The sequence below is a fragment of the Neofelis nebulosa genome, chromosome 1 (assembly GCF_028018385.1).
Source record: "Neofelis nebulosa isolate mNeoNeb1 chromosome 1, mNeoNeb1.pri, whole genome shotgun sequence".
Lineage (NCBI taxonomy): Eukaryota > Metazoa > Chordata > Mammalia > Carnivora > Felidae > Neofelis > Neofelis nebulosa.
This window is the reverse complement of record NC_080782.1, coordinates 69133220-69205308: the sequence shown is the minus strand read 5'-3', so window position 1 is coordinate 69205308 and position 72089 is coordinate 69133220. Positions and strand designations below refer to the sequence as shown.

The 72089-nt window shown below is 37.0% G+C and overlaps 2 protein-coding genes across 2 annotated transcripts; both read left to right on the top strand.

Annotated features, from left to right (window-relative positions):
* The first annotated feature begins 14126 nt into the window (after positions 1-14126).
* On the top strand, positions 14127-19395 carry TSLP (thymic stromal lymphopoietin). The gene is made up of 5 exons (XM_058737370.1): positions 14127-14275; positions 14794-14986; positions 15870-15914; positions 16772-16906; positions 18833-19395. Exons 1-5 carry the CDS (start codon positions 14127-14129, stop codon positions 18947-18949), a joined length of 639 nt encoding a protein of 212 aa, XP_058593353.1. The 3' UTR covers positions 18950-19395.
* Positions 19396-30542: 11147 nt separating this feature from the next.
* WDR36 (WD repeat domain 36) lies at positions 30543-71628 on the top strand. The gene is made up of 23 exons (XM_058725193.1): positions 30543-30821; positions 33304-33331; positions 35696-35796; positions 40306-40423; positions 41386-41518; positions 42997-43051; positions 44437-44569; positions 44852-45027; positions 45337-45457; positions 45935-46000; positions 47276-47362; positions 48646-48791; positions 53057-53171; positions 53655-53820; positions 54058-54166; positions 56652-56731; positions 62830-62937; positions 64999-65096; positions 65486-65631; positions 67925-68044; positions 68222-68303; positions 69963-70150; positions 71295-71628. Exons 1-23 carry the CDS (start codon positions 30660-30662, stop codon positions 71442-71444), a joined length of 2688 nt encoding a protein of 895 aa, XP_058581176.1. The 5' UTR covers positions 30543-30659; the 3' UTR covers positions 71445-71628.
* The last annotated feature ends 461 nt before the right edge of the window (positions 71629-72089 follow it).

Genomic DNA, 72089 nt, shown 5'->3' with positions numbered 1-72089 from the left:
TACCAGGGTGCCCGGGTGGCTCAGTTGGTTAAGTGTCCAACTTTGGCTCAGGTCATGATCTTGCAGATCATGGGTTCGAGCCCCACACCAGGCTCTGTGCTGACAGCTCAGAGGCTAGAGCCTGCTTTGGATTCTGTGTCTCCCTCTCTGTCTCTGCCCCTCCCCTGCTCATGCTCTGTCTCTCTCTATCAAAAATAAACATTAAAAAATTTAAAAACAAAAATAAAAAAAACTAATAACTATATTCTATTAGCATTATTCACTATCTCCAATTACTTTTGCAGTGACATTTAAAACTTACTGCCAGGAACTGTGCTAGGTCCAAGCAATAGTTATCCTTTCAGTCATCCTCCACAGTCATTATTAGTGTGATTATTCCCACTTTTTCAAATAAATTATTATTATTCCCATTTTACAAGCAGGAAATGAAATTTCTCCCAGCTAAGGAAATTTAAATTGACCAAAATTACACAGCTAGTAACAGGCAGAACTGGAATTAGAAAGTGAGGTTGTATAACTCCAAAGCATGTTCTCTGTATATAGCACTGTGTGGGTCCCCTTGGACCTTCAACTGAATACTAATTGGCACAAGCACATAAAGATAATACTAGATGCCAGGAAAAGATCACGTAGAAGGGGGAATGAGAACAATCTCAAGCTCACACAAGGCCAAGAATAATATGTGACCAATGTGGAAAAGCTCATAATCATAGGTCATCAGGTAGACTACTCAGAAAGTTATAGCCATTGTCTTGAGGGAAATACTACCCATAGACTACTCTGATTCCACCTAGCAAAACTTAAATGCAGGAATCAAAAGAATGAAACCTTCCTATTAACTATGTCCCAGAATAAAGTTCAAAAATAGTCAACTCCTAACAAGGCAAAATTTACAAATCTACAATATCACTCATCCAATCAAAAATTACTAAGAATGCAAGAAAGAAGAAAGATGCTACCCATAATGAGAAGAAGAAATCAATCAATAGAAATAAATCCAGAAATGACAGATAAAAGAATTAGTAGAAAGAACATCAAATAGTTAATATAACTGTATTTCATATGTTTAGTAAGATAAAGACATGATTGAGCTTATCAAATACATACATAAAAGATATTTTAGAAATCCCAAATAAAATTTCTAAACACGAAAAATGCAAATCTGAAACTAAAAATACACTGGGTGACATTAATAGCATATTAGACAAAAATGTCTCTAGCATATTAGAGAAAAAAAATGGTTAATTTGAGGAATAACAGTATAAACAATATAAAATGAAACACAAAGCAAATGTTGGAAAAAAACATTTAAGGAATTGGTGAGGTGCAGGACAACTTCAAGTGGCCCAATACACATATAATTTGTGTTATCAAAGAAGGGGCATTTTCCAAATTTGATGAATTTCCAATTTCCAAATTCCAAATAATGGCCATTTTCCAAATTTGATAAAAACTATAAATACACAGATTCAAGTTCAACAAACCCTAACCACAAGAAACTTCATGGCACATCATAGCCAAATAGCTTACAACTAATGATTTTTTTCTTTTTGATGCTATCATAAATCACATTATTTTCTTAATTTCTCTTTCATTGTTAGTGTATAGAACTGTGACTGAGTTTTGTATATAAATTTTATATCCTACAGATTTTGTAAATGTATTAGTTCTATTAGTTCTGATAGCTTTTTCTTTTGATGGTCTTTTGGGTTTTTCATATATACTATCATGTCATCTGCAAATAGAGACAATTTAATTTCTCCCTTTCTGATCTGGATGCCTTTTATTTCTTTTTCTTGCCTAATTGAGCTGGATAGGAATTTCAGTACTAAGCTAAATATAAGTGGTGAGAGTGAGCATCCTTGTCTTGTTCCTGATCTTAGAGGGAAAATTTTCCGTTTTCAATACTGAATATGTTAGCTGTGGACCTGTCATCTATGGCCTTTATTATGTTCAGTTACATTCCCCCTATATCCATTTTATTGAAAGTTTTTATCATGAAACGATATTAAATTTTGTCAAATGCTTTTTCTGCATCTATTGAGATGATCATATGATTTTTACTCTTCATTTTGTTAATGTGATTGATTTGAGATGTTGAACCATCCTTGCATCCCTGGAATAAATTCCACTTAATCATAGTGTATAATCCTTTTTGTTGTTGTTGTTTTGTTTTGTTTTTAAGTAGGTTCTACACCCAGCATGGGGCCCAACATGGGGTTTGAATTCACAACCCTGAGATCAAGACCTGAGCTGAGATCAAGAGTCAGATGATGCTTAACTGACTGAGATACCAGGTGCCCCAATGTATATTATCCTTTTAATGTAACTGATGAACTCAGCTCGCTAATATTTTATCGAAGATTTTTACATCTGTGTTCATCAGGGCTATTGGCCTTTAATTTTCTCTTTTTGCTGTGCCTTTGTCTGGTGTCGGTATTGGGTAATGCTGGCCTTGTAAAATGAGCTTGAAAGTATTCCTTCTTTTCCAATGTTTGGAAGATTTGGCGAAGGGTTAGTAAGACTTATTCTTTAAATGTTTGGTAGAATTAACCAGTGAAGCCAACTGGTCTTAGTTAGGAGGTTATTAATTGCTAATTCAAACTCCTTACTAGCAACTAGTCTGTTCAGATTTTCTATTTCTTCATGATTCAGTGTTGGTAGGCTGTACATTTCTAGGAATTTATCTATTTCTTCTAGGTTGCCCAATTTGTTGGTGTTTGTTCATAGTAGTCTCATGATCCTTCGTATTTGGGTGGTATCAACTGTAAACATCCACTGTTTCATTTATAATTTTATTTATTTGAGTCTTTTTTTCTTGGTTAGTGTGGCTAAAGGTCTTTTTTGTGTATATTTTCAATAAACTACCTGTTAGTTTTACTGATCTTTTCTATTGTCTTTTTAATGTCTATTTAATTTATTTCCATATTGATCTTTGTTATATTCTCTCTCCTGCTAACTTTGGACTTAGTTTGCTCTTTTTCTCATTCCTTAATGTGCATACTTAGGTTTTAAATTTTTTTTCTTATTTATTTATATTTTTTTACTTGAGATCTTTCTTTTATGTTAATGTAGGCTTTTATCACTATAAAAGTCCCTGTTAGACTACTTTTGCTGCATTCCTTAAGTCTTGGTATGTTTCCATTTTAATTTTTCTCAAGATTTTTTCCCAAGAGGTTTTTTTATTTGGGGCTCCTGGCTGGCTCACTTGGTAGAGCATAAAACTCTTGATCTCAGGGTCATGATTTCAAGCCCCAGGCTGGGCATGGAGCCTACTTAAAAATATTTTTTGTTAAAAAAAAAGTTTTTTATTTCTCTTTTTTATTTTGCCTTTGACCCACTAGTTGTTCAAGAGTATTTTGTTTCATGTGCATATATTTATGGATTTTCTAGGTTACTTCTTATAACTGATTTCTAGTTTCATACCATTTTGGTCGAAAAGTATCCTGGACATGATTGACATGATTTCAATCTTGTTATATTTATTAAGACTTGTTTGTAGCTTAACATATGATCCAATCTGAAGAATGTTTCATATGTACTTGAGAAGAATGTATACTCTGCTCCTGTTGGATGGAATGTTCTGAAATGTCTCAGTCAGTCCATCTGGTCTAATGGGTCATTTAAAAACCATGTTTTCTTACTGATTTTCTGTTTGGATGGTCTATCCATTATTGAAAGTGGGTACTGAAGTCCCCTATCATTACTGCCTTGCTGTCTATTTCTCCCTTCAAGTTTGTTAATATTTGCTTTATATATTAAGGTGCTTCTATGTTGGGTGCATACATATTTACAACTGTTGTATCCTCTTGATGAATTGACTTCTTTATCATTATATAATGACATTAAAAGTTACTAAGAGAGTAAATCTTAAATGTTCTCACCACAAAAAAGAAATGGTAATTATTTGAAGTGATTCAGGTGTTAGCTAACACTATGGTGGTAATCATTTTGCAATATATAAAAGTATCAATCAATACTTTGTACAGCTTAAACGTACACAATATTATGTAAATTACAGTGTGTGTATATTTGTGTGTGTGTGTATATATATATATCTGGGGCGGGGGGGGAGGTGGTGGAGGGGAAAAACCAGTGATGAAAAGAAAATCTTAAAAGCAGTTAGAGGGAGAAAACAGCTTATGTTCATCCTCATGTCATAAGGGTGACAGAAGATTTTTTGGGGGGTGGGGGAGATAATGCAAGCTGTCAGATATTAGATGAACTCTTTAAAATAATGAAAGGGAAAACTGTATTTTCAGCAAAATATCTTTGAAAATTGAAAGCAAAAAAAAAAAAAAAGGAGGGAAATTCAGACATACAAAGTCTGAAATAGTTCATTACCTGCATATCTGAAATATAAAAAATGCTAAAGAAAGTTACTTATTAAATAGGGAAATATGAACATATAACACAAAGAAGGACACAAGATCACTTCTCAGCCTTTTGGCTAAGATCAAGTGAAGAAGGACAAAAGAAATAATAACTAAATGGCTAAATACATAAGGTAAATTTTTCTTATTTTAAAAATCTCTTTGAAAGGTAATTGCTATTTTGACGTATGATTAATGTAAAATTTAAAAAAATATATAGAACTAAAATATGACAGCAATTGGATGGAAGCCAAGAGGGAGGAATCAGAAATATACTTTAATAACACACCTATACTACATAGGAAATGGTATATTAATTGATGGCACACTGTGATAATCTAAAGATATGTACTATGAACTCTAAACAGCCAAACTCACAAAAGAACTAAGGCTAATATGCAAAAAGGCAATAAAATAGAATAAAAAATATTAACTTAATTCACAAGAAGGCAGAGAAAAAGAAAAAGGAAACAAAGAAAAGATAATTTTAAAATAATTATAATTATATATATACATACATATAGCACTTTTACACACAATTAGATACATATACATATAAAATTATATGCAATTATATATTTTATATACATAAAAAATGTCCACTTAAGGAAATGCTTTTTCCCCACAACTTGTCAGATAGATAGGTATGCTATGGAATGAATGTTTGTGTCTCCCCAAAATTCAAATGTTGAAGCCCTAATCCACAAAGTGAAGGTATTTGGATATGGGCCATTTGGGAGGTGTTCAGGTCGTGAATGTGGAGACCTCATGATGGCATTAGTGGCCTAATCCTAATCAGAGTCCTAATAAGTGTCCTGAGAAGAGACACCAGAGAGATGATCTCTCTCTCTCTACTATGTGAGAATACAGTTGTGTGCAAGCCAGGAAGAGAGCTCTAATCAGAAGCTGTAGCAGCTGGCATCTTAGTCACTGACTCCGGAGCCTTTAGAACCATGAGAAATAAATGTTAACAACAGTTTATGTCACCCGGTTTATGGTATTCTGTTAGAGCAGCCCAAGCAGAGGAAAACACACTTAGTCTCACTCTGCAACTGAAAAATGACTCATGAAGATTGTTACTACAAGCCCTTTGCAAAAGGAGATAAAAATGCCCCATGGCTGCTCATTACATCATTGCTCCGGCTGTTTCTCACGTGCTTGCTTGTGATGCTGCACACTCCCACTGAGACACCTAGTGGTGGACAGTTTATCTGAAGATGAAAGGAGACCTGCATGCTCAATGTTTTGCATTTTAACTCATAAAATGCACAGCTGGGCCTCCCCCAAATACTCAAGGGCTTTTGATATATTAACTCCTCTTTAAATCACCCCAGTGAGGCATAAAGAGAAAACAGAATGTGTAAGCAAATTGTGCTGGGTCAAAGTCAGGACCATATGCCCTCATCTCCTGATTCCTGTACTGACCATTCATTGACCTGCTACATTTAAATGTTAATTATTAACAATTAAATAATATTTTAATAATAATTTTTATTATTAGCCCTCGTGTTTCTTTTTAAAAATCATTTGTTTATAAAATAAAATCTACAGAGGCTCCTGGGTGGCTCAGTTGGTTAAGCGGCCGACTTCGGCTAAGGTCATGATCTCACCATTTGTGAGTTCAAGCCCTGAGTCGGGCCCTATACTGACAGCTCAGAGCCTGGAGCCTGCTTCAGATTCTCTGTCTCCCTCTTTCTCTCCCTCTCTCTCTGCCCCTCCCCTGTTCACATTCTTTTTTTTTTTTTTTTTTTTTTTTTAATTTTTTTTTTTTTAACGTTTATTTATTTTTGAGACAGAGAGAGACAGAGCATGAACGGGGGAGGGGCAGAGAGAGAGGGAGACGCAGAATCGGAAGCAGGCTCCAGGCTCTGAGCCATCAGCCCAGAGCCCGACGCGGGGCTCGAACTCACGGACCTCGAGATCGTGACCTGAGCTGAAGTCGGACGCTTAACCGACTGAGCCACTCAGGGGCCCCACCCCTGTTCACATTCTGTCTGTGTCTCTCTCTCCTTCAGAAATAAACATTTAAAAAATTTTTTTAAATAAATAAAATAAAATAAAATACCATAAGACATCATCTGAATCTTTGGATTTACTTCTGTGCCACTAATAGTTGCTTAATAAATATCAAATAGGACTGAATTACATTATAATGAGTAAATGTTCTAGGCCCTAAACAGAATGCAAATATAAGCATCACATTCTGGATTCAAAGGCATAGGTCTAAAATTATCAACATTATTCAAAAACAATTGTCCTCTAGAATAAATCCCTTAAAAATTAAGTCACCAAGTGAAAAACTCTGACTTTACAAAGATTCAAGTATACATGGGAAAAGTAATTCAACTCACTGTATCAGAGAATTTTGAGGGGTTAGAGGGAAAACAAGTATTCTTCATTGAATTAAATTACAATGAAGTTATAAATTGGCATGTTCTTCTAACAGAAATAACACTGACACTATAATTCTACAAATCTCTTCTTTCAAACAGGTGAGAGAAGCCCATATTCTCTAAGATATAGAGTTACTGAGGTTCGTTCCTAGTTTCGTAAAATAAAAAAGCATGAAGAACTTACTGTATACCTTTGTTTTTAAATTTCATCTTTTCTTTTCAAATGCATTTTTGAAATGACCCTTCTCTAAAAGAGATTAATCCTCAAAACTATTCGGAGTAACTGAGAAACGATTTTGGAACATGGGAGTGTAATTAGTCAATATTTCTAGTTACTTAATGTGAATTAGAAGTTTATACTTTGATGAACAAGAGTAAGAAGTCAGAACAAAATGGGGGAAAATTCTCTTGATTGAAAGACTATAGTCAGGAATAAATTATGATCTGGGGCCACAGAAACCTTACACATCATTAATGATATATATATATTTTATTGTAAGCACAACAAAGGGTCAACTACCAAACCTATTATAAGGCTAAGTGGTATGATTCTCTAAGTGGTAGAGATCTGTAAACTTTTTATGTAAATGGCCGGATGCCAGATATTTTAAGCTTTGTAGGCCAGATGGTTTCTGTCTCAACTATTCAACTCTCTTTGCCATGCAAAAGGAGCCAGAGACAATGCTGTAAAAAAATGGGCATGTCTGTGTTCCAATAAACTTTATTTACAAAAACAGGCACGTGAAAAGGATTCAGCCTACAGGTTGTAGTTTGCTGACTTCCTGCTCTAAATTCCCAGCATCTGTTCTATAAGTGATAGTACCACCTGAGGACAGGCCCCAGGTCAAACTCTTAGACCCCCTATTTCTTAGCTGTCCACTTATCTTCCTCAACTTTCCACCATCTCCTCCTCTTTTCTATTTCTTCCTCTTTCCGCCCCCACCCTGACTCTGGAATTCTCAAGCAGCCCTTTCTCAGAAACTCTGACTGGCTCTATGGGAAGAAAGGAGATCTTAATGAGGCATAACCATAAAATGGCTATTAGAGGCTCATTACATTTAAAAAAGGAAATACTTAGGATGATTGTTTAACCCAGATACTCTTATTGATAATAGTGGGATTCACCATAGGGGAAATACTTGAAGGGCCTCAGACATACCAAATGAGAAATAAGCTAATTGTTCCCACCTGACTCACATAATGGTCATTTTTCTTAAAACCCTTTTATACACAAACACTGAGGGCTCAACTATGAAGCAAGTTACACAACAGAGTCAAGTAGGTGTGTAGCTTTCTTACAAATCCCAGCTGATGATATTACTAGGAAGAGATGTCATTTGCAAAAAAAAAAAAAAAAAAAAAGGAAAGTTGCAGAATTTCTTACAACTCATCTTTTGCACTTAAACTAAGAGCAGGGAAACTTTTTTCCTAAATATTAAAATTTAATTATACAACAATCACCATTTCCTGTGTAAAAGTTACAGAACTAGTATGATGCCACAAGGCAGACACAAAAGGTGATGAAGCTGATGACTGCAAGTGAGGACACACTGGTGACCACTTGTAGGTAACTGTATCAGTCAGGGGGCCCACAGGAAACCAGTGGCACACTCAAACTGGGTAACTGTAGGAGAGTTTAACAAAAGAACTATTTACAAAGTGCGTAAGTAGGGAATCAACAATAGTCATATAATTTATTGTTAAACTGTGCCACTTTTAAGGGTAAAAACAAGTTTTATTAATAAATTATGCCAGGACAATGGGTATAGACCGGGACTGGCCCAGTCAAATTGTAACTATTGCTAGCTATACCTGCAGGCTAGCGAGAATAAGGGGCTATTATTACCCTTAGACCTAAGGACACAAATAAAGGGAATGGTAACCAAAACCTGGAAATAAGCAAGATGAAAAGGTCAACCAACTAGCAGGAGCTAGGGCCCCCAGGAGAGAAAAGCATCCAGTCTAGGAGAAGCCACCATGGAGAGAGTGGGTGAATTAAAATTCCAACTTCACTGTTCTCCTACTCCCTGATTTCTTGCCAAAATCTCCCAGTGGCCGAACCCAACCAGAAGCTGGAGGTCAAGGGAGCCTGTTGATGCAGTTTGTATGGGTCAGCTTCCCTAGAGTACAAAGCAGGGTAGGGAAGGGTGGACAGTATATCTGGAGAAGAAAATAGAAGGTATTCAGTATAGTAAAATTTCTTTGCAAAGGTATTACAATTGGAACTATTTTTCAGTTCTGACCTCTTCTACAACTCTTTTGAAGCATTCTAAGAAAGCTCAACTGCTACCTTTTTCCTGAACAATCTTCTCCCTGTTTATTGCCTTATTAGATTGTAGAAAAAGAGCAGTGTAAGCAAGATCTTTTACCCCCAATTGGCTGAGGGTAAGACTGTTTACAGACGAATGAGCGCAAACATGAGGTCCTTATACATCTATTTGGCCTCTTTCACTCCCTAATTCAAAAACAGCTGGGAACATTTCTCAGCCATAGACTGGTTAGGTAGGTATCACCAGCTTAGAAATAAAATGAAATGAAATGAAATGAAATGAAATGAAATGAAATGAAATGAAATAAAATAAAATAAAATAGATATTTTTTGCATTCATCATAGGAAACTCCCTCACTACTTTCTGGTCTAGAAATGTCCCCAAAGGACCTGAGAGGAAGTATGTTATTTGGTAAAACCAATCAGTGGTTCAAACCAACAGCAAGGGTGCTGGAGTACAAACGTGTAATGCAAAATTGATGGGCAAAATGGACATGTGCTGCAGTCATAACAAACCATACACTGGCCAGTTCACATTACATAAACACTTTACCTGACTATGAACAAGGAAGGAGAATATGAAGAAAAAATGTTCACCTCTGCAAAGTGTGGCCCATCTTTTCTGCATGAGTATGTGAGAACCAAGAGGTGGAGTGCTTATGTGACGAGAATCCTGGCAAGTTTATTGTAATCACTTTACTTCCAGGCCCAAAAGAACACCCAGCTACTAGGGAAAGTGCATCTTCACACTTCGTAAAATATTACCATGCAAAGGTTGGTGTCATCATCTTTTCTCACTCCATAGTAGAAGATCTCTCCCCTTTCATCAGTAATATCCTTTTCATTTTTTAAGTCCAATGAAACTGTGCTTTAATAAAATAAAAACTTTTAGTTAAAAAAATAGCATATCTTTTTCCTGACAACTTGGATCTATGTCTTCAAACACAAACTTAATTTTGCATGAGGACTAGGCTACCGTAACTATTCAGGACAGTTACAAGAAGAGGAGAAAGAAAGTAAATTCACAAGGAGGCAGGGAAAGAATAAGAAAGGAACCTGGGTGGCTCAGTTAAGTGTCCAACTCTTGATCTCAGCTCAGGTCATAATCTCACAGTTTTTGAGTTTAAGCCTTGCATGGGGCTCTGCACCGACTGCTAGGAGCCTGCTTGGGACTCCCTCCCTCCTTCTCTGCCCTTACCCGCACTAGCACATGGTTTCTCTCAAAATAAAGAAACATTTTTTAAGGAGAGTAAGAGAATGAAAAAGAAAGAGAACTATTATGAAAAACAATAATGAAACTATTAAGAAAACAAATGAAAGACAGATGTTTCTAGTGAAGGTAAAAGAGCTGTGTTATGGGCCATTTTCTGGCCCAGCTCACGGGTGAGAGTATTGCTTAAGTTCTCTGAGTAATCAGAGTGTCCTAGAAATGATCTCACTTCTGTTTCCCACCAGAAGAAAGACACTATTCCTGACCTAACCTAATATTTCCCTAACTACACAGGTAGACATGTAGATACTGTTCACACCTTCATCATTTGAACAAATCAAAAGAGAAAACAAAAAACAAAAAAAAAAAAACAAGAAACAAAGTTATTCAGCATGCCAGGAATTTTCAGAGATCCTCTTACCTGAATGACAGCCCGAGGCAAGCCATAAGTGGATTCCAGCAGGAAGACAGCAAAAAACTAGGGGAAAAAAAACAAAGACAAAGATGTCTCTAGGGAGATTCTTTCAGATGAAATAATTTGCTTCCTAAGAATGATCTCTGAAGAAGGTTAATGTACTCTAATCTATTGAGGATTTATTGAATATCTATTACATGTAGCGCATAAGACTGACCCCTGTGATGGTTATGATGAGGACCACAGGCATAAAACAACCCTTTCCATTCTTTCCTTCGCAATGGTTACTTGGGAAATCAGAACCACTTTTGAGCTTGTCTTAATTCCTCAGTTCTTTTTTTTTTTTTAATTGAAGTGTAGTTGACACACAATGTTATATTAGTTTCAGGTGTACAATGTAGTGATTTGACAAGTCTATTCACTATACTATGCTCACAAGTGTAGCTACCATCTGTCACAGTCCAGTGCTAATACCACTGACTATATCCCCTGTGTTGTACCTTTTATTCTCATAACCTATTCATTCCCTAAATGGAAGCTTATACCTCCACTCCTCTTCACCCTTAATTCTCTAGTTCTTAATAATATTTTCTATGGATTCTTGTACCTGATCCTTGCTTCCTTTAATTCCTTGGTTTCTTTCTTTTACCTTAACTATTTCTTACCTCTTGATACCAATACATTTACTGGAAGTCACTGCCAATGTTTTTGGAAAAAGTAAATCAAGTATTATAAAGCATTTCCTTCTTCCAAAGAACTCACAGTTTAATAAAAAGACAAAGTTGAAAAATTGTTGGAATTTTACATCATGAATGGAAGTCATAACACAGAAGCCCAAAACAAGTATTTCTTTTTTTTTTCAATATATGAAGTTTATTGTCAAATTGGTTTCCATACAACACCCAGTGCTCATCCCAAATGTGCCCTCCTCAATACCCATCACCCACCCTCCCCTCCCTCCCACCCCACATCAACCATCACTTTGTTCTCAGTTTTTAAGAGTCTCTTATGCTTTGGCTCTCTCCCACTCTAACCTCTTTTTGTTTTTTTTCCTTCCCCTCCTCCAGGTTTCTGTTAAGTTTCTCAGGATCCATATAAGAGTGAAACCATATGGTATCTGTCTTTCTCTGTATGGCTTATTTCACTTAGCATCACACTCTCCAGTTCCATCCATGTTGCTACAAAGGGCCATATTTCATTCTTTCTCATTGCCACGTAGTACTCCATTGTGTATATAAACCACAATTTCTTTATCCATTCATCAGTTGATGGGCATTTAGGCTCTTTCCATAATTTGGCTATTGTTGAGAGTGCTGCTATAAACATTGGGGTACAAGTGCCCCTATGCATCAGTACTCCTGTATCCCTAAAACAAGTATTTCTTTTTTTTTTTTTTTCAACGTTTATTTATTTTTGGGACAGAGAGAGACAGAGCATGAACGGGGGAGGGGCAGAGAGAGAGGGAGACACAGAATCAGAAACAGGCTCCAGGCTCCGAGCCATCAGCCCAGAGCCTGACGCGGGGCTCGAACTCACGGACCGCGAGATCGTGACCTGGCTGAAGTCGGACGCTTAACCGACTGCGCCACCCAGGCGCCCCAAAACAAGTATTTCTTAAAGGGGAGGAAGGAGGTCACATGCAGGTAGGAGACCACTTGTGGAGATGTCCGGTGAAATGAGCATTGAATGACAGGAGAATGTCAACACCTGAGGATGTGAGGCTGAGAAGAAGAGAGCTTAAGGCACATTTAGAGCATATTAACATCAGATACTACTTGGCAGAAGCCTAACAGAATGAAGGAGATAAGGCTGGGAAGAGCTTGGAGCCAAGCAAGGAGGGATGATTGTAAATGTTAAGGCAACTGCTGGGAGTCATACCAAGAGTTTCTGAGCAGAAAAGTGATATGCTCAAAGTGATTTCAGAAGTCACATAATTATAGACAAGGAAACTGGGGGCCCCACGGATAAGTGTTTAGCAGGCAAAGAGATGACTTCCAGGATGCCTGAGAAGGAGGCACCCTGTCCACATCATCTCCACAAAGACCCACAGAGATACAAAGTTTCAAAAGAAGAAAGGAGGCAACTCAGTCACACTCTAGAAAAATGCAAGTCAAACCTCAGGGAGGGCTGCTTTCTTCTGTCTCCATCCCATCAGCATACCCCAACTCAAGTGAAGAAATCTGTGTTCCTAGCTCCTGCTTGCTGACCAGAAAACACCTCTGATGTCACAGCAGATGAATCAAGCTTTGGCATCATCCCACAACACCCTGAAAAGTTGGTGATGGGGGAAGGGGCAGCGAGATTTCTTTCCCAAAATTTGCTGTTTGCTGCTATGACAAAAAAAAAAAAAAAAAAGACACCTAAATTTGGAGGATTCCAGAAAAGCCCATTTAGAAGTCATCACTGAATCAGCGGCTTTCCATGACTCCTGTTAGCACCACATTCTTTATTCCCAGGCCTTAACCAGTGAACTGGGTCCAGCTGTACTGGTACAGCTGTTGAGCGCCTTCTATGAAAAAAGTTCACTTCTGGCTCAAGTCTCCACCCCACCCCCACCCCTGAGTCTGTGCTTTTCCCGCTTCCCTCGCCACCCCCTGCTGTTCTTCCCAGGCACGGCTCGGCCTGTGACCTTTGCTAGGACTCACGTGGGGCGCCCTGCCTCGTCTGCTTTGGCGGTGATTCCTAGGAACTTCCCAAGGACCAGGGCTTTGCAGGCTCTGACACGCAAGGGGTGGGGGTAAAGGGAGGAAGAGGGGAGCTGGGTGTCTGGAGAGCCCCGGGCGGCGCGAGCCAAGCTTGGGTGGAGTGGGGTTCATCCCCCAGAAGCCCAATGAGTGCCGGCATTCCGTCCCTTCAACCCTTGGTTGGCGTGGCCACAGCCGAGAAGGCGGCGAGGCATCCTCTCGGGAGCTCTCCCCGAATCATTTGGCTGCGCTTAAACTCCCTTTTCCGGATGAAGGAGGGCTTGCAAGTACAAACCCGAGCCCTCCACCCTTGAGGGTGTTCAAGCCCCAGGTGCCCGAAGTTGCTAGGCTGCGCAGGCGTGGGGCTAAGCGCCTAGGACGCACCGGGCGCACGAATCTTGCGCGCCTTCGCGAGAGCCGCGCGTTGGACAGCACCTTCCGCCGGTGCGCACCGCGGGACATCGCGCGACGCAGTTGGGTCCCGCTGGTCCGGTGTCGGCGTCTTTACGCTGGCCTTTAGAGTGGGGCTGTGAAGGTGGAGGGGAGTTGGATTCTGTGGTTTCAAGAGTTTTTGACACCTATAGAACATGCTCGAGAAGACCGGAGCCCCTGAGGTGCCCCCAGTCACCCAAGAGTAGACGCTTCTTTCCTGAAATTGATAAGGGAGTTTTGAAAAGTAAGTGTTTTGAGTGCGAGCCCCATCAATCTTTTCCCATTCATGTCAACTTCGAATCGGCTCTGAGCTTAAGGTTCTAGTCTCCATTGCACTTCAGTGCCTTCACATGGAAGAGAAGCCTGAAGCTGCACCCACCCTCCAAAGCATCCCATTAAGTAAGCACATGAGTTTCTTTAGTTGCCACAGACGAAAGAAAGTACTAGTTGAAAACGGCCAAAAGAAATACTCAAGAGTGTACAGCATGAGTGAGCATCGGTACCTAGTCCTTAGAGTGGCTGCCGTTTGGGGATATTTTTTTCTAACAAGAAAGGGGCTTGGTCATGGAAATGGCCCTGCAGGAGAAAGATGTAGGTATCTGTTTCTCAAAGCACCTTCTGGCACATATCAAGGGTTTAGGGCAAAGATAAAAGGAGGAAGGTGAGGGAAATTCCTGATGGTTTTTTACCAATGTGAAAATTCCATAGATTTGGCTGGTTCTATTTTTTCTTTCATGTAACCAATTCAGAATTCTATGAAGGAAGAGAATGACATCAAGGAAAATCATTGGTCTAGGAGAAAACAGCCCGTAGGCGTTTAGGTGTTATATATGTGGAGCCAGAAAGCTCTGGAGCATCAGGGAGACTCCAACTTAAGGCAACAGCATGGGTGAATATGGGCTTCAAGTGCACTGGGAATGAGAGACAAAGACTGGTGCCTGGGCATGTGCCCCTAAGGCAGGCCTTGCAGATCTAGAGGCAATTCAGTGTGGGTGGAAAGACTTTAGTGTGAAACAGGGGTGGAATTGAGTTTCCAAGTCTATTGCCTGATGCCTTATTATTTGTTCTGTCAGTTTTTTTCAGGAAGATCTTCATCTTACAACTGGTAGGGCTGGTGCTAACCTACAATTTCACTGACTGTGACTTTGAGAAGATTAGAAAGAAGTATCAGGAAGTCATTTATCAAGCCCTGAATAAATACATGAATGGGGTAAGTGAAGAAACATTAAAAATATTTTTTTCATCGAAAGAATAGGCATACACACATGCAAACTACAATTTAACTTTTAAGGAAAGAAACATGATTTGGAAAAAAATCATGGCCCAGCATTTTGTCAGACTTTCTTACAAGTGATACTTAAATATACTAGCCTCTACCTAGAAATTGGCACACATTAAGTGTGCAGATGCTGATGAGGAGCAGATATTGATGGATAATATATATCTATCAAGGTGTCTATCCTCTGCTGAAGTGCTGCTCTACCAGTGCAGTAAAAAAGAAAACTGGGTAAGGGCTTGAGAGAGAAAGGGGAGTAAAAAATAGGGACTTCTTGTGAGCTAAGCCCTAACCAGAGAGGACAGCCCTGGGAAAGGTGCACTGCAGGTCTTTCTAGTGTTCTAGAAGCCGTAGAATGCCATTATGGGATAAGGTGTGCTTTAGGATTTTAATATACAGTAGTAAAATTATTTTCCTGATTATTCTAATTTCTGGATAGAGTATGCAGGTGTGAAATGCATGAATGGTTACAAGGCCGATGTGGGCTTTCGAAAGATGGCATTATTGCTCACTTGTGTAGTTTTATGTACAAGTGTGCCCAGTTTGGTGCCGGGGGGCGGGTCTCTCTCTAGGACCAGGATCCTTTAATATCCGGTTTCAAACACTAGCAGGTACTATCTGAATTCCAAGTGTTTCACTACCTTGTCAATGGTGAGAACAGCTAGATGCGCAGGAAGCAAGTGCCTAAGTGGAAACTGCTTTCAGAGCATCTTTAAAACCTGGAAGCAGTGGGGGCGTGGGAGGGGGGGGGGAATGATTTCCCTTGTGAACTAAGGCTTTACTTATTGTCTTCTTTTTTTCTTCTTCTTTCTTCCAGGTCAAGAGCACCGAATTCAACAACTACATCTACTGTGAAGACCCGGTGAGTGGGTGCTCTGCACTGCTGGCTTTCTCCAGAGACACACCTGGCATTCCTGAGAGAGGGTAACCTGCGGCGCGTAGAACCGCAGGCGGTGGTGGCTGGGCTCCCAGGCGACGCTGACCGAGTAGGGACGCCTGGGCTGCCGGAAACCTCCGGGCCAGTGCCCTGCTTGGGACGCTACTTCTGTTCCAGTTTAGGGAGAGGAAGTCTCTCCTGGGAGCCAGTGGGATTCCGGGAGAGTCCCCTCTCCCCCAACCCAGGCCCCCGGCAGGAAAAGCAAGTCTGGAATAGTGACCAGGCAACGACGTCAGGGGCACCTCTCCCAGAGTGCAGAGCCTCTGCGGGGCGCGCCCCGCCTCTCGGCCGCATTCAGGGCGGCGAGACTGGGGCGGAGCCAGCACCGGCGCGCGTCCTTTCTCCTCCAGCGCGGCTGGCACGCTCGCCAACGCCCCTGGTTCCTCCTCCGTACTTGGGTGTTCTCTCTCTCTCTCTCTCTCTCTCTCTCTCTCTCTCTCTCTCTCTCTCTCTCTCTCTCTCTCTCTCCCCCCTCCCTCCCCCTCCCCCCCTCCCCCCCTCTCCCGCCCCCTCTGTCTCCCTCCCTCTCTCCCCCCCTCCCTCCCTCTCTCTCCCTTTCTCCCTCTCTCTCTCTCTCTCTCTCTTCTTCCGCCGAGATCTCTTCCTCCCCCTCGAAACGCGTCTGTGGTGTCTCCCGCTCCCCTCCCCCACCTCCCCCCCCCCCCCAATCTTCACTCGTTTCTTATCGACTCTCTTTTTTTGTCTCTTTCCGTTGTTTGTTTTTCCTGGCGTTTTCCCCGGCGTTTCCCCCGTTTCTCGTAAACCTTGCCGCCCGTGAGCAGCCAGATTGCCTCGCTAAAATCGACCTCATTACCTTCTATCCCACCCACGGCTGCACGACACTGGCCAAGGAAATCTTTGCGATAAGAACTAACGCTACGCTCACTCTCCAGTGCCCAGGCTACTCAGGAACGCAGGTAAGCTTTCTAAAGCCTTGGAATTAACCTTGAAGTGGCACTCTGTTGCAGAAGTCATTACGATTTTTATTCAGGTCCTATCTCCTGAAGAGCAAAGGAGCCTGTAACAGCTGTAGACTCAGTACACACAGGGTCCCCAAACCCATCTATTTCTAGGGTTCTGATTCTTTTGGCCCAATTATAGTTCTAAACCTTAGGCAGTGTTTCAGGATATAATCAGTGAGCCTATATCCTGGTTGCCCGAACATGGGAGAGTAATTATCCAAAATGCCAATTCCCAGGGACCCAACCTAGACCTTAAATATCACAATCCCTGTGCATTGACTCCTTATGAGATTCTTATCCTAAATTGGAGCAGCATTGTTTGGGCTTCGCACTAAATAATGTGTGTTTCTTTCATAAAAATTTAAATTATACATTAAATCTCTACCCCACATTTGCTTAATTGCTTATATAGCTCTCTTTACATAGTGGATTTTTGCATATGCAGTTACATGCATTTGAATGGATGTGTAACTTTAAATAGAAACAGTAGTGCAGAGTTAGGAGCAGGAAGTCTGGAAGACAACCTTTCCTGACTTTGGATCCTAGCCCCAAAACTTCTATTTTGACATAACTTCTAGCCTCTCTGTGGTCAGTTTCATGTGCAAAGTGAGAGTCACATTAGCGAGTCCCATATAGAGTGTTTATGAGGATTAAATGAGTCAATAGATGTGAAAGTACTTAGGAGTGCCTGGCAAATGACAAGTATTCAATAAATATTGACGTTTTTATGAAGTATTTATAGAGTATTCAATAAATAATGCAAGTAAAGCAGGGCATTTATCTTCCTGATGACAAATTTAAAAAAGACAAAAGAGACAAGTACAGATATGTATGATTGCTGTGAACTTTCTCAGTCTGCACACTGTGTGGCCAAGGCCGTCACATTTTTAGGGATTAAAGATTGAGCCATATGGTCCATCCATATGGACATCCATAGAGTTGAATGCTCAATACCACACAGCCATGTGAAAAACCTGTTTGGCTCTATGCCTTCCGTCAAGGAGACGCTGGCAAATCTACAGATAGCCACAGTGACATTCATCCATATAAGAAGAGCATAGAAGACAGTCTAGATCAAATTCTAGACAGCATGCGAGAAAGAGAAAGTCTGAGTAATTTATTTCAGCCCCCTCCCAAGCCCAAAGGGAGAGGCTAAGACCAATATTTTAGATTCAGTAGATTTTAGAGTAAGATTTTTACCTGATGAATTTTATTTATCTGAATATTGCATGTCTAGAAGGCCTAGTCTGTCACTATTCAAGAGTAATTCAGGTGAAAGAATACACAGAAAGATTATCACAATCTTTTTTTTTTTTTAAGTTTAGATTCCTTTTTAGTCTGTGGCACACTTTGGTGGCAGGAGGGACAGAAAGCAGCAGCACTTTGGGTCCAAATAAGAGGTTTACTGAATTACATCTATAAAGAGGCATAAGCTCTGTTCTTGAAGAATGTATGGTCTTGTCAGGGACATCATGAAACCACCAACTTAATCATTTATTTAGTCATGCAATAAATATTCAGCGTTTCCTACGTAAAAGACATTGTTGTCAGCACCACGGGGAATACCCATGATGCAATAATAAAACCGGCATGTGAGAGACAAGTTAAATGAAATACACTCTGAAGCACTAGAAGAGTTTCCAAAAGAAAAGTTTGAGCAATGAGCAGAGGGCTTGTAAAGGAGGTGGTGCTTGGCGTTGAAGCAAGAGTAGGTGGGTGGAGGGGAGGGAGGGCATTCCTCTAGGAGAAAACACATAGGAGCACATGTAAGCAGGTGTTTGGGGGACACACTGAGAGATGGATTTGCATAAAGAAGACCCTGCCACTCAGTGGTTGTTAAAGATTGTGACAGTCTTGACGATTGATTCTCGTATTCCACAGATAAATAATACCCAGGCAAAGAAGAAAAGAAAGAAAAGACAAGTTACAACAAATAAATGCCGGAAACAAGTCTCACACTTAATGGAATTGTGGCGTCGATTCAGTCGCATTTCATAGAAACAAAATACACCTTCCTTCAGGCTGTATTTCACCCCAACAAAATAAATCATCTTTATTAAGTAGATGTAATGTTAACTCTAACTGTGACACTTAAAAGATCACCAATAGTTATTTTTTTAATTACAGAAGGGTTTCTTGTTTTTGTAAGCTTTTATTGTGTCATGTGGTTTTATAATGCAGGGGAAACACTACCCCTCAAATGTAGGGGGAAACTGCCGTAGCAGTGATGCCTGGGCCACTGGCCCTGTGCGGTAATTCTCTGCTGGAACTACATAAGCCTTACTTCAAGGGGAGAATCTAAACATGCAGCAGAAGGAAAAAGAGAAGGCTGAGAAAGGAAAAGGTTGAACTCAAGAGCATGTAAACCTCTGTTTAAAAGGCAGATGTTTCGTCTATGTATACTGATACTTACTGTGTTCTCATGCTAAAAATGTACAAAAGAAGGGGCGCCTGGGTGGCGCAGTCGGTTAAGCGTCCGACTTCAGCCAGGTCACGATCTCGCGGTCCGTGAGTTCGAGCCCCGCGTCAGGCTCTGGGCTGATGGCTCGGAGCCTGGAGCCTGTTTCCGATTCTGTGTCTCCCTCTCTCTCTGCCCCTCCCCCGTTCATGCTCTGTCTCTCTCTGTCCCAAAAATAAATAAAAAATGTTGAAAAAAAAAATTTTTTAATGTACAAAAGAAAATAAAAGCAAAACGTGTGCACAAAAAGTTGTACACATAATGAAGCAATCTGAAAGAATGTCCAAGTAAAATATTGTGCAAGTATTATACATCAAGTTTTAAAAATTATCTGACAAGAGTGATGTATATGCAACCAGGTCCTGAATTGCCTTTATTAAAGCTAAAATATATATTTTTTTAAATTTATGGAATATATTTTTTATTTATTTGTAAGCACTTTTTAAAATGTACATATTGCTTTGTAATTGACACAATATATTTCTTAATAAAACAATTCTCAAATTAGCTTATGAATGGTCTTTTTAATGTGGTTAGTAGACTGAGGTGCATCACTTTTCTTCAGTTTTTTTTTAACTCTAGCCTTAATTTTTTAATTAATTAAAAATTTGTTTTTTTATCAGTATAACTGACATATTCATTTCAGATGTACAACATAATGCTTTGGTATTTGTATATATTGCAAAATGATCATCACAATAAGTCTGGTTAGTATCTATCAACATACATAGTTATAGATTTTTTGTGTGTGTGTGATGAAAACTTCAAAGATCTTCATTTCTTTAGTTCATTATGTCCCCTCATTCTTGGAGCCCACTGGCTATGCCCCCTCTTGCTTTGTAGCTTGGCCCTACCTATGGAGAGAATATTTGGGGATAGGTGGCTTCAGGATGCATTCCGATTATCTTTTTCTCAAGCTATGTCTCTAGTCCTTCTTTCCCCTGTTGAATTTCCCCCACACCTGGAAGACAGTGGAGAAAAAGGTAAACAATGTCAAATCATCCATTTTCCTATTCTTGAATGCCTGCTGACAGGTAAAGCCACAGGCACTCTGTCACTCACCTCCCAGTTAGATTGTTCTGAACACCAGTGGGAGGGGTGACCCTAGCCATAGAGTCCAGGCCAAAATAGGGCAGATAGAAACACATGGATTTTTCCTTGAGTAGAAACTTTCCCCTGACCACTGCTCTGAGGACTGGTGCTCACAGGAGAAGCTCAAGGTCTCTAAATCCAACTTAGCTGCCAACAGGTAAGAGGAAGCTTACATTATGTACCCCAAAAACATTTATGGAGCACCTACTGTATGCCATCCCTTCAGCTAAGTACTAGGGATACAAAAGTAAATGAAACACAGCTTTTACCCAAAGAAACTCAGAGTGTCGCTGAATACGCAATTTCCTTTGCCCTGAGGGAGTTTCCTTTGCTGTCTTTCTAAAATAAAGCCCTCTAAAGAAAGAGACCCAGCCCAGGGACCTAAATGCCATCATAAGAGAAATTTCTGTGGGTATAGCCTGGGCTAGTACTCATTAATTTTCTGTGCAAAAGGTGGGGAAAGAAATGACCATTTCAACCTATTAACTCCATTTTTCTAGGGATCTAGGGATTAACTGACGAGATTTCACCCCACTGTGAAAAGAAATATGCTTACAAATTTTCTCAAGGTTATTGCCAATTTCCCTATAAGCAGGGAGGAATGAAGAATTGAAGATAGAAGAGGCAGCTCAACGTGTTGATCGAATGCAGTTTCTTTGAGTTTTCTGCTTTATCTTTAAAAATGTGTATAATTTATGTATTTCATTTTTCTATGCACCCCAAGGGTGTTTTAATATAAAAATAATCATTTTAATTACTAACTATCCACTAAAAGTACAAGTAGATGCACCATATTAATGTAGTAAGAACTTTTCCAAATGTTGTAAAGGAAATGTGGATTATATATTTCTACTTTTTGAGATGAACTGAGGTTTTCTGGTGGACTCATATGTTGTCATTTTTTTCAATGTTTATTTTTGAGAGAGAGAGAGAGGGTGCTAGTGGAGGAAGGATGGGGGGGGGGACAGAAGATCTGAAGTGGGCTCTGAGCTGACAGCAGTATGCCAGATGTGGGGCTCCAAGGATGAGGGGACATGATGAACTGAAGAGATGAAGATCTTTGAAGTTTTCATCACAAGAAAAAAAATCTGTAACTATGTATGTTGACACATACTAACCAGACTTATTGTGATCATAACTTGAGTCTAAGATGCTCAACTGACTGAGCTGCCCAGGCGACCCTCGTATGTAGTCAGTTTTATAAATGTTCCATGGTCAGTGGAAGGAAAGCTGCAAATTCTGGTGTAAGCATATGTCAACTAGGGCTCCTGTGTTAATTATGCTATTTACATCATCTATAACCTCATCTTGTGACATGTAGACAAAAGCATGCAGCAACAATTGTAATTGGCAGTTATCGTATGATCATCTCTGAGCTGAAGCTGTGAATGGCAAATAAGATGGAAATGGCCTGAGGTTTTAAGTGCACAACCGAATGGATGGATCAACCAAAAGCGAAGTCGGCCCCACTTCTTTATTTTTCTTTGTGTGAGCTACTTGAGTAAAGGTTTTGTTTTGGCTTTGATTTTGGTTTTGAGTCTTCATGGTTGTTACTTATTGCTGAAAGCAGCAATTTTCTGAGGGCCAAAAAGAGATAAGATTTGATTTAAGGAGTAATTTGAAGTGGGGTGGGGGTAGGGGGTGTTGAGCCAGATGAAGTCAGGCCTTAATAACATGGGGAACAGGGCCTAAGTTGTGACCTTAGTTGGGGGCGGGAACCAGGTCCCGTGTACAAGAGTGCCACTCTTTAACATATTTCATATTCCTTCCTCTAACCAAGTCTCTTCTTGCCTTAAAGATTATAGCTAAGATGCTACTTTTCTAGAATGTGCTTTTATGACCCTGTTCCCTCCCTTTCTACTCTCCCTTGCACTATTTATGCTTCTTATGGGGAGGGAGATGGTAAGAGATTTCAAATTGTGTTGAGGATGAATTTAGACTGTGTTTGGAGGAGATATCTTGGATATGAAAATTTGTGGAATCATTAAGGGTAAATAGATCACATGGATGTGGAAGCTGAGGAAGACCTAGTGAAATCTTATGAGTATTGCTCATGCTTTATCCTGGTATAATAACTAACACTCGGTGGATTCTCAGTAAAATACTGAGTAAATTAAATGAATTAAACTGAAATCAAAAGTTAAATACCTGTTTCCCAAGAATAAACTGTTCCTTAAAGGCCAGCATGAGTCAGAAATGGAAATGTCAGCAGCAACTATCTTCTGGTGTCTACCACCTGCTTTCTGCCCCCCCCCACCCCATTACTTCTGTAGGTATCTAAAAGGCAAAAATATTATCATATTCCAAAATTAATCAATGTTGTTGCAGTCTGACACTAATCTCCACAGGCTTCTTTCTTAACAATTCTCCTCTGCCTATTCCTTCCCTCCCCCCAAATGCAAAATAAAGCATTCAAGCATCAAATATTCACTAAGCCTCTATATTGTGTCATCTCTGGGCACATGGCTGAGAACATAGATAATATGAAAATCTTAAAATCATACCAAAGGATATTTATCATTTGTGAACCTGGTGTCCCTCACCTTCTCAAGAACAGCTTTAATACTTCTATGAAGAAAAACATACTACATTTAAAAAAAAACAAACAGTTTTATATGCTACCTTTCACACACTTCTTCAGAAATGTCTTCGGTTGTCACTCATGTTGCAGATAAGCTCCAGGTTTTACCCACACATCTTCTCATTCTAGGATTTAGGCTGAAAAAGCAACCCCCATGTGGGACATGCTTTCTTCTTGTGACAGAGGAAAAGAGCAGAAACATGCAATCACTCTTCAACCTTCTTCTGGGACATGGTGTACATCACATATGCTTATGTGCAATGAACAAAACAAGTCAAATGCTCCCTATCCTGCTACAAAGGATTTGCTATAAGGCCCAGGAGCCTTATAAGGGCAGGGATAAATCTTATAGGGAGGGTGCAAAATATAGGGAATCCTCAAATAATATATACTACTCATACTCTGGGAGGGGATATGACTGATTTAGGAAAGAAAAAACATTTCATATTTTTAGCATTTTATATGTAGATTTTTTTCATGAAGCAAATGTTTATTGAGTAACTCTTATGTTCTAGGCACTGTTCTGGGTGCTCATTGTGTATCAATGAATAAAACAAAGAAAAAAACTAACCTCTACTTTCATTGAACTTATCCATTATTAAAATAAAATAAATCTATTAGATAAGTTCATAGTATAGTAAGCAGCTCTTCTCTCTTTTTGAATTTGAATAAATATTTACAGATAGTTAGCATCTTGATCACTGTCAAAGCACATCTCAAACATGGCTAGAAATGTGCACTGCTATTGTGATATCCAGAGTAAAAATGAAAGTTCAAGTAAGTACAACATGTCAAGAACTGGTAACAAACTACCATTCTGTTAGCATCTGCTCTTTAATTATCCCAAGTGTTCAAGACTATTTGTGCCAAGTACTATAAATCAAGATTTCCTTGTTCAGGAATGTACAAGTCAGATGTTCAAGTTAGCGGGCCAGTTATTCTCAACAATTCAAACCAGGAGCACTAATTAAAGAGGAAACCCTGGACTCTCTAGTCCAGTTAAGTGATGTGGGTCAAATGGTAGAAAAAGGCAACACCTAGTTCAGTACTCTGTTACACTACACTGCCTTTCTCCTTTGATTCAGATATCCATCTTCTTATAGCCCCATCTGTGTTTCTGAAGATCTGTATAGCTCAGGACAAGGCAAAGTCAGTCTGTAGAGTTATCCCTGGCTTCCCTTGTAAAGAATCACTATCATATCAACACCACTGGCACACACTTGGGCCACAATGCTATGCTAGTATAACATATATCTCCATTAAGCACGTCTACTTCAACTGATTATTAGTGCCAGCGAGTGAAACCTAACATTGCAAGTGAAATTTGGAGTTATGAATAATTTTGCTTTGTAGGTAATGATGTTTGTTGGTACTGTGAGTCAGAATTCAACACCACCTTGGCAAAATAAAATAGTATACTGTTCCCAACTGGTTGGTATGAAAAAGAATGTCTATTGCAAAAGCATTTTTCAGTTTTCCATAAGTAGTTTAATATAACATTTTTTATTAGAAAGAGAAAAGAGAAATCATATTCAACTTTTTCTCTGTTTCAGCAAGTTAAACTGAGCTCTATAGATCATCTCTGTGCTGTTAATGCTAACTTAATGTAACATCAGAGTCTAGCCTTAAAATGCAATAATACAGAATGCTTTTTATATTATCAAAAGGAAGCTTAGATGAAGATAAAGAAGCATTCTCACCCCTACACCCACAGAAGAGGAGAGATCATTCTTTGTCATTTACTATTTCAAAGAATCTGATTTGATTAAACATCATATCATAAATTTTCACAAGAATAATCTGGTTTTCCTGTGAAATATATGGGCTTATGTAAATAATCACAAATTTTATCAATTCTTTTTTCCTCTGTTACTAAAAATCTGGTTTGGGAAGTGGTTTTGGGTTGGAAAGCTCTTGTAAGACTGAAAATTTTAGAAATTATTGTCAATTCTATAACCTATAATTCTGATTGGTGCCATTTTCAAAAAAGTCAGGGAGGGGATACAGAGAGGGTAGATACAAGGAAGGAAAATTTAAAAATGTGCATTACAGTTTTCCTTAGAACAGGATATTGACAGTTTAGTGATATTTTTAATTAATATTGCTATGAAAGTATTATAGTTTGTCATTTTAGTTCAAAACTATAAGAGTTTTAATTTCCTGAGGGAGATAATATGAAAAGATAGAACAAAAAACTCTCCTAAGATCTCATTCCATAAAAAAAAGAGTCCTACTTCCATTTTTACCTATTATGAATGGCACCTCTAAGTCGGATATTTTTTAGGCTCTCCAGTTGGTGATATCACATAATACAAAAAGAAAAATTCTTATTTATGCTTGAAGGCTGTTGCTGTGGCTGGTGGTGGAGACCACCTCCCTCTAAAGATGTTGAAAACGCTGAAAAGTTGTTTTCCCACTCTCTGTCACCACTAAAACATGAACATACAATGCAGCCTTGGTCAACAGGACCTGAGGTAAGTCTGCTGCAGGAATTCTGGAAAAGATTTTCTTTTCTTACTCTTCATAACTTGACATTTTGTTTCTACATATTATTTTTAGAATAGCTGCATTCAACTGTTAAAACAAAACAAAACAAAAACCTAGACAGACTTTTCCCAGAAGCCTCTCTCTAAAATCTCATTGGCCAGAATTAGGTCTCAAGTCTTTCCCTAAGCCAATTTCTGGCAAGAAAAATATTAATTTCCACAATTAGATTAGTTAATGTTCACTCACTGGAGCTGGGGAGGGGGTTAGCCTCTATTGAACCATTACACCACCTGCTATGGGAACATAATGGACATTCTGTTAATTAAGAATGAAAAGAAAGTAAATATCTGTCACAGAAAACAAGCACTAAGTGAAGTGACACTGAAGAGTTCAGAGAAAGGAGAACTTGTGGGATAAAAAACTCAGAAAAGACTTTTGCAGAGGCAGTAGAACTTGAACTGGGTTTGGAATAAAAGGGAACTGTTATCCAGAAGGAAGGTATGGGGATGCTGTGCAGAGAAAAAAGCTTAAGCAATGGAATAACTGTTGTTACAAGACATTTAATGTGTTCAAGTTACTGTTGCTGTGTTATAAGCCACTCCAAAACAAATACTGTATTATGTTATTGATTCTGTGGTTCAGAAATTTGGAAAGAGTACAGCAGAGATGGAATGTCAGTTGAGAGAACTGAAATCTGGGAGTGACTCAACACCTATGGGCTGAAATATTCTAGAGGCATCTGTAGTCTCATGCCTGGTGGTTAATGCTGGCTGTGAGCTTAGACTACAGATGGGTTATGGGTTGTAATACTTATACACGGCCTCTCCACATGGCTGTCTCTCCATATGAACTAGTTTGGGCTTTCTCTGCATGGAGGCTAACTGCAAAAGTGGGTATTGCAAGAGAGCAAGGTGGGAATGCACAGGATTTTGTCTTGAAAGTCACATGCTCACCATACTTTGTTATTTGAAGAAGTCAAAAAGACCCACCCAGGCTCAAGGGGAAGAAAAAAATCCCAAGACTGGATAGTAATAATGTCAAGATCACATTGTATTAAGAGCATGAGGAAGGGGTGCATGGGTGGCTCAGTCAGTTAAGCAGCCGGCTTTGGCTCAGGCCATGATCTTGTGGTTTGTGGGTTTGGGCCTTGCATCAGGCTCTGCACTGCAGAGTCTGCTTGGGATTCTCTCTCTCTCTCTCTCTCTCTCTCTCTCTCTCTCTCTCTCTCTCTCTCTCTCCCTCCCTCCCTCTCTCTGCCCCTCCCCACTTGTGATCTCTCTCTCAAAATAAATAAACTTTTTTAAAAAAGAGCATAAGGAATAGGCAATATTGTTGTGATCATTTTTGGAAACTCAATCTGCTACAGAATGAAACTTCTTCTAAAGTCTCAAAGCTGAGAACAGGAGGTTCTTTGTCTTCCTGTGTCTAAGGAAACCTTGCAAGTCATTCATTTAGGACTTGCTTAAGAGGTGGCCAAACTGATCTGGTGACTGTAACCAGATCACAAAATAAGAGAATGCCAGATAGTAATTAGAGGATTCATTGAAGAGAATTTGTAGATGTAGAGAGAGTTGTGGTTTTTCCACCAGTCCTCACCCAGAAGAGGGGAACTGAGTTGTCCAACACCTGCAATTCTAAAGCTAAATGATGAGCGCCCCCCCACCCCTTACAGAGATTAGGAGTATGTACAAGCAAGTCAGATGGATGATTTACTCCCAGCCTACTGAGTGGCAGAATTTTGTAGGCTCAAACCAAGTCCACCTAAATGAAATGCAAGATGGTACTTGGAAGATCCTCAAATGTGTCTTTGAAGATGAGTCATAGTTATTTTTATGAGAGTGCCTAAAAACAAGGTTTACCTCTCACTGGGAGAACTCTTAAGGGGAGGAGACTGGTCAGAATAGACTCTGCAATGACTAGGATCTTGAGAGAGATCAAGAGTTGGTCAAGATGTATGACAGAGAGGGCATTTGACAGTCAAGAGACTAGTACAAAGCGTACCTTTGAAATACAATGTTTTCTTACATTTTCCTTTTCCTGACCCAAAAGGAGCAGAGTCAAGGTGGCAGGGGCAAGAAGAGTAAAAGAAGAGGTTAGTAGGAGCAGGTCCGGTGCCTGTCTTTTCTAAAGCATGGTTCTCTAGTTTTTCCTTTAGTTCTATATGCATTCTCAGCTCCTATCCCCACCCCATTGACTAGGCAGAATCATTTTTTTTTTAAGTTTGCTGCTTTCTCTGTGCTTCTGACCCAAATATTTTTTTTTAATCTTTATTTATTTTTGAGAGAGAGAGAGAAACAGACAGAGTGTGAGCAGGGAAGGGGCAGAGAGAGAGGGAGACACAGAATCTGAAGCAGGCTCCAGGCTCTAAGCTGTCAACATAGAGCCTGATGCGGGGCTCGAACTCATGGACCGTGAGATCATGACCTGAGCCGAAGTTGAATGCTTAACCAACAAAGCCACCCAGGCCCCTCTGACCCAAATATTTCTAACTAATACAGATACAAAGAGTATTAGGAGATTGAGGAGGATATATAAGAGCAAAACAAGAGAGTTTTCTTAGGAAAATCAGTTTCTTATTTTTGAAATATTTGGATATACCTCTCCTATATCATGACATTTCAGTCAAGATATCAGCACAGCTGCTGTCATCTGAAGGCTGCAGGCTTGGCTGGGACTGAAGAATCTGGTTTCAAGGTGCTTCTACTCTCACATACAGTGAAGTAGTTTTGGTGGTTAGCAAGAGGCTCTTAATTCCTTGCCATGTGAAATGCTCTATGGGACTGCTTGAGTATCCTCCCAACATGGCAGTTGACTTCCTACAGAGCAAGTGACCCAAAAAGGAGCAAGTCAAAATCTTCAACATCTTTTATGACCTAGCCTGGCTACTCAAGTCAACACTATTTAGTGCGAGAGGGAACTTTATAAGGGCATGAATACCAGGAGGTAAAAATCATTGAGGGCCATCTTGGAGGTTGGTGATCACATCACATGAAGTCACTGACTTCATGGCCTTTTTATTACAAAAACTACACAGAAACAGCCATATTTAAACTTTTTTAAAAAGTTAGAAATGACAACATGACACAGCTGTATGTTTAATTTACCTGAATCTTGTGAAGCCCCAGTGTGTTGAATCAAATTGAAAACCATCATTTGTCAATGCTCTACTACATTTCCATTTTCTTTTATTCTTTGTGACTAGTATCCTTACGGGCATCTCTAAGCAAAAAGAGTAATAGCTAGTTCCTTCTCTCCCACCACACATTCACACACTTTGCTGGCAGCTGAATAGGAAGCAACTCAGGGAGGCAACTTGTGGGGAGAAATAAACTTTGGCCAACGGTTAAACTGGAAAACTCACAATCAGCCACTAACACCCCCCTTAAAAAACCACAGCACAACAGCTGGCATGTGTATCTACTGCTACTATACTACTAAATCTTCAATGATGGCTCTAATTTTTTAAACTTTTGCCTCACTGTCCAGATGGAGGTTAAAGAACATAAATCTGATTGTCAGAGATAAATTCAAATTGCTGACTACTATTAATTAAGTGACCCTTGGTAAATTAGGTAATCTCTGGGAATTTCAGGTTCCTTATCTAATGTGAATCCACACCCATTCTGTGACTGAAAGTTTGGTCTTGAAAGTGTGACTGCTGGATGCATATTTTCCTATCATCCAGCTGCCCTTCAGTGACATCCCCCCCCCCCCCCCAGCTTCTTCTCCTTTTCTAAACCTAGTGCTAGTCTGGATTTGGATGCTAAAAAATCTCAGAACTTTGTACAAATCACTTAACCCCAATGAACCAGTTTACTCATTTAGAAAACAGTAATACAATATTTGTCCTAAATTCACAGCTTTAATTTGAAGATTATATTAAATAATGGGTGCCAAGGGCTTGTGAACTGTAAAGCCTGAAGACGTTTTTCAATTTTCTTCTCAAACTGTCAATACATGCAGACATCTTAACTTTATTATAAAAGCAACATCTGCATTGCACACAATTTACAAAACTCTTAAAAATGCGTATCTAGTAGTTAAAATCATTTGTACACATTTCCATCAGTCAGATTTAAAGTAACACATCAATATTACAATTTTTTTAACTGTAAACAAACTCAGTAAAAAACAAACAAAAAATCTTTGTATTATGGAAAATTTTCAATTTTATACTCAAGCATAGGGATAGTATTGTGAACTCTCAAATACCCAATCCCCAGATTAAACAATTACCAGCTCTATTTCATCTAAATGCTTCACCTCATCCCCAGTTATTTTGAAAGCAAACCCCAGATATATCACTTCATCCGTAAATATGTCGGTATCTATCTACAAAAGGTAAGAATCTTTAAAAGCATAATCACAATGCTAATATCACATATAAAAATTAACAATAATTTCTTTTGTATTATTAAAATTTTTTTATGTTTACTTTTGACAGGGAGAGAGAGAGATAGAGAGAGTTAGAGAATATGAGTGGGGGAGGGGCAGAGAGAGACAGAATCTGAGGCAGGATCCAGGCTCTGAGCTGTTAGCACAGAGCCTGACGCGGGGCTCGAACTCACCAACCCCGAGATCACGACCTCAGCCCAAGTCGGACGTTCAACCGACTGAGCCACCCACGCGCCCCAACAATAATTTCTTAATATCATCAAATATCCAGTGTTCAGATTTTCTCGAGAGTCTCATGGTTTTATGCAATTTTATAACTGCATGTTTAACTTGACTCTGTCAACGCTACACCTCGTCTCCCTTCACCGTCCGGGTCGTTCCGCTTCCCCTGCCGCTCGCCCTCCTCCAAGGTCCCTGTTGCAGTTTTCTTTCAACCCCACCAGACGTGGGGAACATCTCTGGAACCCTGGAGACGACCGCCAGCGGAACCAAAGTCGCGCCTCCTCTGCGAGCTCCGGTGGGAGTTCATTTTCAATTGCACTAAGAGCCGTGTCTGCTAACCGATTGGCAGGGGAAACCGGAAGCTCTTGTGAGTTTGTAGAGCGGCTAAAGAACTGCCACGAGAAGAAGTGAAGGACCTGGTCCGCTGGTTTTCATCGGGGCTGGAGCTCAGAGGAGCCTGGACCGCAGTATCGATGGAGGGTGGGACGGGAGATCGAACCAGCAGCGCGCTGTTCGCGGGTTTCCGGGCTTTGGGGCTTTTTAGCAACGACATTCCACACGTGGTGCGGTTCAGTGCTCTGAAGCGCCGATTCTATGTGACGACCTGCGTGGGCAAGAGCTTCCACACCTATGACGTGAGTGACTTCTTCCTTCGCCAGCCTCCCGGGAACCACCCACTTAGCCCCCAGCTGAGAGCTGCCTCAGCTCTCTCCAGGGGCAGTCCTGCTCTGCTCCCCCACTGATCAAGGGCTTGCGTTTCTGCCGTCTCTTCCCTAACTCCTACCTGTCCAGTTTCATCACGAGTTCACATCCACGTGCTGTTGTTGTAGCCCTTGCAATCCGCTTGGGGCGGGTTTCGGAGGCTGTCCTGCTAGGGAAAAGTACCAGAGAACATTTCAGTTCTATAGCAATGTATTTGTTCAGTAAATGTCTGTTCAGGTTCCCTTGAAGATGTAAACGTGATTAAGACCAGTTTCTGCCCCCTCTTAACCAGAAGGACTTGTAAGACATTTTATTGTGCAATTTCTGACACGCTGGATTAGAAATTCAGACTAAACTACATTGGAAGATCTTGGAGGGGGTGAGATTAATTATGATTTTGGGGACTGTTCACATTTGGTAGCAAACTAGTTTCCTTAAACTTCCCCTGAGCATCTATTTTCTACTAACATTTGAGGGTCTCGTACGGTGCTTCTTAGTCTAAGCCTGGCAGCAACTTCTTTGTGAGATATGTATCGTTTACCGTTTTCCGTAGCACCCTTGTATAAACTAGGAAACAATCTCAGAAATTAAGTTATTTGTCCCAGGGCTTCCTGCTTGTTAGTGATGGTTTTTCTCCTTCAATTTCTTATGAATCATAGTCTTTTGTTGCTGTTTACTTTTTCCCCTTCATCTTCTCCGGAGGAATGTATGCTCTGTGAAATCAGGGAGCTTTTCTTTATGATAAAGATGATAATAGCCAGTGTTGATTAAGCACTTTTTGTGGAAGCTGAGCTGTGAAGTTGCATTCTTTCAAGGATTGTGGGAAGCAAATGTGTTAGTAGCAAGAAGAGTTGGTTGTTGGTAGCTGGTTGAGTTAGTGGAAGAGGAAAGTGAGGGACATGCCCAAAGTGGAGATGGTGCTGGTGATGGCAGCTAACGTTTATTAAACGTTAATTATGCCTGGCTCCGTTAACACATTTTATACATTGAATACTCATAACAACTCCATAAAGCAGGTACCTATTTTATTTAAAATTTTTTAAGTTTATTTATTTTGAGAGAGAGAGAGAGAAAGCACGCACGCACGGGCGTGCTAGTGGTGAAGGGGTAGAGAGAAGGAGAGAGAGAATCCCATTCGGGCTTTGCACTGACTGTGAGAAAGAGGGGCTCCATCCAATGAACAATGAAATCATGACCTGTGCTAAAATCAAGAGTCGGATTCTTAACCATCTGAGCCACTCAGGTGCCTGGTACTTATTTTAATTCTTATTTTACAGATGAGGAGGAATTTGAGACACAGGGAGACTGATTAATTTTGTCAAGGTCATGTTGCTGGATCAGTAACCATAGATTGGGATCAGCTAATTACAGCCTGCAAGCCAGTCCTATCCTGCATTTGTTTTTGTATATATGTGACATTTTTGTTTATCTTTTTGAGTTTAAGTGTTTTGAGTTTATTTGTTCGAGTTTATTCTAATATAATGATCTCTAAGTAAAATTTTCCACAGTAGTAGAATACAATATAATTAAATTTTGCATGGTATGGAGACTTGTGTGTGTTTACATTTAAGAAATATAGGATATGTAAAAAAAAAAAAAAAAAAAAAGAAAAAAGAAATATGGGATATGTAATTTGATCTCCAAGGGCCCTTTCAGTCTTAATATTCTAGCATCTCTGGGATTTGAATTTACACTTCTACCTCACTGAACTCTGTGCTTCAGAGATGGGTGGTTTTGACATTTAAAAAAAATTTTTTTTTAATGTTTATTTATTTTTGAGACAGAGAGAGACAGAGCATGAATGGGGGAGGGTCAGAGAGAGAGGGAGACACAGAATCTGAAACAGGCTCCAGGCTCTGAGCTGTCAGCACAGAGCCCGACGCGGGGCTCGAACTCACGGACCTCGAGATCATGACCTGAGCCAAACCCGGACGGTTAACCGACTGAGCCACCCAGGTGCCCCAGTTTTGACATTTTTAAATGGTTGGAGAAAAAATAAAAACTAATAATATGTCATGACATATTAAAATTACATGAAAATCAAATTTCTGTATACATAAGTCAAATTTATTGGAATAGAGCTGTACACATTTGTTTATATATTATATGTGGTTGCTTTCAAGTTTTGTTAGCAGTTGCATAGTTTCAGCAAAGACCATATAACCTGCCAAGCCCTGAAGTATTTACTATATGACCCTTTGTAGAAAACGTTTATGTCCCCCTTCCATCACCACTCCTGATGAAATAGTTGAAAATATAAGTTTTCCTAATAATGAAAAATTAGGGTCAGTAAATATATTTTTTAGGAAAGAGAGCATAGCAGATTTATGTATGAGATTATCTTAGTTTTCAAGTGTTAAATTTTCATTAACAAAAGCAATTATAATCTAATTTTTTTTTTCTTTTTAAAAACAGGTTCAGAAACTTAGTCTGGTGGCAGTAAGTAAGTATAAACTTCATCCTGAATTTATTCATGTTTAGTGTCTTTTAAAAATATTAAATTTGGGGGGCACCTGGGTGGCTCAGTCCATTAAGCGTCTGACTTTGGCTCGGGTCATGATCTCGTGTTTCGTGAGTTCGAGCCCCGTGTTGGGCTCTGTGCTGACAGCTCGAGGCTTGGAGCCTGCTTTGGATTCTGTGTCTTCCTCTCTGTCTGCCCCTCCCTCACTCATGTTCAGTATCACTCTGTCACTCAAAAATAAATGTTAAAAAAATTTTTAAGTATATTAAGTTTTTGACATTAATTTTAAGACTTACAGAATATATAAGAAATTCATTGCGTATTTCTGATAAACTTACATAGTTAAAAAATAAGTTCAGGATAGGATCAGATGTTGCATTTAGTTGTCATCTCTTTAGTCTTTTTAAATTTAGAATAGTTCATTAGACTTTGTGTTTCACAGCATTGATATTTTTGAAGAGTATAGGCCAGTTCTTTTATAGAATGTCCTTCAATTTGACCTTTTCTGCTGTTTTCTCATGATTAGATTCAGGTTATGCACGATGGCAAGAATAACAAAGAAATAATTCAGAATTCTCAGTGAATTTTATTAGCACGCACATGCTGTTGATTGGTTCTATTCCTGGCAGTGGTAACTTTGATCATTTTATTAAGGTAACATTTGTCAGGAGGCTCCATTTTAAAGTTTTACTCTTTGTAATTAATAAGTATCTTGTGGTTAGATACAGTGAGACAGTGTAAATATCCTGTTACTTTTGAGAGTTTTACCCACCGTTTTGTCACCTAGTGATGGTACTTGCCTGAACCAGTTATTAGAATGATGATTACCAAATAGTGATTTTCGGGTTCCATCATTCCTTCTATTGTCAGGAAGGGTTTTCCCTTTTCCTACGTTTTGATACTTTTCCAATAGAAGGAAAATTTATTTTTTTTGGAAACCGTTTTACAGAATAAAGGGCCTGCCAGGGCTGAGAGATTGTAGTATAACCATGAAATGTGATCTTTGTAACAGAAACAGAGGAGAGCTATAAGGAACCTAGTGTATGTGTCTAATTAACTTAAAATTTTTTTTTTAATTTTTTTTAATGTTTATTTATTTATTTATTTGTTTTTTTAATGTTTATTTTATTTTTGAGACAGTGAGAGACAGCATGAACAGGGGAGGGTCAGAGAGGGAGGGAGACACAGAATCCGAAACAGGCTCCAGGCTCTGAGCTGTCAGCACAGAGCCCGACGCGGGGCTCAAACTCACGGACCGAGAGATCATGACCTGAGCCGAAGTCGGATGCTTAACCGACTGAGCCACCCAGGCGCCCCTAATTAACTTAAAATTTTAAAACGATTATAGAAGGGCACTATAACCTAAGTTGAGTACAAAGTGATTAATAAACCTATAAAAATAGTATTTGGGGAATGAAATTTTTTTTTAAGTTTTATTTTGTTTATTTTGAAAGAGAGCAAGCGAGCATGTGTGTGGGGGAGGGGCAGAGAGAGGGAGAGAGAGAACCCCAAGCAGGCTCTGCACTGTCAGTACAGAGCCCAGTGTGGGGCTTGAGCTCACGAACCGTGAGATCATGATCTGGGCTAAGATCAAGAGTCAGACGCTTAACAGACTGGGCCACCCAGATGTCCTGGGAATGAAATCTTAAAGTAGAATATGCAGCATGAAAAATACTTAAAACAATCATCTATCTTCTAACTCTCCTGCCCCTAAAACAAGGAATAAAAAGAAAAGGCCAATGTGACCATGATAGAGAGGAATAAAGAAATCATATCGTGTGAGAAATGGCTAGAGGTGATAGGCATATTTGCCTTGGAGAAGACTGAGTAGATAACTGTATTGTTCATTTAAAGGGTCAGGATTTAGAGTATCATAGGGAATTTTTCTGAGGTTTTCCCAAAGCATAGACTTAAATAGGGGTTAGGTCTTGATTTACTTTAAAAATTTTCCTAGAGTTATAAGTAAATGTGACATTCCTGAAGGCATTTACATGAAGGGTTGATAACTATCTGCCAGTTTTTTATGTGAAGTGTGAATTTTTTCCAAATAACCTCAAAAAGCTTTTCATTTCTTTAGGATTACATTTTAATGTCTGTAAATATTAGATTTTAATTCTCTTAGGGATGATCAAGTGATTTAATATTCTCAGTCTGGTAGTTATTATTAGAAGTATAAAGTAACATTGAAGTCAAGTTTATACTGATTATTAGTTTTTATTCATATATCTACACATAGATACATATTGTTTAATTATAGCCATGAAAAATGGTATATGTATAATTGAGGTTTCTATCTGTGCCAAGATCTTACAATTTCTTATTTCTTTTATATTGTCTTTTACCTAGGTAACTCTGTCCCACAGGATATCTGCTGTATGGCAGCTGATGGGAGGCTAGTCTTTGCTGCTTATGGGAATGTTTTCTCTGCATTTGCCCGTAATAAAGAGGTTTGTATCACTAAACTATTTTAATGTGTTTTTTGCAGTTAATAGTTAATTGTAGTGAAAGTGGAGGGAACTTTAATGTTGCTGTTCTTCTACTAGAATGCTCTGGACATGTACTTGTTTTATTTTAAACATTTATCTTGTTTTCTGGAGGAAGAGAAAGTTGATTTCATCAAATTTTCAAAATTAGTTAAAACTGGCACTTCAGTTTTCTTCATCAGGGTTGAACATCAGAATTATTTGGGCAGCTTCTTCAAAATTTTCCTGCCCAGTTGGGTCTCATATCCTGAGCTTTCTACTTTGTCTTTTTGGGTGGGGTAGGATTTAGAAAATACTTTTGAAAATGCTTTCCCAGGAGATTGGGTTTTTTTCCTTTTCTTTTCTTTTTTTTTTTTTTTTAATCCAAGTTAGTGAGAGGCGCCTGGGTGGCTCAGTCAGTTGAGCATCTGACTTCTGCTGAGGTCATGCTCTCACAGTTTGTGGGTTTGAGCCCCATGTCAGGCTCTGTGCTAACAGTTCAGAGTCTGGAGCCTGCTTTGGATTCTGTCTCCCTCTCTCCCTGCCCCTCCCCAGCTCATGCTCTGTTCCTCTCTCACTTAAAACAATAAAATAAAACGTTAAAAAAATTTTTTAAATCCAAGCTAGTGAGTGTATAGTCTAATAATGATTTCAGGAATCGAATTTAGTGATTCATACTAACATAAAATACCCAGTGCTCATCCCAACAAGTGCCCTTCTTAATGTCCATCACCCATTTACCTTTTAGCCCATCCCCCCACCCACCACCCTGCCAGCAACTCTCAGTTTCCTCTCTGTATTTAAGAGTCTTTGAGTGGCTTACAGAGTGGCTGCACCAGTTTGCATTCCCACCAGCAGCACAAAAGGGTTCCTCTTTCTCCGCATCCTTGCTAACATCTGTTGTTGCCTAAGTTGTTAATGTTAGCCATCCTGACAGGTGTGAGGTGGTATCTCATTGTGGTTTTGATTTGTATTTCTCTGGTGATGAGTGATGTTGAGCATCTTCTCATGTGTCTGTTAGCCATGTTTTCATTGGAAAAGTGTCTATTCATGGTTTTTTTGCCCATTTCTTCACTGGATTATTGGTTTTTTGGGTGTTGAGGTTGATAAGTTGTTTATAGAGTTCAGATACTAACTCTTTATTTGATATGTCACTTGCAAATATCTTCTGTTCCATTGGTTGACTTTTAGTTTTGCTGATTGTTTCCTTCGTTTTGCAGAAGCATTTTATCTTGATGAGGTCCCAGTAGCATCTTTGCTTTTGTTTCCTTTGCCTCCAGAGACACGTCAAGTAAGAAGTTGTTACAGCTGAGGTCAAAGATGTTGTTGTCTATTTTCTTCTCTAAGATTTTGATGGCTTCCTGTCTTACATTTAGGTCTTTCACCCATTTTGAGTTTATTTTGTCTGTGGTATAAGAAAGTGGTCCAGGTTCATTCTTCTGCATGTCTCTGTCTAGTTTTCCCAACACCATTTACTGAAGAGACTCTTTTTTCCATTAGATATTCTTTCCTGCTTTGCCAAAAGTTAGTTGGCCATACGTTTGTGGGTCCATTTCTGGGTTCTCTGTTCTGTTCCACTGATCTGAGTGTCTGTTTTTGTGACAGTACCATACTCTCTTGATTACAGCTTTCTGATACAGCTTGAAGTCCAGAATTGTGATGCCTCCTGCTTTGGTTTTCTTTTCCAACAGTACTTTGGTTATTTGGGATTTTTTTCTGGTTCCATGCAAATTTTAGAATTGTTTGTTCTAGCTCTGTGAAGAATGCTGGTGTTATTTTGATAGGGGTTGCATTGAATATGTAGATTATTTTGGGCAGTATCAACATTTTAACACTATTTGTTCTTCCAATCCACAAGCATGGAATATTTTTCTGTTTCTTACTGTTTTGTAGTTTTCAGAGTATAGATCTTTACCTCTTTGGTTAGATTTATTCTTAGGTATCTTATGTTTTTGGTGCAATTGTAAATAGGATTGATTCCTTGATTTTGTTTTCTGCTGCTTCATTATTGGTGTATAGAAATGAAACCAATTTCTGTACATTGGTTTTTATATCCTTTGACTTTGCTGAATTCATGTATCAGTTGTAGCAGTTTTTTGGTTGAGTCTTTTGGGTTTTCCACATAGAGTATCATGTCGTCTGCAAATAGTGAAAGTTTGACTTCCTTCCTGCTGATTTGGATGCCTTTTATTTCTTTTTTGCTGCCTGATTGCTGAGGCTAGGACCTCCAACACTATGTTGAATAACAATGGTGAGAGTGGACATCCCTGTCGTGTTTCTGCCTGTAGGGGAAAAGCTCTTAGTCTTCCCCCATTGAGGATGATATTAGCTGTGGGTCTTTCATATATGTCCTTATGATCTTGAGGTGTGTTCCTTCTATCCATACCTCTTGAGGGTTTTTATCAAGAAAGGATGCTGTTTTTTGTCAAATGCTTTTTCTGCATCTGTTGAGAGGATCACGTGGTTCTTATCCTTTTATTAATGTGATGTATCACATTGATTGATTTGCAGATATTGAACCAACCCTGCATTCCAGGAATAAATCCCACTTGATCATGGTGAATAATTCTTTTAATGTATTGTTGGATCCAGTTTGCTATTATCTTGAGAATTTTTACATCCATGTTCATCAGGGAAATTGGTCTATAGTTCTCCGTTTTAGTGGGGTCTTTGTCTGGTTTTGGAATCAAGGTAATACTGTCCTCATAGAATGAGTTTGGAAGTTTTCCTTCCATTTTTATTATTTTGGGACAGCTTAAAAAGAATAGATGTTAACTCTTCTTAAAATGTTTGGTAGAATTCCCCTGGAAAGCCATCTGGCTCTGAACTTTTGTTTTATGAGAGATTTTTTATCACTGATTTAATTTCTTTACTCGTTATGGGTCTGTTCAAATTTTCTGTTTCTTCCTGTTTCAGTTTTGGTAGTTTACATGTTTTGGAATTTGTCCATCTCTCCCAGATTGCCCAATTTGTTGGCATATAATTTTTCATAATATTCTCTTATTATTGTTTTTATTTCTGTGGTGTTGGTTGTGATCTCTCCTCTTTCATTTGTGATTTTATTTATTTGGGTCCTTTCTTTTTTCTTTTTGATCAGTCCTGCTAGTGGTTTATCAATTTTGTTAATTCTTTTAAAGAACCAGCTTCTGGTTTCATTGATTTTTTTTCTACTTTTTTTTTTTTTAATTTCGCTGTCATTGATTTCTGCTCTAAAATCATTTCCCTTCTTCTGCTGTTTTGGGCTTCATTTGCTGTTCTTTTTTCAGCTCTTTTAGGTGAAAGTTTAGGTTATGTATTTGAGACCTTTCTTCCTTCTCTAGGAAGGCCTGAATTGATATATACTTCTCTCTTATATTGCCTTTGCTGTATTCCTGAGGTTTTGGACTGTCATGTTTTCATTTTATTTATGCCACTACTTTATGTGGATTGACTTTTTCATTATGAACAACTCAGCCCATGACTCCTTTTCTAAGAACCAAGTGGTTCTCTGTATAGAGAAAACTAGATTCTCTGTTTTCTACACTGGTAAGGAAGGGTCTTTTCTTAATCTCTCATTTGGTTTCTAAGTTTGTTCTGGAAAAACAGCCTTGAGAGATGACCTGGCTCAGGAGGTCCAGAATGAAAAGGGAAGTGGCAGTATGGCTGCCTAGATAGCCAAGGATTCGGATCAGTGTACTTGTCAAGGTCTAACTTGGACTGACATTTGTTCCCAGGGTCCTCCATCATCACTGCCTGTGGCAGAGGAGGGCAGTTTACCTGTGGAGGTCTTTAATGGGACTTGTTTGAATTTTTAGAGTCAGGAAAAATGTCCTTTTTTTTTTTTTTTTTTTTTTTTTTTTTGTTAATACAAAATACTGCAGTTTGTAGTTTTCCCTGGAAGATACAAATAGAGAGAAAGTAAGGGTGGCAAGGCATGGGAGACTAATTGCAGGAATTGTAGGAAGCTGCTACTACTTCTAGGTCTAAAGGACAAGGAGAAGAAATAACGTTTCTGGAATTTGGTGAGAACTGAAATCACGGAGAAGGGGCTGTAGTTCTTAAGGAATGCAGCTACTGTAAGGATAAGGGTCTCTGTGTGTCAAAACAGAAGTACTCTATCCTCCCTATCTCATCTGGAAGCCAGCTGGTGATGGAGCTTATAGAGTTAGCCTTCTAGAACATAACCATTTTTTTAGGATACATGGAGTAGTGCTGGTTAGATTGGGTGAACAACCTGGCTGTATGTGTCCTCCCTAAGCTCAGTTGTGAGGTTGAACTTCAGAGTTCTCATTTCTATGTTTCTAGTTTAGGCTTCCTTATTATTGGACTGGCTGAGGGAGCAGGTGAAAATGCCTGGTTCCTTGCCATTTGTTAATCTAACCTTGGATAATCAAAAGTTGGATTACGTTTCTTAATGAGAGCATCTTTAGGATTAGCATGTTTTTGGTTAATATGAATAATGTTAAATGTTGAATGAGTAATCATATTAAATTCTTTTGAACTTTAACATTGTAGGTAGTACACACCTTTAAGGGTCATAAAGCAGAAATCCATCTGTTGCAACCCTTTGGGGATCACATTATCTCTGTTGATACTGACAGCATTCTTATTATTTGGCACATATATTCAGAAGGTAAGAATGAGCCAATTTATTACATTATCATGGGGGCGGATAGTATGTGTGCAACTAAAATTAAAAACCTATGTAAACACAACTTCCATGTCAGAGGTTTCACATGTAATCAGAAAAAAATTTAGACTCTTTAATATATATGAAGAAAAAGGTTGTAAGTAAAAAATGGATAGATAATTTTAGTCAGCTAGGAGCTAACTATAGTATTTATAACATGTTTAATGTATTAATTTCAGCTAATACATCTTCCATTGCAGTTCTCCAAGTTCAGTGATGCGTTAATTATTTTCTCTGTAGAGTGCATTTTGGTATATGATTACACCCGAGTAACTCTTGGTTTGTATTTTCAACTTCCGCAAAGGAGATTGTGGTAGTAAACTAAAGATCCTGTAAAGATCCTATAACCTAAAGGAAAGTATACATCCTTTCTCTAAGAATACGAGTCAGTGTTCTTTAAGTGTGATAGTCTTATACAGTGGTAGCAAGCTGTGTTTGGTGGAAATGTATGAGAATCACTGTTTTTACTTTCACCAAGATTTGCCTCTTACTTTTTACATCTTTGAGAGACCCATCAATCTCCCTAGATATTTGGCCTTTCACTCCATGGAAGAGTTCAGTATAAGTACTTCACTTTGGAATATTCACTCTGCCTCTTGATCAAATTATAAAAATAGTAAGACTGAATCCTTTTTTTAAACCTTATTTTTTATTCCTATAAACAAGTTCAGCAATGAGTGGAATTTTTAATAGTACTGATATTAGAATTTTAGAAAACTTTTGACAGTCTAAATTATTTACAAGTTGCCCCTCATCACATTTAATTTCTCAAGGAATGTGTAAAGGTTCGAATGTAAGTCTTTGGTTTATATTAAGACATAAATCTCTGATATGGTAGGCTTACTTTAAGGGCTGGATATATATGAAAAATAATTACATGTTGTTTATAACTTTTACTTTTGTAGAGGAATATCTGCAATTGACTTTTGATAAATCAGTATTTAAAATTTCTGCAATTTTGCATCCAAGTACCTACTTGAATAAAATACTTCTTGGCAGTGAACAAGGAAGCCTACAGTTGTGGAATGTAAAATCCAAGTAAGCACTTTATTTAGAATATAATGTAGGTGGTTCCCATCTTATCCTTACCTACTACTCCCTAACGCATACTTAAGTCTCTCAATTCTCCCTGCCTTTATATGTTTACCTGAGGGCCTTCTATAAGTATACCTACTTTTGGTGTTGTATCACGGTATCACATAGGCAAAAGGTGGCATGTGGTCCTGGCACATGGTAGGCAGCTTCATAAGTACCCATTTAAAAGTCTATACTAATGGCCCTAATCTGTAAAGAATCCATATAACTATAGAGAAGACTCTAGTAAAGTAACATAAGAAAATAATTATGCGTTGGTCACTGGACAGCATCTGGTTTTCAATAAACTGAAGAAGTAGGAGAAGGCAAAGTCAATCAGTATTAATTTAGTGCTAGCATTTAGGAATCATTTTTAGGGTGAAAGTCCTTTTATTATCAACCACAAACTTGATGGACATTTACTGTAATATTATTGGTGTAGCTGGAGGGCTAGATAAATGGTTTTGAATACTCCACCTGTTACTTGAACATTTATCCGGAGAAAAAAGTGATAGTTCAATCTTTGTATAGCATTACAAAGACAAAAATATTTGACCATCCAAATTGTACTTTCTAAATCCCTCATAAATTTGAAAGGGAAAATAAGATTATCAAAGGTTTAACATTTATCCTAGTTCGTAGTTTTAAATCAGTGTTTTCATTCAATTTAGCAAATATTGACTACCTACCCTTGTAGGTTTAGGGATAATGACAGAAGTATTGTCTCTGCTCCTGCATTATATATTGAGGCTCTTTATGTGATGTTTACACACTATTTTACATTAAATATTCCTTGGAAAATCATTGAGTAATCTGTGCCCACTTACTAAATTTACTCTATGATTTAATACTTTATTGAATATCATTATAACAATTTCAGAATCTCTGTTTCTTCATGGACTTCTTTATCGTTTGTGGCTTGATTCTGTAATTTAGAGCAGCATCACTATTGTGACAGTTATATAACATAAGTATCATAGTTATATTCCCATTGGTAATATTTTTCTAGAAACACATTGCAGTGAAAAAACAAGATCCACCTACATTCTAAGATGGTTTTTTGTTGTAGTCTGTAATATAAAATGATTTTTAGCTTGTATTTTTTTTCTATTTCTTAAAGAGTTCGCATAGTATAGTAGTTACTAGCAGCATGGGGCATAGGATCTGGAGTTGGTCTGTCTGGGCTCTATGAATTATTAGCCATAGAACCTTAGCTTAATTGTTTCACATAATTAAGTTTCTTATTTTCTTATCTGGATAATGATGATAATATCTACCTCATGGAATCATTTTGAGTATTAATAAGTTAATATATATATACTTAGAATACTGTGGGTCAGAGAAACAACTTAAATATCACCCATTATTATTTTGCTTTTTAATATATAGTCGATTTTGTTTCCCTAAAAAATAAAAACTTTCAACTACTTTTCTTCCTATAGTAAGCTTCTGTATACGTTTCTGGGATGGAAAGTTGGAGTCACAGCTCTTCAGCAGGTTAGTATTTTTTTGTTAAGTCAGAGAAGAAATGAAGTTAGTAGTGTGATCTTTCAGTTTCAGGGGTCAACCATATTTTTTAGACCTAAAGACAAAAATAATATATAAAGTAGTTTATTTTTATAAATATTGCCCTAAAAGGTAGTGTTTTGGAAATGTCATTGAAAACAATAATGCCTTTGCCTATAAACATTTATGGAAATCTTTTACCTGGAATTAAGCTCTAAACCTATAGTTGCTATGGAACAATGTTTACCAATCGTTTTTTAAGCGTGTAGTCTAGTGCCTTGTGCAGAGTGGAGATGATGGAGATGAGTTAGTTGTTCAGTAAAGCAAGGGAGATTGTAGGTCATGCAGAGAAATTTGTTCTAATTTTGAAGGTTGTAGCTTGGAATAATTGGGATCCAAATCCTAACATTTTTAATTGCACTTTTCCTTAAATAACTGCTTTTGTTTTCATGAGACTGCAGAACATGTATGAATGATGTAGGTCTGCAGAGAATCTTACATTGGACACGTATACTGCTAGTATATCCTTGTCCTTCTGAATAACTCTTGCTTATACCTGCCCAACTTATATTCATTCTTTCATTCTCTCTCAGTACCATCAACCTTGCTGTGCTTTTGCCTACCCATAAGACCCCAGAGGTATCAGATGATTAGGTCCCTTGAGGGCAAGGAATCATACTTGTTTTAATATCCCCAGGGTCTCATGCATCATGGTCACATGATGGTAGATTAATAAAATGGTTAACGTGATTCTATTCTGTAATGGTATTGAACATTGATCTTCTGTGCTAAAATAGAGAAACTTATTATAGAGCCTGTATGTAAGACCATTTATAAAATGAAGATTCTATTCATAAAATATTAGAGCTGGGACAGACTAATCCTAAGACTTTTTTGCCTTTTAACATGTTTTATAGTTTTTTGTTTCCTTGGATAAAAAACTGTTCACTTCCTGTGTAGTTGGCCTTTTATGTTGCCAGGCATATGGCAAGCCTTTTTATGTTTTCTAAGAGCTGTATCTCTTTTGTTTCTTTCCAGTCACTGATCTGTAGTGATTTCATATATCAGATTCCTTTTCTTTTATGGCTGTTTTCTTACTGAGTCAGCTGTGTTTTAGGAATGAGGGGATTGATGGTGACTGCCAGATTTGAAGCTGGGAAGTAACTTGAAAAAATCATTCCTAAATATTTCCATGTGAAATAGCAATCAAAGTATGCTTAGAATGGTAATACTTCGTAGGTTGGTTTTTTTTTTTTTTTTTTTGCCATCCTCAAGAAGATATTCTATTATTTCTTTTACATAATTAATGATGCATAACATCAGGATTATTGAAGCTATTTTGATTAAGAATAAAAAGTGAGTAATTTAAATTTCAGGCACCAGCTGTGGATGTTGTTGCTGTTGGTCTTATGTCAGGTCAGGTTATCATTCACAACATTAAATTCGATGAAACATTAATGAAGTTTCGTCAAGACTGGGGACCTATTACTTCAATTTCATTTCGTACAGGTAACTTTTAACTTAATTATTAGTAAGAGTTAAGAATGTTTAAAATGTATACTTCGAAGCTTATAGAAATTTTCCAAGTGGATGTTTTCTTGCAAGTTAATGTATTTAATAGAAATAAGTGAAATACTGCATTACAAACAGCCATAGGAATATGGATAGATTATTGGTGCATAGTTTTTTCTAACCTTATGTTTATGGATTAAAGGGATGGAGAGAAGAATTGTTACGTTTGGTTGTTTTATGGCGCATGCTTTTCTTAATGTATTTTATTTTTAATAACAGATGGTCATCCAATAATGGCAGCTGGAAGCCCATGTGGCCATATTGGACTCTGGGATCTAGAAGACAAAAAGTTAATCAATCAGATGAGAAATGCACATTCTACAGCGATTGCTGGACTGACATTTCTCCATAGAGAACCCCTTCTTGTCACAAATGGTGCCGACAATGCTCTGAGGGTATTATTATTATTGTTATCATTTTCCTGGCTTCTACCCTTGGGGTTATTGCAAGCCTGTTTTAGTGTATCAGCCTAAAACCTAGAAGATGAAAGGAAAGTGGGATACGGTAATGGTATAGATGAAACAAAAGTACAGCAGGTTACATGATTGCAGTGAAGTGAAAAAGAGTTACAGTTTTTCTCTCCCCAGCCCCTTCTCCAGAGTCAGCACTACCCAGTGCCAGTTGATAGGTGTAGAAGATGACCTGACTGCTTACAAATCTTTTAACACATTGTGAAAGAACCTTACCTTTTTATTTCTTGGCAGATATGGATATTTGATGGTCCTACAGGTGAAGGCCGGCTTTTGAGATTCAGAATGGGACATAGTGCTCCTCTTACCAAAATCAGATATTATGGACAAAACGGACAGCAAATTCTTAGTGCAAGTGAGTTTCTGCTTCATCCTATTAGTTTATTCCATAAGGTATTGAGAGCAGGGTATTTAATAATTACTAGGTTTGGTATTGAATTTTCAGATTCAGATTTGAATTTGAGTGATTTGGAAATCTGAGTAAATGAGGAGATTCTTTTTGAAAACTTCAGGAAGCACTGTAGATACTATCTTCATTTAGAATGTTATTTTATTTACTGATCTTCACAGACAGGTGGCTGGATTCTGAAACTGTGGCCCTTGCCAAGTCTCATAATCTGCTGAAAATTATTAGTAACTCATATTATCCTTGCTTCTTACTAAATGGCATTCTTTGTACAGGTGAATATTATAATGAAGTAGTTGCAATTTAGCTCTCCTTTTAAAGTATCCCAAACTGTAACTTCAAGTTTTAAGAATCATTAAGATCTGTCATTCAAATGATCCATTGTTTTGATGAAGTTTGATAGGTATTTTCAATGTATATCAACAGGTCAAGATGGAACTCTTCAATCATTTTCCACAATACATGAAAAATTTAACAAGAGTTTGGGACATGGTAGGTCATTTGCAAGACGGAAAAAAAAAGCTACTGGTCACAAAAGAAACGTTTCAAGATACTGTGAGACAACCAGATGAGGTTTCATTGATAAATTTCCTTTTTTCTTGGATAAAATTAAAAAACCCCTGTATGGAAGAGTAATAGATTTTTAACATCAGTGTTGCTGTAGAAGTGGTTGAGGTGCTGCTATAAGGTTATTGAAAAGAATTAGACAGCTTGGGTGGTAAAAACATACTGCTGCCACCCAAAAGACATCAATGACTTATCTTGAGCCATGTGTAGAGTGCAGGATTTTAAACATGGAAGGGACATTAGAGAAGGCATCAAAGTAAGCAGTGTCCCATCTTTTTACAGAAAGAACTTACTTTATTCTGTATCTTTTCCCATAGTTTCCAGCATTTGAAAGATTTTATAAAGAAAAAAAATGTTTTTTCAGTTTTATTCATAATTACTCCTCTTTTTAGCTACTGTCCTGGCTATTCATGTTTGTATATACTTCCAGATGAGTTACAAGATCTTTTTTAAGGATCATTCTTTAATCAGCAAAGTAATACTTCTAGAAATTAAATTGGAGAGATTTGATATCTTTAAGAATCTTCACATCTAGGGATATGATATATCCTCATTCAGGTTACTTTTTATTTTCCTTAGTGCTTTAATGAAGTTTTTGTTTGTTTGTTTGTTTGTTTTTTAGTTTTCCTCCTGTTGGTCTTCCATATTTGAGATTATTCAGTGGTATCTTAGTTATTTTTTTATAATATGCTAATATTTTTTTTTGCTAGTGTTATAGATGTAATCTTTGTTCATCATATTTCTATCTGCAATATTTAGTATTTAGTAATTAATATATAAGAATATGTAATATGTTATAATTACCAACTAATAATTATAGTGATCTTAAATATTACTGCATTGTAGAACTCACTTTTTTTTATTGGTTCTGTATTTTGTCCAATAAAATGATTATTCTAATTATTATTTGGTTGTTTCTCTTGATTGACATGACTATATTACCATCGTATCATTTATAAAAAATGATTTTTTAACCTTTTTTTCAATTATTTATATCTCATAGTTTATTTCCTTATCTAATAGACTAAATTTCAAAAATGATTTAAGTAATAGTGGTTATAACATCATTTTTATTTGGTTCCTAACTTAAATAAGAGTATCTTGAGCTGTGTAGTTATATGACAAAGAATTGCTTCTCTTTTATGTTCATTTTTCATTAAGAAGGATCCATAGCTATGTTCTTCTCTCCCTCAACTCCAGGATTAATAAATAAGAAGAGAGTCAAACGTAAAGGTCTTCAGAATGCCTTGTCAGTAAGGCTTCCACCCATCACAAAATTTGCAGCTGGTAGGTAACTTAACACTGTATTCCAAGAAGTTCTGTTTTTCTATTTTTCCTACTATTTTTAAGTTTTCTTCATTTTAAACAATGTTTTTGTAGGCATTAATAAGCATTTGGAAGTACCCCAAGTGCCTACTAATCTAATGTGAAGACTGAAAAAGAATTATTTATAATTTGCAGTTATCTTTTAATTTCAGGTTTTGGTCTTCTCTGTAAGACCTATTAATAAACAGTATTTGGTATCTCATTTTGTAGCCCTTTTTATTCTATTATATGTCTGGTGTAATGAAAGTCACTAATATGAAAAGGTAAGAACAGAGAACATAAAGTTCTATTGTAATCAAAATCAGAATACACTGAGGTCCTTATATGCTACATTATTAGAGTGGTGTTTCATTCAAAGAATTGAATTGTTGAGTTTAAACTACCATAGAAATAAGGCACCATTTCCATTTCGAGGTTCTTATATCAACCTGATGATGGTTTCTTTCCTTTTTTTTTTTTTTTTAACTTTTATTTTGACCACCCTGCTTTCCATTTTTTATCTTAGAACCTGAGTGATCTCAGACATCTGAATCATGTTACTCACCTGCTTAAAAATCTTTCAGAGGCCCCTTACTGCCGGTAGGATGTAATCTCCTTTTATGAACACAGCTTTCACGACTTTGTGATATGGCCCCAGTTGCCTTGTCTGCTTCCCATCCTTCTCAGGAAATGCATCACTTACTTCTTTTTGTTCAAGTTACTCTTGAACCTATTTGTGTCCCCGCCCCCAATTAATTGATGTTTGTTTTATTGCTTCTTTCAGGGAGCCATTTATTACTGTCCTCAAGTCTCTTTGTAAACTCTTGCTGAGTGCTTTTATAAGACACTATCATTATTTATTATAATTTCTTCTAATCAGAATTGCTTTTTTAAAAATTTTTTTTTAAGTTTATTATTTATTTTTGAGAGATAAAGAGTGTGTGAGCAGGGGAGGAACAGAGATGGAGAGAGGGAGAGAGAATCCCAAGCAGACTTCTCACTCTCAGTGCAGAGCCCCACACAGGGCTTGAACTCATGAACCGTGAGATCGTGACCTGAGCTGAAATGAAGCTCAACCAGTGAGCCACCCAGGTGCCCCCAGAATTTCTTGTTAGATTAGAAGCTCATTGCTATCCGAAATTACCTGTACACCATCAGTCCCTAGTGCCTAATGATAACATAGAATATTATATTCTTAATAAGTAATAGGTAAATGAATGAGGGAATGAAAAATAATTTGATTTATGATTTTCATTATATTTTAGAGGAGGCTCGTGAAAGTGACTGGGATAGTATCATTGCTTGCCATCAAGGTAAACTGTCTTGTTCAACTTGGAACTATCAGAGATCTACCATAGGCGCTTACTTTCTCAAGCCAAAAGAGCTGAAGACAGATGACATAACCGCAACAGTAAGTGAGCTTGAGCTTGTTGATAAGAGCATTTTCTCCTGTAAAATTGTCCTGCAGCAATCTTGTTATACTCAAGTTTATTAATGATCATGTGGGTTGAAACAACAGTTTAACATTTTTAAATTATTTTCTAATAGTGTTAGGTTTTCCAACTGTAGAGAATTATTTTAGGTTTAAGTTAAGTTTTGCTTAATTAGATGTATATTAGTTGCTTTAGTTTTCTAATTAAGTAGGATTACTCAGAATACCCTCTGAAGATGAATTCAGCATTTATCAATGAACTTTCTTACCTTAATTATGCTGAGTATACAGAACTATATTTAATGAATGTGAATCTTAAGGGTTTTTTTTCTTACTTGATTTCTTCTGATATAGGAGTAAGATTTAGCTAACTCTTTAATGACTTATAGGTATAGAAGTTACTTAAAGCCTTTATTTTCTTACATTTGTCTCTTGAGAAGTGCCTTATAGAGAAATTCTAATTGAGTTCTAAGCCTTTCTTAAATACACCTTTCATTTTTTATGTATATATTTTTTACTTTATTTTTGAGAGAGAGGCAGAGAGAGAGAAGGAGAGAGAATCCTAAGCAGGCTCCACACTCTTGGCACAGAGACCAATGCCAGGCTCAGACTCACAAACTGTGAGATCATGACCTGAGCCGAAACCAAGAGTTGGACGCTTAACCAACTGAGCCACCCCGGTGCCCCTTAAATACAGCTTTTAAATTCCAGTGTTTACTTAAGAGTTTACTCCTCTTTAGAAATTGTGTTTCTGTTTGCTTTTGTTAACATGTTAATCCACTTCTGTTGCATTCAGATTTTCAGATATAAAGAAGCAATGTTATATTCTGGTTTGCAGAGTTGTTCTTCTTTTTTGGATTTTGTTGTTGTTTTAGTGAGAGAGAGAGAAAGCACACATCTGTGCGGGGAAGGGCAAAGGAGAGAGAGACAGAGAATCTTACGCGGGCTCTGTGGCCAGTACAGGGCCTGACACAGGGCTCAATCTTAGGACCGTGAAATCATGACCTGAGCCAAAATCAAAAGTTGGACATTTAATCGACTGAGTCACCCAGGTGCCGTCCTTCTACTTTGTAAGAAACAGTTTTATTAATATAATTTATAAACCATAAAATTCTCTTTTAAAGTGTACAGTCCAGTGATTTTTTAGTATATTCATAGGATTGGGAAATTAGCACTAAAATCTAATCAGTCTAATTTTAGAATATTCTTATCAACTCAAAAAGAAACCCCATTCTCTCACTTCCCCTCTCCCTTCTCCCTAACCTAGCTAACCACAATCTGCTTTTTATTTCTATAGATTTTCCTATTCTGGGCATTTAATGTAAATGGAATCATACAAGATATAGTCTTTCTGATTGGCTTTTCCATCACTTAGCATAATGTTTTCAAAGTTTATTCATGTTATAGCATTTATAACGTACTTGTTTTATTGTGGACACTACTACATTTATGTAGAAACCACATTTTATTTAGCCATTGATTAGTTGATGCTATTTATGTTGTTTCTACTTCTTGACTCTTATAAATAATGCTAACATTAGCGCATTGTAGCAGGATTTTCACAAAAGGAGTCATGACTCCCAGGCTTTTCTTTCCAGGAAGTAACTTTATTTGTGCCAGCACAGCTCAGTTGGGTTTGTACCCAAAGAACTGAGCCCCAAACTTCACGTGGCATAGTTTTGTACATTTTCTGTTTCTTTGTCTACCATATATGGTAACACAGAAACATGCAGTCTGATTAAGTGGTCTCATGTTACAAGGTCATGAGGGATGTTGTTATCATGTACGGGTAGAGCCAGGTTGCCTTGAGGTTTTTTGTTTTTTTGTTTTGTTTTGTTTTCACATTCTTAGGGAGGGGACCCTACCACACATAAGTTTTTATGTGAACATATGTTTTTGTTTCTCTGCGTTTATACCTAGGACTGGAATCATTAGGTCATAATGCAACTCTGTTTAACATTTGTGGGGAACTGCCAACCTGTTTTCCAAAGTGGCTGCCCCTTTTTATACTCTCACTAGCAATGTATAAGTGTTTCGATGTCTATACATTTTAATGAACACTTGTGATTGCTCTTTTGATTATTGCCATCCTGGTTGGTATATAGTAGTATCTCATTGTGATTTGTGTTTCGGACTCAGTGTCGAGCCTCTTTTCATGTGTTTACTGATTGTTTGTATGTCTTCTTTGGAGAAATGTCTTTTCAATTCTGTGCCCATTAAAGGGGTTGTCTTTTTATATTGAGTTGTATTAGCTGTTTATGTATTCTGGATCTAAATCCCTTATCAGATATGCAGTGTTTTTTCCCCTTTCTGTGGGCTGTCATTTCATTTTCTTGTTGATAATCATTTTCAGTGTAAGAGTTTTTATTTTGATTAAGTCCAACCTATCTTTTTTTTTTTTTTTTTGCTGATGGTTTTTGGAAAATTGTTGCCTAACCCAGGGCCATGAAGATTTACTCCTGTGATTTGTGCTAAGGAGTTTAATAGTTTGAGCTATTAGATTTAAGCCTATAATCCTTTCGGAGTTAATTTATGTGTATGATGTATGTGGGGGTCCAAGTTCATTCTGTTACATATGAATATCTAGTTGTCTCAGCATCATTATTCAAAAGACTGTTCTTTCCCCCATTGAATAGTCTTGGCGTGCTTGCCAAAAATAAATTTGACATGAATATGAGGCATTATTTCCAGATTCTCAATTCTATTCCATTGTTTTATATGTCTGTCTTTATGCCAGAACCACACTGTCTTGACTATGGTACCTTTGCGTTAAGTTTTAAAATCAGAAAAATTGAATCCTCCAAGTTCTTTTTTCAAGATTGTTTTGGCTGTTCTAATCTCTTGCATTTCCATGTGAATTTTAGGATCTGCTTGTCAATTTCTGCAAAGAAAGCAGCTAGGATTTTGGTAGGGGTTTTGTTGATACCGTAAATCAGTTTGAGGAGTGTTACCATATTAATATTACTTCTGATCCATGAACATGGGATGTCTTTCCATTTATTTAGATCCTTAATTTCTGTCAGCAGTATTTTGTGGTTGTCTCTGTACAAGTCTCATACTTCTTTGGTTTTCTGGTATCTTATTGTTTTTAATGCTATTATAAATGGAGTTCTTTCTTAATTTTGTTTTGGATTGTTTATTGCTAGTGTGTTGAAATATAATTAATTTTTGTGTACTGATCTATCATGTAACCTTGCTGAACTTATCTATTCTGTTTTTTAGTGAATACCTGTTTTTAACTTATTGAAAGTATAATTACATAGTTGATTCTCTTTTGTACAAGGCATTTTGAAAGTATGTATGCTCTATTCTCCATAGTACAAAAATCCAGTTTTAAGCTTTTATACTGTTTTGTAAACCATAGAGATTTTATCTTAAGCTTCTTAAGTTTACCTGCACAGTTTTGAGTAGCTGTTGTACTAGTAGTGGTAACGATAATTACAGCTAACATTTTTTGTGTGCTTACTTTCTTCTAGGCTCTGTGCCTAACATGCATTATTTTTTTTTGAGAGAGAGAAAGCATGTGTGCATATGCACGCACGTGAGGGGAGGAGGGGCAGAATAGGGGTGGGGAGAGAGAGAGAATCTTAAGCAGACTCTATGCACAGTGTGGAGCCTGACATGGGGCTTAGTCTCACGATAATGAGATCATGACCTGAGCCAAAATCAAGAGTCAGATGCTTAACTGAGCCACTCAGGTGCCCCTAACAGGCATTATTTTATATTATCCTTGCAACAATCCTATGATGTTGTCTGTTGTTAGCCTCTTTTTATAGACAATAAAGTTGAAGCTTAATATAATAATGATGACCATCCTAATGATATGTTTTCAGTTTTATATCTGCTGTAGAGGCAATTACATAAGGTAAGGTAAAGAAATTAGGCGGTGGAATACTTTGACTTTAGCAGTATTGTGAATAAATTAAAATTGAAAGCCAGCTGAAATACAATTCTTCTGACTTTGTAAATTTCAATTGAGTTAACTTTGGTTATGTTTTATTTTCTTGGATAATAATTTCTGTATACTTCTTAGAGAATGGACATAGAATCAAGCAGTTATTTCTTATACACCCAAGTACAATGACATTATGTTTACGAAAATTAATGAGGCAATTCATTTAGAATGCTTCTTTTTTTTTTTTAATGAGGTAATTAGTAGGTGAAAAGACATTTGGAAACCATAAAGTACAGTAAAAATATTAGTTATTTTTTGTATAATTTGTGTTAAAATTTTTTTTCCAAAGGCAGTAGATATAACTTCTTGTGGAAACTTTGCCATAATTGGTCTGTCATCAGGAACTGTAGATGTATATAATATGCAGTCTGGTATACATCGAGGAAGTTTTGGCGAGGATCAAGGTAATGAATTTTCTCCCTTTTTTTATTAAAAAAAATAATAATATACAAGGCTAATAACTAACTGTCTCTGGCATTTATTAAATTCTTGAGTGCCAGGCATTTTGGTAAGGTTGTAGATGGGTTATCGTCAACCCTATCTAGCAGTTACTGCCATTACACCTACTATAAACACCATGTTGAAATACTTAAATAGAATGAAGTTATTGATAGATTAGATGAAAGTAGATATTATACAAATTAAAATTTGCGTTTTCTTCCCCTTTCATTAAGCAGAAAATCTTAAGCTTTCTGGCATCAGCCAGATTGATTGTTTTAATTACAGCAATATAATAATCTTCTGAAATCCAGATTAATTTTAAGATTTTAAGAGAGCTAAATAGAGGGAACTTAGATATTTAAATGAAGGAATCACTCTTTGTGTAGTGTTTAGAGAGGCAGTGCCATTTTCTTAATGTCTTTTTCCTTTTAACATATGTTTTAAAGCTCATAAAGGATCTGTTAGAGGTGTTGCAGTGGATGGCTTAAACCAGTTGACAATTACAACTGGTAGTGAAGGATTACTCAAGTTCTGGAACTTTAAAAACAAAATTTTAATACACTCTATGAGCCTTGATTCATCTCCAAATACGATGCTGCTACATAGAGACAGGTAAAGTTTTTCCTTTAACGATTATGGATTTTATTTTTGATGTTTTGGTAAAAGTCATAATGTAAGTACATAATTTATCAGGTGGGAAAATTATACATTTAATGTAAAGGAACAGAATTTTGTTTAATTTCCCCACAGGTATGCTTGATTATTAAAAAAAAATTAAAATGACTGTGAGATTTTAATGTGAAAGGTTTGTTGGTTTGTTTATTAAAACTGGTGTGTTTATCTTACTAGTGGCATTCTGGGACTTGCCTTGGATGACTTTTCCATTAGTGTTCTGGATATTGAAACTAGGAAGATTGTCAGAGAGTTTTCTGGACACCACGGCCAAATAAATGACCTGGTAAAACGAACTTTTGATGTTTAAATAAAACTTGACTAATTTCTGTTTCTGTTTAGGTTAAAATATATTAAAACTATTGCCCTTTAATAGAATTAAAGTTTTCATATGAGATATTCAAAATAATTTGTAAATTAATTTTCAAAGAATACAGTTTGAAAGAAAATTTAGAATATAAAGAAGTTAATGCCGTCAGATTGAAGTATAAATATCAGAGTTCATCTTTTTCTCTTAAACTCTAAACAAGGCTAAAATATCCTTTGGAGAATAAATGATCTATTGAAACATAAGCATTTATGTATGGAAACCAATTTGACAATAAATTTCATATATTGGAAAAAAAAAAGAAACAAGCATTTAGTATTAAACTAGGTTGAGAGAATTCATTTCTTATTTTCTGCATGCATAACAAATGAATAGTAGGGGACCTTGAATATCTGGTATCTGGTTTATTCTAGTTTAGTGTTATTTCTAGAGTTTAGATTTCTTAACTCTAAAAGAGTTTAATCAGTAAAAATGTGTTTTGGCTTACTATTACGTTTTTATAGTGGACTATAAGATACAAAAAGTACTCTAGTTTGAAAAATATATATTGAGGCTATACTAAGTTTATATATTATTTTTCATCACTCATAGACATCTTGATTCACTTGAAAACAGGAAAAAATTAAAATCTGGGCTATTGAGTGGCAATTCCAACATCTATATTTATTTATCCATTCTTGTACCAAAAATCACCAGTTTATCCATTCCCTTAAAAATATAGGGGAGGGGCGCCTGGGTGGCGCAGTCGGTTAAGCGTCCGACTTCAGCCAGGTCACGATCTCGCGGTCCGTGAGTTCGAGCCCCGCGTCAGGCTCTGGGCTGATGGCTCGGAGCCTGGAGCCTGTTTCCGATTCTGTGTCTCCCTCTCTCTGCCCCTCCCTCGTTCATGCTCTGTCTCTCTCTGTCCCAAAAATAAATTAAAAATGTTGAAAAAAAATATATATAGGGGAAAAAGCCAGGAAATTGTGTTGTTCTGCAGATAGAAAATTGGCAACATAATTTGTTGTGTTATCATCTGTAGAAATGAGGGCAGGAGTGGAGTGATTTTGATGAAATTTTTTGATGCATTTTTAAAACCAGTTGGTGCCAGCTTGCCCTTTCTTTCTTTCTTTCCTTTTCAAGCCTTATTTTGAACTTGTATGTCTGGAATTTCTCCTACTCAGCAATAAATTATTCCTGTTCAGTTAAATCTGTGAGCATATAACACAGATTACCTATCAGAGTCATTTTCCTTGTCCTTAATGTACATGATTCTGTAAATTGAACTCACTGTACTTTAAGGTTTGAGTTTCTGCTGTATCACTACAACCCAATGAACAGATTGGAGTCCACTTATCCCAGTATCATCTGTTAATATGGATGGTGATGATCCCTGTGGTGTGTTTAAACTCCTGGATGAATAATCTACCATTATAAACATTAAAGTTTTTTTTGGGAGGGGGGGGTCTTCTTTCACATATGGCCTGATCTAAGCCTCACAACACTTATGTGCTACAGGAAAATGAGAGCTATTTATCCATTTATATCAACAGAAAAGATATAGCTTCTTTAAGGTGGCATAAGTAGTTTATTATTTACTTTTATTTTGCAATTCTAATTACCGTGGTCTTAAATTACATTTTGGAATTAAAACATCATTATAAAAGGATCTTTAACTGAAGCGACAAGTAAATAGAAGTTCTTGTGTAGTAACTTTAATATTTTAAGGGAGTTTGCATTCTTTTTTTTTTAATGTTTGTTTATTTGTGAGAGAGACACAGTGTGAGCAGGGGAGGAGCAGAGAGAGACAGAGACACAGAATCTGAAGCAGGCTGTAAGTTCTGAGCTTTCAGCACAGAGTCTGATGCAGGGCTCAAACACATAATCTGTGCGATCATGACCTGAGCCGAAGTCAGACGCCCAACCGATGCCCAACCGACTGAGCCACCCAGGCGCCCCAGGGCATTTGCATTCTTGTTTTCAAAATCATTTTGGACTCTAAGAAAGCCAGTCTAATATATAGATTCTTTAGTGAAATACAGGTTTTGTTTCTTTCACAGAACTTTATAACTGAAATTAGGCTAACAAAATATTTCATTGAATGTTCTCAGAATAGCAGTTTTATCCTGAAAATGATTGTAGTCATTTGTTAACTGTCTATAAATGTAGGTGGTTATGTAGTAAAAATTGAAAATTGGATGATACTGTTAATTTTTAAAACTTTTTATGATACATGTAAAAGCCTAATTTTTATTTATATCCAAACAGTGGCATATAAGAAATGAATTTTTTTTTCTATAAAATGCAGCAGTTTAAATTTTACTCAGACTTATTTTTTTATGAAGCCTGCATCTTGTTTTCATTCCTTGCATTCTTTAAGCTGTTAAATATACAGGCACAAATATACATACATAAATGCACACATGCATTATATGTGTATTCTTGTTTTTCTTTTAATTTGAAGGCTTTCAGTCCTGATGGTCGTTGGTTAATAAGTGCTTCAATGGATTGCACTGTTAGAACTTGGGACCTTCCATCTGGGTGGTGAGTTTATTTTTAAACCCCTAACCTCTGTCAGAAGATTTCTCAGTCATCGTCTTTACGTGTAACTTTTACCTATAGTTAATGGTTTGTGTGCCTTTTGAATGTGAATATATTTTGGGGATTTTTCTAGCCTTACTGTTAGATCAAAAACCTGTTTTTTGGGAGGGAGTAGTGCCATAAAAGATAATAGTGAGGAAAATGCAATCTCTCTTAGGTTTTCTGTACTTGCAAAATTGAGACATAGAAAGTGAGTTGAATAAACTTTAAGAAAGCTCATTTGACCTTTTTGATACTCGAAAATAGAGTTCAGACTTTAGGACTGGAAATTCTTATTTAGTGTCTTGTTGTTGTTGATATTGTATTTAGTTAAAAGGTCGAAAACTCAACTTTACTTTTATATACTATGTATTTTCTGTCTCTGACATAATTCTTGTTTTAGATAATGTGTTTCTTAGAATTTGGGTAAAACCCAGCAGCATGCAGATGCAGAAATCCGTTTCGTAGATAGAAACTTGTTACAAAAACAGCATTTAAATTGAAAATTTACCTACTTCTGTTAAATAATTTGAACATTGGAGACCTACAGAGTGAGAGCAAGGGAGCTAGCTTTGTTGTTAAAAATTATGTAGGAATAGATACAATTTAAAATCTTATCACTTAACAGAATTGCTTAGAGTATGAAAGTAGTGATGGAAACAATGAAGTATCTATTTTAACAGGAACATACTATAAGGTGGGGAAAAATGGGAAGGAAGCTGGCACTTTTTAAACCTCTGAAAAATTCCTAAATTAAGCTCTGTCCAATTGTACTTCCTCTTTTCTCAGGAATTGATAAGTTTATACCTGAAAGCAGTTTGACCTTTAGAAAGGAAAAACCCTGATAGACTCATTTCCCTTTAAGGTTGGTATAGGAATGAGGCACAGCTGTCCATCCAGCATACGCACCAGATTTGGAACATGCACAGCAAGAGTGTCTAAGGGGTCCAGCTCTAATAACTAGGAACCTTCTCTATAGGTGTGTCTCTCTTTCACTCAAAATATAGTGAAACAAAATCTAATTAGTTGGCTGTGTCTTGTAGCTTTTAAAAGTTCACTTAAAGTTTGTACTTCCTTAATTTTTAAAAACTCCTTTTTTGAAGGCTACATTAGAAATATTGGTTGTGCTCTTCAGACTTTCACAATCTTCTAAAAATTAACAATATAATTAAATTGCCTTACAGTAGGAAAGTTGTACAAGGTATACACCTTTTTAGTTTCAGTTCACATTAGATGGGAGAGATGGGTTAATGTTGAATAGTACTAAACTGGCAAAATATTTTTTAAAAGTGGTAAGGGGCACCTGGGTGGCTCAGTCGGTTAAGCAACTGGCTCTTGATTTCAGCTCAGGTCATGGTCTCATGGTTTGTGGGTTCGAGCCCCACATCAGGCTCCACGCTGACAATGCAGATCCTGCTTGTCCTCTTGATCTTCTTGATCCTCTCTTTCCCTTTCTCTCTGCCCCTCCCCCACTCTCTCTCTCTCGCTTTCAGAATAAATAAATTAAAAAAATAAAAGCGGTAAACACGGGGTGCCTGGGCAGCTCAGTCGGTTAAGCTTCTGACTTTGGCTCAGGTCATGATCTCGGAGCTTGTGAGTTCGAGCCCCGCTTTGGGCTCTGTGCTCACGGTTCAGAGCCTGGAGACTGCATCGCATTCTGTCTTCTTCTTGACCTGCCCCTCCCTCACTGACGCTCTGTCTCTTTCTCTCTCTCTCTCTCTCTCAAAAATAAACAAACAAACAAACAAACAATAAATAGTGATAAACTTATGTTTGGAATGTAAGAATTAGGTTCTTAAACCAGCATTCAAAGCTACCAGTCTTTGACTCAACGTTTACCCTTTTTGCTAAATTTCTTATTTCAGTAAAAAGTTGAATGGATTTAAATCTGACCGGTTTTCAACTCTGATACCTTATTTTTAGATGAACCGTGAAACATATTAAATGAATACAGAGGGAAGCTGGGAGAAACAAATGGGCAAGAAATGAGTCAGTCATGTAAGGATTGTTAAAAGAAAATCTAATAATTTCTACCCTGATTGGACCAAAGTATATTTTAATAAAGAAAACCATAAATACTTACTTGGTTCAGCTATGAGGCACAGTGAATGAGAAAGCTTGAAAAGCAATGTCAAACAGCTGCTGCTGCCTGATTGCAGCTAAGCTGACTTTCATATGTGCTTGTATTTCCATCTTCCTTCATATCCTAATAGCTGTAGGTACTGCTACTGTTATTAGTCCCATTTTACAAATGAGGAAATGGAGGCTCAGAGAGAAGTCATTTACCCAAGGTTGCATAGTTTGTAAGTGACATTTTGCTGTAATAAACACAGAAGAAAGAAACAGATTTCCCAATAATTGTGATATCAACTTTGCTTAGATGTGTCATGCTCTGGGGATGAATTGATTTTGTAGAGATAATAAGGAAGTGAGGATCAGTATTTCATTTTACAACCCTAGGTAACTTTTGGATATTCCTAGTTCTTTGCTCAATAAGCAGTTTCATCATTTACACAACATGTTAAATTTTTTTTTTTTTTTTTTTTTTAACGTTTATTTATTTTTGAGACAGAGAGAGACAGAGCATGAACGGGGGAGGGTCAGAGAGAGGGAGACACAGAATCTGAAATGGGCTCCAGGCTCTGAGCTGTTAGCACAGAGCCTGACACGGGGCTCGAACTCACAGACCGCGAGATCGTGACCTGAGCCGAAGTCGGCCGCTTAACCGACTGAGCCACCCAGGCGCCCCACAACATGTTAAATATTTAAACAATGAATTGACTTACGGTCTGAAGAGTAAAAGTATGGGCAACCCTTTGGGCGTGGTAACATACATGTGTATCCATCTGCAGTACCTATCTAAAGCAAATTGCATACGTTCTGAACTGTTTTCTGTAAAATGTTTTTAAAGTGCTGAAAATTTCCTTGTGTTTATAGGATTCTCAGAGAAGTAGAGTTGAAATTTTTTTCTCTGAAATTATCTGGCATCCACTACTTATTTCTGGTTGTTTTTCATCTATTAGAAATTCAGATTGAACCCCTTTGGGGTGAGGAAAATATAAAAGTAAATAGTTAATAGAATTTTACATTTTGTTCTTTCTCACCCTCTGACCCCTGCTCTCTGTGGAGCATTACATGAAAATAGTTGGAATACAACATTGTTTTGCATTTCTCACTGAGGCAGAAACCATCCCTTTTGTTTCTATTCTTTAAGGTCCTTTTGTAAGGTAATTCTGTCCCTTTGGAGATTGAACAGTTAGATGCTGTCTGCATTTGCTTAGAATATAATCAGAAATTACTTACTGTTAACCTGTATATGCAAGTCTCTGTGCTTGAAAATCTGATCCCTTAAAGTTTTATTAATGTTTGCTCAAAAAAAATTATAATTTACCTGGGGCTTTTCATTTTGTGGGATTAGCAGAAGACAGTGTGGTAGTTAGGTCTGAGATTAAGCCTGTACACTTATGCTTTATGAACTAAGGTGGCAGTGTAAAATACACTGTGTATGTGGAAACCACCTTTCTTTAATTTGATGCTTTTACATAATGGAGAGCCAATCCACCCACACATAACAGCTGTGGAAGTCAAGTTGCACAGTGAATTCGACAAAATATAGTATCAAGTAACATAAATTTGCTCAAGCATTAGATTCTCTTTTTAACAGATTCTAAATGTGTTAGGAAGTTTCACTCCTCATATAGCTTTTAAAGAGCAAGTATTGATCAAGAAAGAAGAATAAGATCTGAAATTGTTGTGTTTAGGTTTAATCTTCATCTGTATGTGCTGAGATAATGTTTCCGTCTGGGTTGTTGGCATTAAGTGAATTACCATAAATAATTTGTCTCTGGTATATAATAAGTGTTTAGCAAATGTTTCCTTTCTCCCACGTCCCCTTGATCGAAGAACAGCCATTTTTGTAAGCTTCCAAAGTAGGTTTAAACAGAAATCAGACAGGTTATTACTCATCCTTGTCCCCTGTAACTAAGAATTAAACAGCAGTCATTGTCCTGAGCACACTTTGTTGTGTGTTTGTCTTCATTGCTCCTAATTTTAGTTTTGTTTTCCTATTTTGCATTCATTATTTAAACTTTATATTTTCTTTTTTTTTTTTTTTAATTTTTTTTTAACGTTTATTTATTTTTGAGACAGAGAGAGACAGAGCATGAATGGGGGAGGGTCAGAGAGAGGGAGACACAGAATCCGAAACAGGCTCCGGGCTCTGAGCTGTCAGCACAGGGGCCCGATGCGGGGCTCGAACTCACGGACCGCGAGATCGTGACCTGAGCCGAAGTCGGCGCTCAACCGACTGAGCCACCCAGGCGCCCCTAAACTTTATATTTTCAATCACTCTGAGCAAATTAAGAAAGTGATTTTATCATGAAAAAGTCACTTAATGTCGCCACTGGAGAGTCTTCATTTACATTGGAGCTGCTTAGAGTATGTTCCATGCATCACCAGTGTAGGCATCCTCTGGGTCTGTATATTGCTATCTAGCTGTTTATTGTATCTTTAGTTTCAGTAGTGGTTTTACTGAGTTGATAGTGATTAAGTGTTCAGACTCCTTGGGTGACAATCTTTGGCTCAGTTGCTTTCTATCTTGAGCACATTTTTAAATCTTACTGGGCTTTATTTTTCTGATCTGTATAGTAAGGACAGATCTGTCTTAGAGGGTTGTGAGGATTAAATTGAGTAGACTTAAGTGCTCAGAGTACTTTCTAACATGGAGCGCTAAAAAAGTGTTAATTGCTATTATTTTTTAATTTGTTTTATTTAATGTTGATTTGAAACTTCAGTTATTTTGCTTTGCCTTCTCGTGGATAATGTATTGGCTTTAGTGAATAAAGTAGTATTTAAAACAGCCATGAATAAAACCAGTATGCTTCTCTTAAAGTATAAAAAGTGTTCACACTCAGCCAGTGTAAGAAGCCTCTACTGCAAGATGCCAATGGGTTAGACCTTTCTGCTCCTTAGATCCCCTTGTGTCACTTCCTGCCACCATCATTCTAGTTCAGCTCTTTATTGCTTGGTTAGGTGACTGCTACCATAATCTCACTATATACTTCCTGTTCACATATCTTCTACATTCTGATGGCACATTTTGTTATGAAAGTGAAGATCACACCAATATCTGCTCAAAAGCCTTTAGTGATTTTTCCTTTGATTAAAAGATAAAAAGCAAACCCAGATGTATGGTATTCAAGGTGCTGTACGCAGCCTTATGCTTATGCATTTGATAATTTATCAAACTACTTCTCACTTACACCCAATTGTATTTTGACCTCACTTTGACCTCCCCATTTCCCTCAGCCAGGAAATACTTTATCAACGGCATCCATTGAAATCCTGTTCATTTGTAAGGCTCATCTCAGTCACTTTGTTCTCTGAGGATCCTGTTCTGTGTCTCCTGCCTGTGTGTAATTGCTTCCTCTCCCTCCCCAACTTTTCAACTCCTCCAGCATTTTAAAGTTGTGAGACTGGGTTCCATAAGCTCTGTAAGGCTTTGTGGTTATGCTCTGTAGACTGAATTTTCATGTTTCATGTATAGCATAGTTACCTATTAGAAAAATAGGTAGACTTGCACAAAAGTTATTCCGTTACTGTTTCTTAATCTTATTCACAGCCATTTCATTATTTCCTTTCATTGCTTAAGCCTTTTTAACATTTCACTGAAATATCAAAAATACAGGAGAGTACTGGTAATAAGACTTATTTTAAATGTGTTACGTCTTCAGAATTTGTCCCCAAGTCAGTCTACCAAAGTGGCTTTCCAGAAAAAGAGAGCATTTCCTCTAGTATTTTCCCTGTCGTTGAAGCTCTTTCTCTAGTTAATTGGTCTATTTAGGGTTCTAGGTCTTTCTCATTAAGAGAGATTATTTTCACATATTAACGTATTTGACAAAGCTCTTTGTTAGTGATGGCTTTCTTGTGTTGATTTGTAGAAATAAAACATGAATATTTTCTTCATCTTTCATACCTTGTTCTTTTAGCAAAAATATATTTTGCGAGTTATGTCATTTTTTGGTGTTTGTTAAAATACTTTAACATTATAATTCATTTTATAGCCTTATAGACAGCTTTTTGTTGGACTCTGCTCCTCTCAATGTTACTATGTCCCCTACTGGAGACTTTCTGGCTACTTCCCACGTAGACCACCTTGGAATTTATCTTTGGTAAGTTCTTATATACGTTTCTGTTCTGGGTAGGGAAGAGGATGATGATACGGTCAGAAAATCATAGTTGCTAACATTGCCATTTAGGTTTTTGTTTTTGTTTTTGTTTTTGTTTTAATTTATAAAATGGAAATTTCACATAAACAGTTAATTCACCATGAGTATATTTAACATCTACTTGATAATTTAGATAGCTTTGCTTCAGTGTGTATTCTAAACCACAGGACTGATTTTTAGTTATATTTGGTTTTTATTTGCAGAAAGGATAAGTGAATTTTAAAATTTAAAAGGCCTGGTCTGGCCTTCCTGCCACAGCCCTACTACCACTTTATGACTTTAGCCAACTTCTCAACTCAGCCTACTTTTTCTGCAAAATAAGGCATAAGCATGGGCAGAATGCTTTCTAAGATTCATTCTAGTTACATAACTCTTCATAACCATGAAATGGTATTTATGATGATCTTCCAACTCCATTATGATGAACTTGTAAGAGTTCAAAATAAAGGTCCATCATCTGAGTCTAGAAAAGTTTTATCTGCTCCTGAATTTAGTTGTATAATTCCTTTAACTCTTACTATTAAGGAAGAGAAAAAAATTGATCCCTTTTCTAATTATAAAATTTTATAACTGGATTTTTAGGATATGAAAATAAATTCAATATATAATAGAAATAGACTCTGGCCACCTTAACATGCAGATTGGAATATCTCCTGGAATCTAAGAAGCTTGAATAATCAAGACAAGAAAATAGTAGAATACCTATTGGACCTCAGCAGGAGTATATAGTGTCACGCTTAATATAACTCAGAATCTGATACTCTCAATTATTATTATTATTTTTTATTATTTATTTTTGAGAGAGAGACAGTGGGGCAGAGAGAGAAGGAGACACAGAATCCAAAGCAGGCTTCAGGGTCCAAGCTGTCAGCACAGAGCCCTATGCGAGGCCTGAACCCACGGACTGTGAGCTGAAGTCAGACACTTAACCAACTGAGCTACCCAGGTGCCCCTGATAGTCCCAATTATTATATTGCATTCCAGATTTATAATGTATGGGGAAGAGAATCTGATTAGCCCTTTGGGGGAGGTATCTTGGATTAGTCATCCAAGGCTATGGTGCAGGGTCAAGTAGCAGAACCATGATCACTTTAGAGGACCGTTCTACAGAAGGGAAAGACCATGACTGTTACAGCATATTTGCTGTCTGACTTAACTGAGTCCATCTTTCCTTTAGTTATGATTTCCCGAAACGGAGGTGCCTGGGTGGCTCAATGGGTTGAGTGTCCGGCTTCGGCTCAGGTCGTGATCTCACAGTCCGTGAGTTCAAGCCCTATGTTGGGCTCTGTGCTGACAGCTAGGAGCCTGGAGCCTGCTTTGGAGTCTGTGTCTCCCTTTCTCTCTCTCTGCCCCTCTCCCACTCATGCTCTGTCTCTCAAAAGAAATAAATGTTAACAAATTAAAAAAAAAAAGACTTTCTTAAAAAAAAAAAATGATTTCCCTAAATGAAGGTTGCCATTTGTCAAAACAATTTAAATGTTTGGAGGTTATGTTATCTTATGCAAGTATTCATTACTGATCTCTTAAATACTTTTCGTACTATATTAAAATAAAGACTCCATGGGGTGGCTCAGTCAGTTGAGTGTCTGACTCTTGATTTCAGCTCAGATCGTGATCTCATGGTTTATGGGATCAAGCCCTGCACCACTCTGTGCTATCAGCACAGAGCCTGTTTGGGATTCTCTTTCTCTTCCTCTCTCTCCACCCCATCCCCACATTTGCTCTCTCTCTCACTCTCTCTGTGTCTCTCTCAAATAAATAAAAACTGTAAAAAAATAAAGATTCCATTAATAAATAAAGTTTATGCACAGCTCTCTAGCGATGACATTTATGACCTGAATCAAGGCATTTTCAAATTAATACTATCTGAAATTTTTTTTCTACTTATAAGTGATTGGAACCAAGCTGAATTCAAGATTGCAGAGATTATTAATGACCAGTAATTGAAGTTTTTCTGGAAAAACTTAAAAGTCTTAAAATATTGTTTATATTTTTATTTCTCAGGTCCAATGTTTCACTGTATTCAGTTGTTTCACTACGCCCACTTCCCACAGATTATGTTCCTTCAGTAGTGATGCTTCCTGGTACTTGTCAAACCCAAGGTAATCACAACATAGTAAAATAATTTTTGAAATGTAATCTCATAAACCTAACATGGGGGATGTTACTACTGAAGGCAAAGTTTAATGCATTGAATCAAAGTATTTTCCAACTGATAGGAAATATTTTTAAAGATGCCATGAATTAATGCAAAAATATAATTTGTGGTATTGATAAGATATTAATAGTATACCAGTGGAGAAATGTTTTGTTTCTGGTGATGGGAATTGTAGATAATATGACAAGATGAGGAAGTAAAAGTAAATAGAGTTTTTAAGGCTATATTGAGTAAGCATGTTATGAAATACAAATGGATTTGGAATAAATTAAGTTGCTTTTAAAAATCTCATTCTGCATTAATATGTTTCACCTGAAATTTTTTTGTTTTAAGATGTGGAATTATCAGAAGAAACCATAGAACCAAGTGATGAAATGATAGAGTATGATTCCCCAGAACAGTTGAATGAGCAGTTGGTGACTCTGTCACTCCTCCCTGAATCACGGTGGAAAAACCTTCTTAATCTTGATGTTATTAAGGTAATGCTGTAGTACACTTAATACTGGTTCCTAAAGACACATTCCAGAAGCATTTTCTTTAGTAGAGATAGCTTCTTCTACTTGGAGGGTTTCAGGAGGAGCAGTTAATGCCTAAGGTAGTAGAGCATACCATTTAGTTGAATGCTGTTGGATCCAGTGATTATCACAAGATTCTTTCTCTATTGAAATTGACTTTCAGAGCACTGAGCAGACCTTTTGATATAGCAGAAGTACAGCCTGCAACTACAGAGCCATTAGAAGTTGGATGTTTGAAATCTAACGTAATAAACTACTTTTTTTAACTTCTAAAATGAGAAAAAAAATTGCTATCATGATGTGTGATATTTCTGTTGCTAGGCCTTTGAGTACTAGAAGACTTTCTCTGGTCTTTTAATTAAGCTTCAGCTTCCCTTTGCCATTCTATACCTTACTCTGTCAGCTCCAAGAAGACCTTCACAGTTTGCTGTGTTAAGTGCAGGCACATAAATTAATATGAACTAAGTACTGGATAATATCCCAAGGACAACAGCAGTGAAAAAAAACCCAACAAACCTAGCTCCTTTGTCCTTGAGAAATTTATAATTTTATATGAAAAATGGATGATTATGGCATAAATTAGTGTTTTTCAAAGCATATTTTCTGGCCCCCATTTGTGAGTAGCAAAAATAATTAAAAGGAATAGACTAGAAAACTTCAAAGGTTATCATCTGATAATAAGGGTAAGTGTTTATGAACGTCTTACATGTCTTATGAGCATTAGAAAGTGTAAGAACACTTACATAGATAACTATGACAAGGTATGGTAAGTATTTTTGTAACTGATTACTTAGCACCAGAAAAAACATGTGTATCTTGGGTAAGAAAAGAGTTTTCATGTGTTAATTTTCCTCACAGAAGGTATGTTATGTAGGAACATAGTTGTGAAAAATCTCTATGATGTTATCCAGTGTGTCAGCTATAAAGGCAGTACTTTATGGAATAGCTTTAAAAGCAATGCATTAAAAAGGACAAGTAGGTTAGTGTGAAGGGTGCAGTCAGAATAATGCCCAATTAATTGAACTAAGGTTTTGGACTACTCTGTTGCTTGCTTAGATACAGTTTTGTTTTAGAAACCAAGTGAATAATCTTTATGGTAGAAATATGCTAACATCTCCAATATTTTTATTTTTTTACTGAATGAAAGAAATTAGAATTTTGTCTTATGGGTAACTTTTCTCCTTTTGGTTTTCCTTATGAGACTGTTTCCAGTGCTCCCTGTGGAGCACTTGCAAAAGGATTTTTGTTCTTATTTACAGCTCAGTGACTCTCTCCCTTCCAACTCAAGAACAGCAAGTTACAAGGGTAACTGTGACTCTTACTAGAGTCTCCACCATCCCTAAGAAGGGCTGTGCGTATGCTACAGTTGGCAGTCCCTTGTCCTGCTTTCATGTAGTAACTTTCTTTTTTGCTGTGCCTCCACAAGGCCACAAGTATCCTTGGTTTTCTTTCAAAAAACGAATCTCTCTAGGGTCACAGAGCTCCTAGAGAATGGAGGAATGATGTAAGGTAAAATAGTGAGACTTTTATTGGGCAGTTTACCACAGAAAGGCCCTTTCATCAGATGCTCCTGAGGTAGTGATGTGTAGCCTGTGGTCACCAAAACTAAGTTCTGTTAGTGGGAATTCCAATGGAGGTTTTCCTGATAGAATTTTACTAACACTTGTAATAATTTGTAAATGAGCACTATTGTTCTCTTGCTTCTTAAAGACTCAAAGTAAGGGAAAATCAGTAGAAATTTTAACAAACTAGAAGAATCAGGGCTATATTCTTCACAAGAAAATTTTATCAAATTATTTCTAATGGCAAAGTCTACCTTTGGCTCCACATTTCTTCTGGAGAAAAAAAACAAAACTTGAGAAACTGTTGAGCGTTTATGTAAGTTTTGCTTTCTAGCCCATTTTGCGAAAAAGGTTTTAGAAGTTCAGAATTATTTGATTGTTATTTCTTCACCTAAATATTCATGTAAATCATGTTGGAGGAAAAAGAGAGTTCATAGAGCTTCTCATGAACCGTGTCATTTTTCTTCTGCCTTACCAGCAAAGGTATTGGAGGCCTGCCTTGAGACTCCAGTTTAAAGATATCTGTAATATTGGTCGGTTGGGATTTTATTTTGGCATTCAAATTTGAAAATGTTTTGTTCTTTTATTTTACTTTTTGCACTTTGTTTTAAAATTGTTTGGAATTAAACATTAGAAACTTTTGTCACAATAATTACTTCATAGTCTTTTCCCCTTTCTGATTTTCTTTTAATCAGAAAAAGAATAAACCAAAGGAACCACCCAAAGTACCCAAATCAGCACCATTTTTTATTCCAACAATTCCTGGCCTTGTACCCAGATATGCTGCACCTGAACAAAATAATGATCCCCATCAGGTAAAAACCAAATTGGAACATTCTAAGTATATGGGGTGTGTTTTGCATTGTGCATTTGTAGTTCTTTGTCAAGACCTAATTTTACAAAGTACATTAATGATAGCTTTTAATTATAAGGTATAATTTTTTTTGTTGCATTTGCATTCTTGGAATAATGTGCATTTGTTTTTCTTTAAGTCTAAAGTGGTGAATCTTGGAATTTTGGCTCAAAAATCAGATTTCTGCTTGAAACTTGAAGAAGGACTGGTAAATAATAAATGTAAGTTAAATTGTGAAATCTTTTACCAAGTATCACCAACATATTATACTTTGTGTGAAGAGAAATTGAATGAAATATTAGCGGATTTTTCAGTAGCTGAAAGAACATAGTAAAAACTTAAAAAAGATCAAAATTTTGATTTTATTATGAAATAATGTTAGCTTTTGTATCGTTATATTTTTAACAAGTGACACTGAACTCAGCTGAATGTCAATATTATAATATTTTGAGAACCTCTCATACTTTCTGTATGGAAATTAGTGGGCTCCCCCCCATCTCTTGCTTTTGTTTTTATTTACAAATACAGTTTGTAATATGGCAGAGACTTTTGTCTCAGTTGATTTTTAGATCTTCCCAAATTTTCCCATTAAAAAGTAATTTTAAAATTTATTTATTGTACTAATAGATTTAAATTTTGAAAGATACAGTTTGTAGCTAACAGTAAGAACTATAATTTTAAAAAAGATCTATAAGCGATAAACAGACAGTTACTCTCCTGTTTGATTTATCCTCTTGTTTTTTGGATCCAAATGCTTTGTTTTTATACCAGTATCACTTGAATCCACATTGGTGAAAAGTCAAATAATGCTACTGATGGGCCATTGCAGATGACTGAGGAATAGCAGAATCATAAAAGGAGTAACTTGTTATATGGGGGTGCACAAGGAAGAAGATACTATCATTTAGTATCTACTGGAAGACAGAAAATAAAATTTATTAGACTTTTGTCATTAGTGTCATTCCCTTTCTAAAAGCTAAAAGCATAATCATTGCCATTGTAATATCAAATGCTTGTTGTAAAAATAGTTGTAAGTATATAGAATATATATTCATAGGATGCATATAAAAATCAGTGCTGGGCACCTGTGTGGCTCAGTCAGTTAAGCATGTAATTCTTGATTTCGGCTCAGGTTGTGATCTCACGGTACGTGAGTTCAAACCCTATTCCTGGCTCTGCACTGACAGCGCAGAGCTTGCTTGAGATTCTCTCTTTCTCTGCCCCTCCCCTGCCCGTGTTCTCTCTATATATCAAAATAAATAAATAAACATTTAAGAAAACAGCAACAAGAAACAAGAATCCTTAAATCTAGAGAAAAGGTATCAATTTGGGATGGGTAAGAATGAGGTGTAGAGTCTTTCCCCTTTTATATATTTCTGTATTGTTAGTGTTTCATAATGATCATATGGTACTTTAAAGTTTTTTGTAACAATAAAAGGAAAGAAAAATAAATTCCCCCACCTCATCCTGTTCTCAGTGCAACTACTGTTAATAATTTGGTATGTACCTTATAGCCTTTTTATATTTGGATTTGTCTTGATTGATATGTGACCATCTGATTGTTGTAAGACCATCTTGAAGTGTCTGTTGCTAGGTATTGATTAGATTTTCTTAAACAGCAGGGAAAAACAAACTTACTAAGATGCAAAAAGTTTAGTGTTTTTAGTATTTTTATTGTACTAAACTGATTGCTCTCATCATTTGTACTAATTATTACTTAATTTGGGGTTAATTCTGTGATTTAACAGGAAAAAATAAAGCCACAGGAAGAATTTCCTGTGCAATTTAAATATATGTAGCTTGGGTATGAAATGAAGCTATAGTTTCCTAAGTGAGGTGATTGTAAGTAGTAATGGGATTCTTTTTAAAACTTAATGCAGATGAAGCTGCTCTTAACCTTCTGAAAGAATTAGGCCCATCAGGAATTGAAACAGAGCTACGCAGCTTGTCTCCTGACTGTGGTGGGTCTATAGAAGTGATGCAGAGCTTCTTAAAAATGATCGGGATGATGTTGGACAGGAAGCGTGATTTTGAGTTAGCCCAGGCATATCTTGCATTGTTTCTAAAGGTAAGTCTGATGTAAGACAGTACTTCTCAGCTCGCCTTCCTCTAGGGTAGTACTGTCTGATAGAATTTTCTGCAAGGATGACAGTGTTTTATTCTGCATTGTCCAACATGGCAGCCACTTGGAGCTTTTGGCTATTGAGCACTTGAAATGTGGCTAATGAAACTAAGATACCAGATTTCTTATTTTATAGAGATTTAATTAATTTAAGTTTAAATAGCTGTGTGTACTATTGGACAGCTGGACAGCACAACTCTGTAGTCTTTTCTTTTACTTAGCACAATTTTGACTCATCCACCTAACTTTTCTGTGTCCTCCATTTGAGTCAGTATATTGAAATGTTAACTTTTTCAAGTCATCACATTTTGGCAGTTTTTGTATGATCGTAAAGAGAAAGTTAGGTTTTGTGTTGATTTTTTGTTTGTTTGCTTTTGTTTTTTCTGCTGAAATCAAAATACTTCTATCCTGGTTGAAGGAGTTTCAAGTAATTTGGCAAGAACAGTTGTTTTTATGACTAACATAATGGAAAATTCCTGTTTATTGCAGTAGCATGTTTGTATTGAAGGAAGTAGATGATGCTGACTTGTGTTAACAGATAATGATACTTCATCTTTCCTATTTGTATCTAATATGAGTTTACACTTGATCTAATTATGTGCAACTTAAAGTAGACATTTAGATGGTAGAATATAGAATGAAAAAAATAGAATGCCACAAATTTTTTCTCTATCTTTTCCCAAAATTATCAAGTATAGTTTCTGAAAATAAATGTACATAAATCTTTAGAAGATAAAGCAAAGGGCTCTCAATCATTCATTACCAGTAGGTTCCAATGAAAAGAGAAACCTTAAAGAAGCACAGAAATACAGAGTTAGTGTTAGAACTAGGACCTTGTTTCTGCATCTGTATTAGGACTTTCCTTAGGTAGAGGAGAGTGATGACAGCTTCAGTTCTACTAAGGGAGAGACAATACCATAAAGGAACTCATAATAAAAGTTCGATAGAAGAGAGGAAAATGGAAATTGGTAATAAACCAGCATCTAAGAAAAAAATACAATAGTATCTTCTGCTGTTCCTTGGTAAGAAGGTTAAATCTAGAATAAACAAAATTTTAATTTTCTTTAATGTTACAATATTTTTCTTTCAGTTACATCTTAAATTGCTTCCTTCAGAACCAGTACTTCTAGAAGAATTGACAAAGTTGTCATCACAAGTGGAAGAAAACTGGATCCATTTACAGTCACTCTTCAATCAAAGCATGTGTATTTTAAATTATATAAAAAGTGCTTTGTTATAAAAACAAATTTAAATTACCAAATAAATCAAAGACTTTTGTATTAAATGGGTTCCGTTTAAGTCATACCTTATTTTCCAAGTTTCATATGAAAAGAAATGCCAGTGCTACTAACTAGTCAGTCATTCTTCACTTTAAATGATAAATATTATCTTGAAATAAAATTTTACCTGTCATTTGTTTTAAAGACTTACAGAATCTACTCAATGACTTATTTTCCAAGTCTCTTCACATCAGTTACCTTGTATATGACTTTATTGAATTGTCATCATCAGCTCCTATTTTTTAAATATCTATAATGTAAGAGATGCTAGGTATTTCATGTAAAAAAGTGCTGAATTGAAAATAAACTTATATATAATACAGTATAAAAGTGCCTTTATGATTTGAAGGAAAAAGGCATGTTTCCTTCCTTGGTGGCCTTTGATGAAAACATGGATCATTGACTCTTAGAGCTTAGTTAGATCATTGACTCAGACATTAGTGCAGTCCACCTGTAATGCAGAAAAAGAAGCTGCTAAGGTCATCTTGGGATCTCAGTGACAGATCCAGATTTTCTAATGCTGCCCAGTGCCCTCTCCATTAGAGCCTTTCTAAAGCGACTTGTTCTTTTATAAGTAAGGTGAGAGGCACTTTCACAAGGCAAAT

Excerpts from the sequence above, each read along its gene's own strand:
- TSLP (XM_058737370.1), top strand. The coding sequence starts at position 14,127 with ATGGAAGAGAAGCCTGAAGCTGCACCCACCCTCCAAAGCATCCCATTA. Across the intron at positions 14,276-14,793 it reads TACAGCATGAGTGAGCATCG|GGGTGGAATTGAGTTTCCAA; the intron begins GTACCTAGTCCT and ends AGTGTGAAACAG. Across the intron at positions 15,915-16,771 it reads ACATCTACTGTGAAGACCCG|CCAGATTGCCTCGCTAAAAT; the intron begins GTGAGTGGGTGC and ends GCCCGTGAGCAG.
- WDR36 (XM_058725193.1), top strand. The coding sequence starts at position 30,660 with ATGGAGGGTGGGACGGGAGATCGAACCAGCAGCGCGCTGTTCGCGGGT. Across the intron at positions 54,167-56,651 it reads ACGGCCAAATAAATGACCTG|GCTTTCAGTCCTGATGGTCG; the intron begins GTAAAACGAACT and ends TTTAATTTGAAG. Across the intron at positions 65,097-65,485 it reads TGGTACTTGTCAAACCCAAG|ATGTGGAATTATCAGAAGAA; the intron begins GTAATCACAACA and ends TTTTGTTTTAAG.